The sequence below is a fragment of the Nyctibius grandis genome, chromosome 3, assembly GCF_013368605.1.
Source record: "Nyctibius grandis isolate bNycGra1 chromosome 3, bNycGra1.pri, whole genome shotgun sequence".
Taxonomy (NCBI): Eukaryota; Metazoa; Chordata; class Aves; order Nyctibiiformes; family Nyctibiidae; genus Nyctibius; species Nyctibius grandis.
Genome location: NC_090660.1, coordinates 79,448,935 through 79,521,023, shown reverse-complemented (window position 1 = coordinate 79,521,023; position 72,089 = coordinate 79,448,935). Strand labels below are relative to the sequence as shown.

General features: G+C 40.5%; 1 protein-coding gene across 7 annotated transcripts; it reads left to right on the top strand.

The window, feature by feature from the left end:
* The first annotated feature begins 18,131 nt into the window (after positions 1-18,131).
* On the top strand, positions 18,132-54,905 carry PEX2 (peroxisomal biogenesis factor 2). 7 transcript variants are annotated; one of them, XM_068397116.1, is made up of 3 exons: positions 18,132-18,377; positions 42,020-42,103; positions 48,452-54,905. In XM_068397116.1, exon 3 carries the CDS (start codon positions 48,471-48,473, stop codon positions 49,383-49,385), a length of 915 nt encoding a protein of 304 aa, XP_068253217.1. In that variant the 5' UTR covers positions 18,132-18,377; positions 42,020-42,103; positions 48,452-48,470; the 3' UTR covers positions 49,386-54,905. The 7 variants fall into 7 exon arrangements, with proteins under 7 accessions (XP_068253217.1, XP_068253220.1, XP_068253219.1 ...); XM_068397119.1 differs by lacking the exon at positions 42,020-42,103 and adding an exon at positions 18,910-18,998; XM_068397115.1 differs by lacking the exon at positions 18,132-18,377 and adding an exon at positions 18,689-18,750.
* The last annotated feature ends 17,184 nt before the right edge of the window (positions 54,906-72,089 follow it).

The window sequence follows — 72,089 nt, the reverse complement described above, 5'->3', positions numbered from 1 at the left end:
CTAGCCATATCTGGTTTTGACACTAAAGAATAAAAATACAGTGCTTTATAGTGCCTTACTTTCCACTCTTAATTTTGCTTCATAGAAGGAAACACAATCTCTGACAGTATCTCATTGATACATCCTGTATTCCAAGTATAAATCACATAAATAATGTACCCATATAAGATGAAGAATATATTTATGTTACAAAATTTTACCCTTGAGTATTCAAGCTATCTGTCCTTTAAATGCAGGGACTTAAAAGAAGTTTTTATTTTTGGATTTTTTTTTGACAGTTTTTAAATTTTTCCAGACTTCAGGGTTAAAACAGGCAAACTGTTTGTTCACATGGTGCATTATCTTCCTAAATCCATCATCAACACACCCCCCACCTTGACGTTACAACACATTAGTGGCAAAAAGCATAAACAGCTAATAGCAGAAGTGCATCTTGTCACTGTGTGGAGAAAGTATTAAGCAGCACCAAAGGCAAGCACCAAATATCACTAAGTAAACAGTAAATTAAGAACAAGCAAAAAAGAAATACCGTTTGACATCAAAATATGAGTCACCTCTCAGATCTAACCTTAAACATACCCAGATCAACACATGCACACAAGGGCATTAGCTTTAGAGGAGTTTCAGCTGTCCCCATCAGCTGGCAAAGCTATCTCCTACAGCTCTAGAAAACCGTCCCAGGGTAGAAACATCAGACACGTCCAAGAGTGATATGCTACTTGTTAGCTCAGCTAGAGTTTACACAACACACAGCTAGAGCTAAAGAAAACACTAACAAATGATGCAGCACTTGGATAGCATACTCTCTCTAGTAATTCATAATGATAAAATTTGTTTCAGATGAAGAACAATTTGCCTGTTCATGAAATTTCAGTTACTTTTTAGATTCCAGTTTTTTTAGCTCTTCATTTTTAAAGTTTCATTTGAGGAAATCACGTTACAATTAAATGGAGAGGTAAGCATGCAAATGCAAGTCAAAACTTTTTTTTGTCGAAGACTGTTCTAAAAACACCCATTATTCCATATTCACATTTCGCTTTATGCATATGTACACATGGTTGAGAAGCTGCAAGACCTGGCTGACTATCAACGCTTGCTGCCTCCAAAAGGAGGAAGCAGTTGTTTGAAAAGATGCTGTTTCTTGCAGCTGACAGCTGCTTCCTCTTTGAGAGCTCGGATGGCTGCCTCTAATCTCTGCTGCCACTGACTTCCAGTTCAGGAGAATGAAGGACCTCCCATGGAGGACAGGAGCATTTCTCTCTTTCTCAGCATAGAAGACAGACATAGGATGAAGATGAAGCACTGTTCAATGATGACGGTACCAATCTCTTTTCCCTGACTTCACACTCCCATCCTTCCTATCTGTTGTTGCACTGCAAACTGACAGACCAGGCTTCCCATCTTTCAGTAAGGTGGTCATTTTTGTATCCCTATCCACAGGAAACAAGGCAAAGGTTTACTATACCATGCAAACACCCTAATAAAAGCAGACTTGCTCAGGCTGTAAATGAAGGATGAAGCAAGTGCCTTCTTTCCATCTGTAGCCCAGGTATTTTGTTTTCTTATTAGAGAAAGACATACTAAAGGGGCTGAAGAGATGCTGGAGTGGTCACCTTACATTCATGATCAAACCTTTTCCCTCTAAAAAGATAAAACAAGTATGGTTAACTATACTGGTAGTCTATACATCTACCAACTGCACACAAGCTAAAATATGAGAAGCAGAGTTATAGGAACTACTGTTAGCATAATTTTTAGTTGGTTACCCTTTTTTGTTGACTTGATCAGCAGTAATTAAAGTGAATTTGTCTGTCAGAGACAACATAGGCACAAAGGCTACTATATGAGGTAAATGAACAAAATCTATTAAGAAACTAATGAACTCTAGTCAAAAGCAAGAATTCCCTAGCAAAATATTAATGCAGTTGCTCCAAAAGAAATCAAAAAGCATTATACATTTAATTGGCATTTCTTCCTTGCACAAACAGGAGAAATTCCTCAAAAATAAAATCCTTCCAAGAAAGCCAACTGCAACTCCAAGGGCACACTGAGGCCACACAATGCAGTGTTAATGTTAGAGATGATTGAACTAGCACAAAATCAGCTAGTCTATTTACATGGCATATTAAAATACTATACAAAAACACTAGCTTCACTCCTAATAACAGAATAACTTTATTAGTAGCATGCACATAGGCTAATTACTTTTGCATTGGAAGGTGCAGATATGCTTTTAAAATCCCCTCCCACTTCCTATTTTCAATGTGAACATCTTCCTCCCACTATCTAATTGAGCATCATACCAATAGAACAACTTCTGAGTAGATATCTAACAAATGAATGACAGGTCTTCTGTCACAGTATTATTCATGTTCAGGTTTACTGTGTTCTTCCTTTACCTTCCTTGCTAATCCAGTATTTCTTTTTCTTACATGACTAAGAGTTCAAATTGAAGATTTATAGAACCTAAGGCTCTGAAAAACATTATGATCATCTATGCCAAGCTCCTGAATAATGCAGACAACAAAATTATATGATTTCATATTAAATACATAAACTCCTACTAAAGCAACAGTTTATTATATTAAATGACCTCCAATTCCAATTTAAAAGATTTCAGGCTCTAAAGAGTCCATCATATTCCTATGCCATTTGTTCCACTGATTAAGTACCCTGACTATAAAATTAAATCTTATCTAAAACTGCCTAACTTCACCTACCATGCATCAATTTGCTTAGTCTTCTACCAGATGCCAGAGCCTACTATCAGAAATCTCTAGGTTTCTGTAAGTTTTAATTAACTTTTTTCTTAAACTTCTTTAGTTAAATCAGCTTTCTAGTTTCTCTCAGTCATGGTGGGCTGAGGAAGATAATATTAATCCAATTTAGCAAATATTTTGGAGAATCAGTAAACACAGCATTAGAAAGATAGAATAACAAGCAACCATAAAGCTGAAAAAAACCTGCTACAAAGAAATGTATGCTTATGGCAAGTCAGTAGTAATAATATGTTACCTAGTCTGCTTTCAAAATCATAGCATCCAAGTAAGCAACTTCATCATCGGCCTCTTTCAAAATCTTCAGCTGTTTGAAGCAAAACTCTATTTTGATCACTTAGATAATTTATACAGAAGTGAAATAGTCTTATTTGCACATGCATTGAAAATAAAAGACAAATTAAGCCCATCACATTAAAAAGGGATCACCTTGTTCAAAACTTTGGCATTTACCATGAGTTAAAATAGTCATTCGTTCCTCATCTTCCAACTTTATTTCACCAGGTTTTTTTTTTTTCTAATTGTCATAATAAGCATGCCCATGTAAATTAATCTGTATTGAAATAAAAACAACTAAACAGAATCAAAATGTTTAAAATGTAGCCCCAAGGAACTGCTCAGGAAAAGGGCAAGCTTTCTTACTTTTATTAGAAGTTTAGACTGAACTACAGGTTAAAGGTTCTGTAACATACTAACAACACCGTTTCCTTTAGGATATAGCTTTTGGAAGCTTACCAAGACAAATTTTAACTCCTTGTATAATTCTAACCCTGTTTGCTATACAAACTTCTTTGCCTCATTCAACTCCTTCCATAAACTCATGACTACCACGAAGACTGGAAGAAGTGAAATTATTTTTCTAACTCACGGTGAAAATTAATATTTATAATTTTCTACAGCTCCATCCTTTTCCCCATGTGAGCAGGATTTTGTCTCCTTTGTAAAACACCAACTTAGTTTAAAGTAAATAATGAATAATTGTTATATGAATATTTTAAACATTAAGGTTCTATACAACGCCAGATTCTATAAATTTTCGACAAGTGAGCTAAAACAGTATCATGTTGACCAAACCAGATTTCACATCAAACTGATAATTATACAGAGTTATGCTTGAAGATTAAATCATTGAAAAAATGCTGAAACCTTATGATGATCAACAGAAAGAAATACTTTCAACAAAGTATGGAACCAGGAAATTATTTTCCAGAAGAAGAATAAAAATGCTATTAGGATAAAAACACAAAAGCAAAGTGACCTAACCAATTGTTACCAACGTAAAAATGAGACACTGTTCAGAGAGAGCAAGGACATTTTCTGAAGTGTTACATTAGTCAGAATAAAGTAGGGCATTTGAGAGAAGTCTGAATGAACAGAAAGCTGGAATTTTAACAAGACAATTCACATGTTGACCAGATCTTCATATTCCTAGGGACTATGAACCAAATGTAAGTCTCAAAATTAATTTTTTCTTTTTTTTTTTTTACCCAGCAAGTACAGTTAATTGCTTAATTAGGCATTATGACAGCTGTACTTTAAGAAAGAAGAACCACTAATTAAAAATATGAGAGGACCTCAAACGCAATTTCTCTGCTGTTTTTTCCTATCTAATACCACTCTAAAAGGAACACTCCTATTAGATGCCTATCTAAAGACTAAAATTCACTGAAAAAATTCTTCCTTTGTAGTAAGCATCTCATTCATCCCACTAATGATAATGCAAATATGTTGCCTTCCACAAAAGAAACAGCAGGGGAAAACTTAGTGCCCTCCTTTTCTTATCCATAGTTTTGAATGGAAACAAGAGACACGTTATGTTATGTCTGTTCATTCACCTTGTTTTACTTAGCTGTAAATAAGCATATATTATAGGCTTTAAGTACCAGGAGCTGCAGTGGTGACCTATATGGGAGGAGGTCATGAACTGCCATGTGCCAGTCCCAAATGAGATAAAAATGGTGGAAAAAAACTTCTGCCTACCAGAGGAGCACATGGCATCCCTGTTCAGACATATTTAAGACAGAAGCAGGTGCGAAGGGCTGGAAACACACTTGGTGGGGATGGAGCACTCCAAGGCAAAAGGCAGTCAGGATGTGCCCGAGGGACTGCAACTGTGGGCAAACCACAGCAGAGCAGGGACACCTCTGAGGGACTGTAGCTTACAGGTGATCCACCCAGGAACCACTGACACAGATTAGCAGACAGAAACCATCACACAGACCACCTCAACCTCTTGGCTGCCAATCGCCATACCAGAGGTGTTTGCACAGACTTGGTACAACTCATGGCAAAGTAAGTGCAGCTGGACTGGGGTGCGGGGGGCACAGATGTTTATGTAAGTGTGTGTCTAATTGCTTGTGATTTTCTTTTTCTCAACAATCAAAAGAGTGATCAGAGATTCATGATGGTTTGCAATAAATTATCTCAAGTAAAATTCCCCAACTCTAGATTGTCTCACCGACTATATTACCTTAAATTTTAATTCAGGGGCCTAGTTCTACCAAATCTGAGAGTAACTGAGCTCCCAAAGATATTACAGCTGTTGTGGTACTCAGTAAATGGGGAGAGCTGGGAGATAGAAAGGTGGGAATAATCTCTATTAATTCCCTGACTGATGGTAGAACAGGGAAAGTTTAGATGTTATTCACTTTGACAACAGCCAGCAGGCCATTCAGCACATGCATTCTTTGGAATATGCACAAGCTTTCTTTGGAATAAGCCAGAGCACATGATGCCCTTTGCTCAGCTAACAGAAGCGAAAGGAAGCTGAAGGTGCTACAAGCATATGTTTTCAAAAGGACATGAGAAAAAATGTGAAAAACTGCAGTGGGATTCAAAGGATATCATAGGACTGAATGTATAAGGATGTAAGGGGTACTGCTTTAGAAAGGCCTAGGGAGATCCAATGGTACTACTAAAAGATGTCAAAGAAAGAGCGATGTAGCAAAAAGCTGGATTTTACAGTGGTAGAATGTAAGGGACATACAATAACAACAAAAAAAAAAAATCAAACAAAGCATACTTCATTACTTCTCACTGAGCAAAGTATTGCGCCACCCTAACAACAGAGCATTAACATGGAAACTAAGAGATATATCTTCTCAATGTGAAGACGTATGCTTTAATTCTATGGTTCTGTGGAACGGGGTACCACTCACCCTTCCTGCAGCTGCCACTGTAGGCAGTCAGGAATGCAAGGCACCTGGGACCAAGTATGCCATCAGGAGAAGTTTGCCTTCACATCCTTGTTCCCAAGAATGCTTACTTTCTCTCCAAGATCCACCCCTACACTCTTTCAGATTTTGCTGTAAAATGACAGAAAGTTGTCTTTCATGCCAATTATGGCAGCTTCCTTCAACACTCACTTGCTAATTATTTTTCCTAACAATTTTGATACTAGTTCTCATTCTGCCCTTACTATTGGCAAGATGGTCCCTGTAAGAGAGTGCTACATTTTAACTTTTACTGGGGGCGGGGGGGGAAGGATGTATTTTACCAATAGAATATTTTAACAAACTAATTAGTATGAACTTGAAAGCTATTAACTTACTGAAAAAGCTATTAACATATTTTCATTACTCTATCTTGCAAATTAAGTGTTATCTATGAGACTCTAGAATCAGGTCTTTATTCTGAGAGGAAATATCTCTGCTAAAGAGATTAATTTTTTTTTAATTAGAAAAATAAGGTAACTTGACAAATGCATACATGTCTCCCTAACACATGTTTATAAGTGGTGGTGGTTGTACAGCAAATGTTTACAGACATCAGTCTTTGTCCGATTCTAGAACCTAGTATTTCAGCTCCCCAAGTGACAAATCCTTACTTTTTGGCTGTCATGTTTTTATGCCTGTCCCAGACTGCACTTGTGATTTTTGTTAAACCAAGGAAAGAATTAGACATATAGATGTCAAGAAAAATATTGCATCCACTTCAAAAATGAAGTACATAGGAAATGCTTTGTCCTTATTAAAACTGAGGAAACATCTTGCTTAAAAGCATAGATGTCATCACAATTTAACACAAAGGTTTGAAATAAGGCATACAGGATGAACTATCTCAATATTGTGCTTTCTTGAACCCTGCAGAAATTCTCCCACCTTTGGCCAAGTTGTGAATCTCTGCAAATTATATTTCGCATATGCTCAGCAGAAAGTTCATTCCAAAAGCAAAAGACTTAAAAAAAAAAAAAAAACAAAAAAACAAAACCTCCCTACAAAAACTCCCTCCTCCAAGCTGGAGATGAAGGAGCTAATCCAGCCCTTTGTAGTTGCTTCTGTTCCAGGCTGTTACAATGCCAAAGACAAGAACAGACAGCAAGGGAACATTTCCTTCTGTGCCTTTTGTTCCTTCACTAATTGAGCACTGAGAGTTCACAGATGAGAGAAGCATAAAAGAGGGAAGAAAGACCAAAGACAATTAGGTAGATTATACAGACAACTGCTACTGGAACAATGACGCAAAAGGTCAGAGAAAAAAAAAAAAAAACAACTGCAGAAGGGGGAGAAACTAAGATGAGACAGTTTTAGACCTGTATTTGCTCATGAAGGACAATGAACAAAGTCAGGACAGAAAGTAAGGTAAGGATATGGGTTACAAGATGAGGAAAGATGCCAAGGAAAAAAAAGCTGTGTTAAACAAGAGGGACACAGAGAGATGTGGTCAGCTGAGAGGAGGTAGAGTACAATTCTGTACCTATATAATACATCCTGCTCAGAAACTAGAGCTCAGAGTTTACAATTTCAACAGTCTTCAGTGGTCAGCAAACCATGTGCTTTAACAACCTCTAGAAGTTGGCCCCTATACAGATGATTATCATTAGTACTCTCTCAAATTAAGTAGCAGATGTTTACATTATCACAATGAACTATGTGAAGATCAATATAATTCCAGGTAATGGAATTTTTTTTTTAGTTTGCTTCACTTAAAAACTTAGCAGTTTATATTGATAAAGCTACAATTTTTCTGAGTGATCGTTTTCTAACTGGATAATATTATTTCCCAAATTACTTTTATCCCTTCCTTCATGTCATAAATCACTGCTGGAGAAGCCCTGGTATTATATCTAAAACTGACAAAGAGTTGAGCTGGCATCACAAGTAACAGGGTAAATATTTTTTAAAGATCTTTTTAGTGCTTTGCAGGAAATATCACCATCACTGCCCCAAGCTAATAAATAACCCTGTTGTTGGATAAAACATTTACTGAATTTGCCCTTCCACAGAAAAGTAAAATCTTACCGAATAAACTTGAGATACCAAGATCCCTCTGATTGTACATAATGAGGTGAAAAAAAAACAAAAACTATTTAATTCCCTTACCATATACAGTCATTTAAGAAAAATATCCTGCACAGTAGGCCAATTTAAAAAAAAATTGTGAAAGCAATCTTTGTATTTATCATGTTTTCCTAGTCTAGATAATCAGAAAGATAAGAGGAAGACCTGTTCTGATGAATGTGGCCCCATTTTTTTCATTCAAATGTTTTTATATTATTTTTCACTGGGAAAATCATAAAAGAGCATGCCTTCTTCCTTAGTTGCATGCAACACTAAAATGAAGTTTAAAGAGAAGTTTAGATTATAATGTTGATCTTTGTATCATCATCAAGTATAACGTAGACACACTGTAGTGCCCCTGCTCTCATGAAAACCTACACAAAGTAGGAGACACCTGTGCTCTGAGAATCAAGTTAGTGTACATAGCGCTGCAAAGATCTAAAGGGACAAAGGATGACAAGAATTTAAATTGTAAATTTTAAAATGAGAAGGGTATTACTAAAAGATGGTGTCCCCAAACGAAAATGAGTGAGAGACCCGAATAAGAAAAAATGTACCTCCTTTATCTTTAGCTATTGTTCTGAGGAAGAATCTTAGGTCTTGTATCAGAGAAATGTTGACTGCAAAGCACAGAAAGCAAATTTGTTGCATTAACAGGTACCATTTAAAACAGTTACTTTTTAGAATAAAACTGCATTTTACAGCGATGCAAAGAGCTGCAAAGCTGAAAAGAGAGATTATAAAACAGGGTACTCTTCAGTTTAAGAAATATTTCTATTGCTCTCCAAGGAGATTTATTTCATCCACCATACAGCACGTGTCAAGAGTTACACCGATCCTTCGCTGGGAGCTAAGTACACAATAGTTTTTACATTACCATGCACCACAATAGCAATCTTTGACATTAGTTATAAGTGTCAGACAGAGCCTTCACTAATTGTCATCATCTTTAAGACATAAAAGAAATCCTCTCTTCTTGAATGTTATTACACAAAAAGTATACGTGTTATCTATATACAGCAAGTGCAAAAATGTTTTGTACTGTAATAATAATCGTCTAGACTATATGGGATAGAAAGTGTACTATTGTTAAACTGTCAGTCAAAACCCTTGTTATACAAGGACAGAACCATCACATCCATCTATAACAGCCTTTTCTGTCAGTCAAAAGTGTTGTTCTATACAAATCTAACATCAATTTGATTTTTAAATTGGCAGAGGCTGTAAAACATTATTCTGATGTGATACCAATGTGATCTAAGATGCTGTTGATATCAGAACACAACAAAAGTTTTCTCTCAAATCCAGTTCTCCTCCTGCTTTTAGGCATCTGCATAACATAGACGATTTTACACATATAAGTACATGAACAGTTAAATGATTTTTTTCTTTCATTACGTGGCAAAGAACACGTTTGATGATAATCTCTTCTAATTTGAAATAAACCATAACTTGAAAAGTCTGTATCAGTGTGATGAAATCATCATCAATATGTACACTACAAAACCCAAAAAATACTCCTGTTTATCCATCACATACCTTCATTCAGAATTATTCCCTTTATCCCAGCTATGAGCAACTGTGGTTTATGAAAACTGAGTTAAGAGCACTGAATTCCTACAGCATTTTTCTGTGACATTAGCCACAGCATGAACTGAATGGGACACACTATTCACTCATGCAGAGTTGGACTCTGTTTCTCGTGCCACTGCAAAACTGAACACAAACAAAAAGGATAGACAAAATTTAAATTTTATTATTAAAAAAAAAGAAAAAAAATCAAGACAAGCTCTGGCCCCTTTCAGTCTATTCCCTTGCACATCTTGATGTCTGCAATTTTTGTACTAATGTACTAATTTTTGTACCTGGGTTCAAAACAAGCTAGAGAAAGCATATCAAATCAATCTCTCCACAGACCACTAACACATTTAACCATCCATCTTCTTCCATCTTTAAAGTGTGTGAGTAGAGGTAATGAAAAGTACAGGTTACCAAAAGCAACAGTAGGTTTCCATGTCATAATTTTTATTTTTTTCTTTGTTAATTTCATATAGGAATCATTAATCTAGAGTGATTTATTAGCATTCTTACAATTATTTGGGCATATGCAATGTAGCAGACCTCTTTCACAGATATAATCAGTGACTTTTAATATACTTGGCATACACAACTTTATGGAATACTACCTAATGAATGACAAGATTCCAAAATCCTCAAGAGCTCTGGGGGCAAGTTCAAACAAATTGCTACTGAGATGATATCACCAATCTCTTTTCCACTTGGGGCAAGTTCAAATGAATTGCTACTGAGATGGCATCACCAGTCTGTTTTCCACTTGCACTGTTTCAGTAACACCTACAGTCAAAAGTCAAGTGTGCCAATGCCTAAATCATCTCAGTTTTCAGATCACTAAAGCTTACAACTGTTAGCAAAAGCACAGGACTATTAAACAAAGAGGCTAAAATGCAAGCTCATGCTGTAGTTTACCAACCCAGCTACCTTTTTACAGAACTGAGGTAAACAGCTGGCTCAGTGAATCAGAATTAGAACTAAATTCTGTACAGAACTACTCAACAGTAGTTTTCAAATTCAGGCCATAACTCAAAAAAATCCCAAGAACATTGCTTTTGTTCTCATCTTCAACACCTTATCTTCCCAGTAAACTACCTAGTATTTCTATTACTCAGTTAAAATTTAACTATTATATCTCAAGAAATCTCTTATAAGGTCTAACTAGTTAATTCATGTTAAAACTATGAATACTTAATATAAAAGCAATTTGTAAGGCAATCAAGAGTTTACACATAAAAATTAAGCATAAGTAATTAATGCAATTAATATTTATTGCAATATTTACTTAGGTAGTATGTCAAATGAGGCTAAAACATAGGCAGCTTGCATATTGGAACTGTGTACAGTCTTTCCATTCTAAGAAAACTGTAATTTACCCATCACAGTGCATTGTATACATTTAATTGTTCAGCCTTATAACATTCCATGTGGCCAATCATGTTATGCTAACTGCTTCTCTTTATGTGCTTTTTAATTTATGATAGGGATAAAAACTACTTAATCTCAATTACCATTTTAAATATTTGAACTGGTATCTGAAAGCTGGTCTCAATGAAAAAGTCTCGACAAGGTAACTACACAAATTACAGAATCACAGAATGGTTGAGGTTGGAACAGAACTCTGGAGGTCATCTTGTCCAAATCCCACTCAAAGCAGGTTGTTAAGAGCTGTGTCCAGTTGAGTTGTAACTATCTCCAGGGATGGAGACTCCACAACCTGTCTGGGCAAGCTGCTCCAGTATTCAATCACCCTTAAAATATGGGGGACAGAACAAATCACTCACTCTCAGTCAACCATTATACTGTCAAAAATAATATAAGGATAGTTATGCTGGAAAAAGAAAAAAAATATTCTAAATCCTTTTGAAGATGTTGCTTATTCTGCTTAGAAAACTCGTCTATAAATAATAGCAAAAATAGAATAATTTTTTTCCCAGTAGAAGCTTCCTTCATGAGAGGGCAGGTGCTTGACTCTAAAAATACAGAGGACACAATCCCTGTCTCTGGGAGTTTACAGTATGCCATCAAAGCAAAATTTAGGACAAAGAAGCTCAAATACATAGAAACACACCTAAAAACTTGGAAATTAAAGGTATGCAGTTTGCCAGGGCTACAAAATAGACTTGTTCCTTCTTTTTTACGGATAAGTATACATATAAAAATTTAAATGAGCTAAATTTTGTTTTAATTTTCAACTTTAAGAATATTCTACATGGCCTTAATATAACACTGATAAGAATAACTATTTCTTCTTTAGAAGGAAAGAATAATGGAGAAATAATCACAAATTACTAAAATACCCAAGGAAATTAATGTTTGAAATCCAAGTGAGGAAAAAAATTTGATCAAACTATACCATATATTTTATGCATTGGAGTCAAATGTAAGGAAGCATATTTACAAAACCATTCACAAAATTTTTCCAGGTATTTTAAATTACAGAACTAAAGACATTACTATCACAGTCTCAGTGGAAATTTGCTGCTTTCTATTAGAGACTAACAACCACATAAGAAGGGCAAAATAAACTAATTTTTTTAAAAATCAGAAAATATGCATGGTCTTTCTGTTAATTCACAAATAGCAAAACTGAATCACGAAATTGAGCTTATATAATACCTTAATCTGACAAAAGAAAAAGAAAAAAAACACCAAACAGCCAACTTTAAATGTGGAGGTTACCACATAAATCCTTCTTTTCCTCCAGAATGTAAACATTAAGATTCATTCTTTCCCTAAATTTATATCTTCAAAGACAACTACATCATGGTTGATTTTCAAACATATAGAAATAGTCATGGAAGACAGCACACAAATTTTCAGAGTGACAGTCAAATTCTAATAATTATTTTGATTGATAAAAATGTCTAATGTCTATACAATGTAAATTTGCCCGCTGTACAATCTCTTCCACCAAAAACCATACCAAAAGTTTTTCAGTACCAGTGCACTGCCTTATGCATTATAAACTACAGAACAGAATCAGTTCTCTCCACAGACCTGCATCTCCACCAGGGCTTCTGCTGTCTGCATCAGGTAGGTACTATGATTTTTATCTCCTCCTGTGCTGTCATGATTATGCCAGCAGAATACAGCTGGATGTACTAATGTTAAAATTTCAAAGCATAGAATAGATATTAATTTATGTCTACAACACTAAGAGGCAAGCAGGTATTTTGCATATCAGGAAATCAAAGAAAGGTGAAGTGCTTTGTCTAAAGGCACTTGGAGGAAGTGAGTAACAAAGCCATAATTAAAATTCAACATCAAGCTTCATGTTAATCCTCTAGACCTAACTGCCTTTTTCAAAGTGCATGATTTGGAACATCAAAAATAAGAATCAATTCAGTCCCTTTTCTCAAAACACGCTTCAATGATAAAACATCACATTCAGCTTCTTCCTCTGTATTAGCACAAACAATCACATTTCTTAGGAATCAAATTCAAGAAATCATTTTGGATTAAAAAAAAGGAAAAGGAAGCCAAGTCACAGTTAAGATCTAAATTCCACATTTGATTTGGCCTCTACCTCTGTGTGCTGAGGGACTCACAGGAAAACACACATACATGCCAGGTATGCTAGTATACCAACTTATACTAGACTGATTTAATCAGTTTGCTTTCAATGCAAAGGTGCAGCACCTCAGCAATTATGAGATCGTTAATACCAGAGAGCATAACAGCACCTTTGGAGATCTTGTCTAACCTCTAGGCACCCATATAACTCCCATTAAGGCTAATGGGAGTCACATGTGTGCATCCAAGGGAGAAGAGACCCATTAAAAGTGATACAACATATCCATTAATCTTCAGGTCACTCTTAAGGTCAAACATTATAAAAATGTTTATGAACATACTTACTAGGTATGCACAGTGGCTACTTTGGTTTTAGGACAGACCTGTGAGCAGTTAGGGCCACGGAAAATGCCTGCTTTTAAAAGCATCACCACATTTCAAGTAGTGGCACAGAAATTTGAGAGTGCTTTTCCGTAGTCAGAGAGGACATTTTTCTATCATCACCTGAAAGACTTAGAAGGACAGAAATGACTGGGAAGGTTAGATACAAATGAAAACCTTGGACAAAGGTATGCTCTAGCTTTTCATTGTTCTTCCATCCCCCACTCTTTCTTCATATTTCAGTCCCCTAGTTGTGGTTTTCCACTTCAGGAAGAACATTAACTGCAGTGACTAAATTCCTAATCTGTGCAGCATACAAAGAAACTACAAATACGATTTTGATTATAGTATCACCAGCAAACCACAACAATTCAAGCACTGCTTGCAGGGATGAAGGGGTGTTGAAAGTTTTTCAAAGAGAAAGGTAACCTTAGTTTGCTACCCATTTCATTCTGCATATCTGAAAACTCCCTTTTTCACCACTGCAGTATAATTTAAGCAAGCATGCTCTTTTCCAGCTAGAAAAAGCTAAAGCTATCTGTTTCCAGCCATTCAGTCTCTAAAACTGATCTGATCAGCAGTGAATTTGTTATCCTTGTCCACAGAGTCCTGGAGGAGACAGATTTCTCAGCAGCATGGGGGCCAGATGATCTCCATGTGAACAGAGCAGAAGGAACAGCAGGAGGAAATGCGAGGGTCAGATGAGTACAGAAATGAGGATAAACTTCAGATATGAACTACTATGTTTCTTTCAGGAACTGCAGTGAATGAGGAAAGGTGGCTTCATCGAGAGTTACGAACTATTCTGAAACTCATCTTCCAGAACTCATGTCAACACTCTCATTCTGCATGTAAGACTTGTTCAGCACTCCCCGATTACACTTCCTGTTACAGGGTCTGTAACTATTCCAAGTACTGACAACTCAGCATTGCAAGCTTTTGTTCAGAGACCTCATGTGACAGACACAGATGGTCAGCTGCATCTGGAGTGTCAGGTCAAAAAACAGGCAAGAGGCTAGAGAAAGCATGTCTCAGCTAGAAAGCATGGCTCCCAGGCACAGTTACAACAATATCAGCCTCACCAAGAAACAGGACATTGCCTCAGTCCTGAGTTGCAGGTCCTCTATTGCCTTCCTCTGGTATGCTCATGTCACACAGGGTCTCACTTCACAAAATTTTTAAATACTGATATAGCTCTTTACAGTGCCCTGCACAAGGAAGTGTTTGTTTCCAATTCAAATATGCAATGATAAATAAATGATAATAAATAGATCAATTCCATGATTCAATTAAATTAATTACTCCTCCGCAGAAATAAATGATTGTATGGTTTAGTTTCAAAAACAAAGCAAAAATTGCCCCAAATACCTTGGTGTATATGGTACACTATCTACACATTTGGAGGTGATTGTTTTTCCTTTATTAGCAGTCATAAGCTTTACACCATGTCTTTCTGTGAAATAAAAGAGCTGTCCTATCTCAAAAGATAAAGTTACCTCATTTTGCTTAAAATGCAGTTTTCATGTAAAAATATCTAATCCCCATTCTGTGAAATCAGCCATGTGAATTAGCCTCATTCACTTCAAACAGTTGTTCTAAACAAGGAATTACTCATTGTTAACGAACTTAGGTATCTGTTTTGAATATGCTTTACCATTGTGAAAAATGACATGTAAATATTCAACAAAACTGTTCTTTCAAGATCATAATATTCATAAAGGGCTGTATCCTGTTTTATGACACCACAAGTGTGAGAGATTAAAACGTAAAGTGATTGTCCCAAAGTTTGCTTCTGTGCACGACTTGACTTATAAGACGGCGGAACTGTGGAATCCACAAGCTTGTTGATGCAGCACACCACTCTTCCGCTTATCAGTCGCTGACCATTGTCTGGGCTGAGCGAGCAGCCCACCAAGAACATCCTGTTTACTCCAAGTGATAAGCGAGGCCTACTGTGCATAAACAATGCATGAGTTGTATGCGCATATGCAAAACTATAACCACACCAAGACACCGTTGTCAAGATGAGGAAACCCACTCTCTTACCTACACGGTATAAAGGAAGACCACCCCCAACACACGGTGCCGGACCACCACCAGAAGACTGAACACCAAAGACAAACAGAGGACCTGCGGGACGCTGCTGGATCCTGGGTGGTAATTATCCTATCCTTGCTTTACTGTCCGTAATCTCAGCTTATTTTTCCTTCTGTCTCTTGGTTTCTTTTCCATGTCTTTCCTCCTCTTTCACAAGATATCGTTATCCACTTATAAAATATCGTTATCCACTTATAAAATATCGTTATCCACTTATAAAATATCGTTATCCAAGTAAACGTAGCCAAGCGTGAATCAACACCGTGCCTCATTTGTGCTTTATCTTCATCTCAAGGATCAACTAAGAACCTTTCATACTGGAGGGGAATCCCTGTTCCCAAGTGCACTGGGAGGGAAGGGGGGGGGGGTGGGGGGGGTGGGAATTATTTTTAGGGGGCTGTAACCCATACAGGTGGTGCTGACCACGGAGTTTTTAGGGGGCTTTGACCCGTGCCGGCTGGGAGGAGGGCTGCGATCTGATCAGTCGTAGCTGGTGAACCCCCCCTCCAGTGGAACCTTATTGGTTCTTCACAAGTAGTCCAGAGTGCTACCTAATTTCTTGGCTGTGAGTTACAAAAAAAAAAGGTATAGAATCCCCCCATGGCCTCCTTAGCACAGATAACCTCAGCAAGGTATCTGAAGAACTGGGACCACAAACATCACCTGTGAATCTGTATTCATGAACAGGCCAAAACTAAATATAGTTACTGTTTGGAAATAAATAAATCCATATTCGAGTATCTTTTAATTTTTATGTTTACATTTTAAAGAGTCCCGTTTAATTTGCTTTCTAGAACCATAATAGCCAACTTTCCAATGCAGTTTTCCTCAACTAAGTGTGTAACATGTTCAAATAATACTTTCTGAGCCACACAAAATACTTTGAGACCTATGAGGGAGGACTTGGCTGTCACTAACACCAGTAACCAACCAATCAACCATGCATAGAATCATTTAGGTTGGAAAAGACCTTTAAGATCATCAAGTTCAACTGTTAACCTAGCGCTGCCAAGTCCACCAATAACCCATGCCCTAAGCACCACATCTACATCTTTTAAATACCTCCAGGGATGGTGACTTAACCATTTCCCTGGGCAGCCTGTTCCAGTGCTTGACAACCCCTTCAGTGAATAAATTTTTCCTGATATCCAACCTAAACCTCTCCTGACACAAGTTGAGGCCATTTCCTCTTGTCCTATCATCTGTTACTTGGGAGAAGAGACTAACACCCACCTCGCTACAACCTCCTTTCAGGTAACTGTAGACAGCAATAAGGTCTCCCCTCAGCCTCCTTTTCTCCAGACTAAAAAACCCCAGTTCCCTCAACTGCTCCTCATCAGACTTGTGCTCTAGACCCTTCACCAGCTTCGTTGCCCTTCTTTGGACTCGCTCCAGCACCTCAATATCTTTCTTGTTGTCAGGGGCCCAAACCTGAACACAGTATTCAAGGTGCAGCTCACCAGTGTCAGCAGGGGGACGATTGCTTCCCTAGTCCTGCTGGCCACTGTTATTGATACAAGCCAGGATGCTGTTGGCTGCCTTGGCCACCTGGGCAAACTGCTGGCTCACATTCAGACAGCCATCAATCAACACCCCCAGGTCCTTTTCCGCCACGCAGCTTTCCAGCCACTCTTCCCCAAGCTGTAGAGTTGCATGGGGTTGTTGTGACCCAAGTGCAGGACCTGGCACAAAGCCTTGTTGAACCTTATAAAGTTGGCCTCAGCCCACCAATCCAGCCTGTCCACATCCCTCTGTAGAGCTTTTCTATAGCAGATCAACACTCCCACCCAACTTGGTATCTGTGAACTTACTGAGGGTGCACTCGATCCTCTGGTCCAGATCATTGGTAAAGATATTAACGAGAACTGGCCCCAACACTGAGCCCTGGGGAACACTTGTGACCAGTCACAGCGCTGGTGTAAAGCTGCTAGAGAAATACCTGTTTGCAGTACTTACAGGCTGTTGCCACATTTCCTCCCTAGTCCGCTCAGTCTCTCCTCTCACAGCCCTGTGAATCCTGTCAGTAAATACTACATAAGCCCCTCGCCCCCCACGGGCCGCGGCTGCACCCCAGGTTGCTCCTGACTCCGAGCTGCTCGACCTCACCGCCCGCACACCACCCTCGGTGACCACCCCACGCCGAGCCGGGGAGCCCCTCCACCGCCACACGGGCGGCCAGGGCGAGCACAGTCCGCTGCCGGCACTTGCCGAGCTGAAGATAACGAAACCGCAGCCCCGCTTCCCCCAGGACGCCTGTCCGCTCACAGGGTCCGTGAAGCCCTCGCTGCTCGCCGCTCTCCCCCGCCCTCAGCCCTCTCCCCCCAACTCGGCCCCGCAGCCGCCCCTCTTCCTGCCTCCCCCATTGGCTCTTCATCCTTACCCCGAGGCTCTGATTTGCTCTGCGGCCTGTCAGTTAAACTGCCCCGCGGTTGGCCCTGGCACGGATACCATCCCGGGAGCCCTTCCAGCGCGTCATCGCGATCTCCCAGAGTACTTCCTGCAAGGCCTGTCTAGGCGCTTGCCTTTATCTACTGTCCGTGCTACAGCCGCTCTAGGCAGCGGGAGTTGCCTCTATGACCCAGTGGGGCCTGCTGGTGGGACGGGGCCCGTGGGCAGGGGGCGGCAGCCGGGTGGCGGCGGGGAGAGTCCCCGGGGAGGCCCAAGGAGGCTCCGGCCGCGCAGGCCTTCACTAGGAAGCTCGAGGTAGAGCCCGTCGCGCCCGTTGCCCTGCAGAGTCCCGGCGGCGGCGGCGCAGGTCAGTCGGGGCGCGGGGCGGGACGAGGCGGGGGTGTTGCCGGCCTTCCTGGCGAGCGGGGCTGCGGCGGGCGGTGTGGCCTGCAGTGCGGGGGCTGCTGCCGGAGCCGCGGCCCTCGACGGAGCCTGGCCAGGCAGCTCCCGCGGCCTAGCAGGCTCGGGGCGGCTGGCCGGGGCGCGGCGGCGGGCCCGCAGGGCCGCCTCTCTGGGTGAAGCCCGGACTCTCCTCCGGGCCCCCTGTATAAAAACGTGTGTTTCTCCTCACGCTGACTCCGGGCGGCTCAGTTTCGTGAGTCCCGCAGCCGTCAGCCCGCTGTTGCGTGCCTCCGTATGCAAAGAGACTGCAAGGTTTCCAGCCAGGCCCAGGGTGTAAGGTAAGAAAGGACGGAGCCTGGTAACGCACTATATAGAGAGAAAAGGGCATAATATTCTGGTAGAGGGATCTTTTAATCTGAATTATTATTCTGATGTTAGTTGAGAGAGTGAACCATTTATAGACCTCTGAAAGTCTTTCGTGTGATTGCCTGCTATAGGTGACAAGGTTTCCTGTAAGTACTGCCTGCTAAAGGTGACAGTGGCTTCTTTCCGTTTCTGTGAATCCAGTTTTGTGCAGCCTGTAAGTGTAAGTAACAAACCATTAGTTTGCCACAAAATTAATGTAAATTTAGTCTGAATGGCCAGTGTGTTTTGGCAGAGGGGTGAATTCCACTTACGATATAGTCCATACCAAAAACCACAGCATTGTATATTACTTTCAATCCCAAAGTATATTTCTTGTATCATCTTTCACCTGTCAATGGGACAGAAGTGTTCATCAAGGTCAAAGATAAAGTATGGCCAGTTTGTAGTAAAATCTGATTCTTGTATCATCTTTCACCTGTCAGTGGGACAGAAGTGTTTATCCAGGTCAAAGATAAAGTATGGCCAGTTTGTAGTAAAATCTGATTCCAAAATATTTAACCATTTGTTTGATTTTACTGGAAGTTAGTGGATTTTTGTCTAACTTCTTTGGAGCCATTATTAATACGCAGTTCAGCAACAAGTTGCTTATAAAGTGTTCACTTTGAGACTGTTACTAGTTTTATTCTTTATTATGATCTGTTTTATCAGTGCTTTCTTCTACAAACTTTTTTTCCTCTTTATGTTTCAGTTTCTACTGATGAGCAGTTTGTTTTTCACTTCCTGGATGTCCATCGTAACTAGTTTTTCTAATGAAGTGATTAGTAGAAAAACAGCTAAAATTGTCATTGCTGGGACATGAATTAGAGTAGCAAACAAACTATTAAGGGAAGTAACAATTCACACCTCTGAATTCTTTTGTTTAAGTTTGTGCATACTGCATGTAGTAATTCGTTTAGGCTCAGAGGTGACCTTATTGCAGTCTACAACTACCTGAAGGGAGGTTGTAGTGAAGTGGGAGTTGGCCTCTTCTCCCGGGCAACTAGCGATAGGACAAGAGGACACAGCCTCAAGCTTCGCCAGGGGAGGTTCAGGTTGGACATTAGGAAGAATTTCTTTTCAGAAAGGGTTATTAGACATTGGAAGGGGCTGCCCAGGGAGGTGGTGGAGTCACCATCTCTGGATGTGTTTAAGAAAAGACTGGACATGGCACTTAGTGCCATGGTCTAGTTGACATGGTGGTGTAAGGGCAACGGTTGGACTCGATGATCCCTGAGGTCTCTTCCAACCTGGTTGATTCTGTGATTCTGTGATTCTGTTTCTGTTACCTGATCTGGAGTTAGAGGCAGAACTTCACACCTATGAGATGTATAAATGAACTCTTTAAAAAGGCTTTTTTTTTTTTTTTTTTGGTGGAAATGTAATAGACCAGTAGGTCACATCATGTCAAGAGTACTGGAGGGACACTTACATTTTAATTCTTCTGGAATTTACTATGGAAATAGATGATCATGTGAGTATTGGAACACCTACTGTTGTTGCTAGTGCTCTAGCACTAGTTGCTAGTAAAAATACTTTTTTGGAATTAAGAAGTTATATTCTTCATGAACCCTTTCTTTGGAGAGAATAGCTCACCACTTGTATCTGTGGTGATGTATGTGACAGTTCTGTGCATGAGAGATTACACCATGAATAGGTTAGTTCAAACTAATCTCAGTTTTCTGTAAAGAAAATCTTTCCAATATTTTGCTATCCTATACACTGCAATAATGTTTTGAAAATAATTTGTCGTCTTTTGGGTAAATTAGATATTACTTTTATTGCTAAAAATTGTCAGAAGTTTGTGTCTGCCTTTGCAAATATATTATTCAGAAAGCAGCAGCATCATTTTTATTTTTAAAAATCTTAATATTTTAATAGCTTATGCATTTACACTTTAATTACGTGATGTTATAGTATTCTCAGTATTGTTAAGTAATTGATAGAGTCAGTGAATTGGAAAGTGGAATACATTTAAAGCTACTGTCTATGAAGGTTTTGCAAGGATCTTATATTTACATCCTCTTTCTTGCCTACCAATCTGAATTGTATTGTGGGAGAGTGAGAGAGGTGGGGTGTTTGGGTATTTTTATAAGTGACAATTTTTATACATATGTTTAAGAAAACCCAATGTTATATTTACAGTTTTTAAAGTAAGAATTGAGTACATATATTGAGTACAGAGCATACTGAAATTGCATTAGCTTGGGGATAAGGCAGCTGAAATAACCTTTGCTTAGAGTTTTGCCTCAGTTTGTAAGTCCTTTTAACTTCTCGGCCTGCCTTGGTTCAAACTTGCATTTTTTTATTTCTTGAGATCATCCTTTTTACCATGTGAAGAAAATCACTTCTTTTTAAAGCTTTAGTGAAAATTTAATGTTGATGTAGTTGAGTAAATAATTAAAATTAGACATCTCTCTGAATGAGTGGCAAAGTGTCTTGTACTCACGTTAGAAATGTTGAAAACTCTAAAGTAATAGTGGTGAACTTACATGTATCTGAATCCGCTCATGCTTAAGTCTCTTATAGCTACCCTTAGAACTCTTAGCACAGCAGTACAAGCACATAGAAATGTCATCCTCTGAATTGATTTTTAAAAACTTTAGTTTCTCAGGTAATAGGCTTTCAGGTGCATTATAAATTCATCCACTAATTAAAAGGCTGTCAGGTCGATGGAATGGTATCCCCCAGTTCATGTCGGTGGATTATTAAGGATTAAGGTAGATAACACGGAATGTCTGTTTTGTGCAAGAAGGTTGTTTAGGTTTGGGAGGGACTTTGTCTTTTTGTTTGTCTGAAAGCTCTGTATGTTTGTCTCCTTTTAGATTCTCTTATTATTCCCCCACCCAGAGACTGTAGATACAATTTCTTTTAATACAGAAGGTGGTGACTCAGAGAAATATTTTGATACTTACTGTGATTCAGGACATGTATAAAGCAAATGTTCTTGTGATGGGACTAAATAAAACTCAATTAAAACTTGCTAACAGGGATTGATAGTATATAAAGACTCTGTTAGACACTTTGTAGAATAGAATGGGAAAGGTAATTTCTATATTCTCATAATTTTTGACACTGTTACTGCTCCAGGGACCTCCATTTGTGCTTTGACATCACATGCTGTGGTGCAAGTCAAGAAGGACATTTAATCTTCTCCTGTTTAATTTTTTATAGTCTTTTAAAGTAACAGTTCTGAAAGTTGCTAAAGACTGCTACCCAGAAATATTTGGGAAGGAAGGAAACAAGTTTATGGCTATACACTATCAATACCAAAAACTTTATTGTAAAGTGAATGACTCTTCAAGATGTAAATAATCAAGGTATAGGGAGTGATGTCTGAATCCAGTATTAACATATATCTGGATATAGTAATAAAGTACATGGTCTTTCACAAAAAAAAAATTAATTATATATTCAAAACAGGAGAGAGTAGGAATGTCTTTCCTTTTCCTATTTTTTTAAACTTATGTAAAAAATAAATACAGAAAGTAATTTCAAAGCTATGAGGTTCAGAGAGAGTAAGGAGAAAGAAAGGAGGGAGGAGATGTACTGATGTCTGAAGGAAAACGAGTAGTAAGTTAAACAGTAGACAAACCGGTCAACAATTTGCAGTTGTAATGCAAGTACTTTATTACCTATGTGCTTTTTTTTCTATATTGGTTATAATGGTATACTCCTTAAAAAAGAAAAAAAAAAACACAGCACTGTTGAACTTGCAATTTCTATGTTTATTCAGTGAGAACAGGAATCAAGAAGATGAAGAAAAAAAATATATCCAGCTAACACTAACTGGTAGGCATAAATACAACTTCATTAAATTAGCTTGTAAGCATGGTGTGCTCTAACAATAAGAAAAAATAAGATAATAGAAGAAATAAACAGGAATAAGTTTTTGAATTGAAAGATAGCACTGTATTTAAAAAGAAATGTTTTTCATATATTACCAATAAACTCATTCTGGATTAACGTCAGTCTAACTGAAGAGTAAGATATATTACATTACATTATTTTTAATATATGACTTTTAAAACTTTTTAGATATTTAATGATTTTTGGGCAGAGAGGTTTTTTGTAGACTCTCTAGATAATACTTCTTTAATAAAGAAGTTCAGCATGTTTGTTCCAGTGTAGCTCATGTCTCCTTTAAGCTGTATGGTCTCTGGCAGAAACTAATATAATCTATTTCTTATTCAGTTGGTTCTGATATTAGTGTCTGCTTTCTCTGCGAGCCTGATTTAAGTATTAGAAAGCAAGATCACAGCCCTGGACTTCAGAAAGCAGACTCTGACCTCTTCAGGGATCTGCTTAGAAGAGTCCCACAGGATAAGGCCTTGACGGGATACAGGAGAGCTGGCTGATATTCAAGGATCACCTCCTCAGAGCTCAAGAGTGGTCCACCCCAACGAGTAGGAAGTCAGGCAAAAACACCAGCAGCCCCGCATGGATAAACAAAGAGCTCATCACATAACTCAGACATAAAAAGGAAGTATGCAGAAGCAGGGACAGGTAACCTGGGAGGAATATAGAGGCAGTGTCTGAGCATGCAGAGTTGTGATTAGGAAAGTCAAAGCCTTCCTGGAGTTGAATCTGGTGAGGGATGTGAAAGGCAGCTACAAGTGCTTCTGTAAATATGTCAGTGGCAGAAGGATGACTAGGGAAAATGTGGGCTCGCTGCTGAATGGGACAGGGGCTATGGTGACACAGGAAGTGGAAAAGGCTGAGATACTGAAGGCCTTATTCGCCTCTGTTTCTACTAGCAAAGACCTTCAGGAATTATAGAACCTGGGGGGAAGTCTGGATCAAGGAAGTATGCTTGATGGAAGAGGTTTAGATCAGAGAATACTTAAGTAAACTGGACATATATAAGGCTCTGGGAACTGATGGGATGCAGCCATGGGTGCTGAGGGAACTGACTGATATCACTGTGAGGATGCTCTTGATAACATTTGATTGATCATGTAGACTGAGAGAAGTGCCTGAAGACTGGAGGAAAGCCAATGTCACTCCTGTTTTCAAACGGGCAAGGAGTACCCAGGGAACTACAGGCTGATCAGCCTCACTTTGATCCCTGAGAAGGATGGAAGGTGATGCAGCAGCTAATCCTGGAAACCATTTTCAGGCACATTAAAGACAAGAGAGTGGTCAGGAGTAGTCACCATGGATTCATCAAAGGAAGTCATGCTTGACCAACCTGGTAATTTTCTGCGTTGAAATGACTGGCTTGGTAAACAAGGGGAGGGCAGTAGACATTGTTTCAGTAAGGCTTTCAACACTGTCTCCTGTGACATTCTCATAGAAAAGCTGATGAAGTATGGGCTGGGTGAGCAGACAGGGAGGTCAGTATAAAACTTGCTGAACAGTTGGGACCAAGGGGTGTTGATCAATGGTGCAAAGTCTAGTTGGAGGCCAGTAACTAGTGGTGTACCCTAGAGGTCAATACTAAGTCTGTTCCTGTTTAACATCTTTGTTAATGATCTGAATGATGGGACAGAGTGTACCCTCAGCAAGTTTGATGTTGACATAAAACTGGGAGGAGTGTCTTATAGGTCAGAGGGTCATGCTGCCATCCAGAGGGACCTTGACAGGCTGGAGAAATGGGCTGACAGGAACCTCATGAAGTTCAGAAGGGAAAGTGCAAAGTCCTGTACCTGGGGAGGATCAGCCCCATACCCTGGTGTCTGCTGGGTGGCAACTATCTGCAGAAAAGGCCTTGGAGGTCCTGGCAGACACCAAGTTCAACATGAGCCAGCAATGTGTCCTTGTGGCAAAGAAGGCTAATGGTATCCTGGGCTGAATTAGGAGCATTGCCAGCAGGTTAAGGGAGGTGATTGAGGATCCTCTCACTCTCCTCAGCAGTGGTGGGGCTGCATCTGGAGTACTGTGTCCAGTTCTGGGCTCCCCGGTATGGGGGAGGCATGGACATACTGGAAAGTCCAACAATGGGCCATAAAGATAATGAAGGGACTGGAGCATGACTCCTGTGAGGAAAGGCTGAGAGAGCTGTGGCAGTTCAGCCTGGAGAAGCAAAGGCTCAGGGGGATCTTATTAATTTATATAAATACCTGAAAGGAGGGTGCAAAGAGGATGGAGCCAGGCTCTTTTCAGTGGTGTCCAGTGACAGGACAGGAGGCAGTGGGCACACACTGAAATGCCTAAACATAAGGAAACACTTTTTCACTGTGAGGGTGACCGAGCACTGGCCCTGTTTGCCCAGAGAGGTTGTGGAGTCTGTCTCCCTCCCTGGAGATACTCAGAAGCTATCTAGATGTGGTCCTGGGCAGCTGGCTCCAGATGACCCTGCTTGAGCAGGTGGGGATTGGACTTCATAAACTTATAATAAACACACTGATCCCTTTCTACTTGCCCCCGTTACCACATTTATTAAAAATATAAAGAGAGGAGGTAACAGTCAACTCTGAAGTTTTCTCTTTTTCTTTTTTATTTTCCCCTTAGCTTGCAGTAAATACACAAGCAATATTTGGCAACTAACCAGTGGACTTTCACACACATACTTTAGGAAATTCAGAGAGGGAAACTGCTCTGTTCTACTTTAGAGTGACTGAAAAAAAAAAAAGACCCATTTGCCAGTAAGCTTCAAGAGAGGCATGTTTTTCTTTAAATCACAACCAAGTCCATGCTATAAATATTGTGAAGTGTCTATTGGTCCTTCACATCATAAGTACACTTAAATCTCTACAAATATATTAGCCTTATACATATTTTTAGTATATACTAAGCTGGACAACTCATAACATAAAAAAAATATGAAAAGGATATATTTGTATGTGTATGTAATTTGTGCAGTTAGATTATAATTTCATCAATTAAAATCAGTCTTGCACTAGAATACCATTGTGTAAATTTCTCTATAGCAAGGTCTCATTTCCAAATGTTAACTTTCCAGGATCAATACCTCAATTCACACTTTTTTTTTTTTTTTTTAGAGCATGTAGAGAGCAAGTTTAAATTTCCAACCTAAATGATGGTAAGTTGTGTACAACTAAAATTCGAATAGACTCAAAGTCATTGTATTGCTGCTGCAGTTAATGGTGACAGCCCCTATAACTTGTTACATCTCTTGGACTGCAGCAGAAGGTTACTTCAGTATGGTGTTTTCAAGCGGACTGCTTATGCTGTTGTGGGGGGTTTTGTTGGGTTGCTTTTTGGGAGGGGGTGGGTTGGGTTGGTTTTTTTTCCTTTTGAGACCCCATAGAATATATACATTTTTCACATAGACCAGTGAAGGGGGAAGAGAAAGGATGTGATGCTACAACTCTCACTTTAACTAACTAGTGTGTCTCAACACCAGCTGCTCCACAGCACTCCCTGTGCTCTTTGTTAGTTCATATCTAGACTTTACAAAAATCATCAGGAAAAGGAGAACAAAGGATGCTATCTCTTTGTAACATGCCTCTCTCAGAGATGGTGGTAGGGTTTTTTTTGTTTTGGAGGTGGAATGCAAGAAATTTGGAAGATTGTTTCAGACTGTTTTCAAAAGGAAACTAAATGCAGATTTTTCAGAGGAACAAAGGGTAAAAATTAAGAGAAATTAAAAACTTTGAGATGGAGGAAAAAGAAGACAAATAAATCATATGGGAAGAGAGGGGAATTATGGCAGTGGTGCAACTTTTGATTCAAGGTTGGCTCTGACTTGGTCTGGGCACTTCCTCCTTTCCCTGCAAGAGAGGACCTGCGGAGGTTTTTGGCCTTTAGAAGTAAGTTGAATCACTCCTAATATTCGTTGTGTTTGTATCATTAGCTGTCTGGGAACAACCTTTCTAAAAAATGCTGTCTCTGACACTGCTTATCTCCACCACATCTGTTTTTGCTAATATTGGCAGTGGGGTTGGAAAAGAAAGGAAATAATCTAAATTTAAATTCTAAGAAAACTTGAAAAATACATTCAAAAATAATAATATTCAAAAATATTGTTATTAATTCTATAAGCAGAGGAGCTGACAGGAGATAACACAGGAAGGGGCTGGCAAGGAGAAAGAAACATTTCCTGGAAAGGAAATTAATATAGGGCCATGACACTGTGGGGCATAACTAAATCATGAAGGGGATCTCACGTTGGAATTACAGAGGGATTGTAGAAGCTGTCACAGTGTACAGCTCAGGCAGCCTAGTATGGAAATTATTATCCCTCTTCTAAACTGTTACTTGTAATGTGTGTGTGCAGCCATGCCAGTGGATTCTAAAATGCTAATTAAGTTATAGGATTGAAGAGTGTGTGGTGAAAGCATATCAGTCTTCCCTCGTGAGCTTAAAGTTACCATAATTGCCAAGTAATAAAACTGTCGAGATTTGGGGACACTGAGCACATCTGATTTCCCCAGCATCCCTATTAGTCACTGTGTATGCCAAACATTTCAAAGTACAGTCATTCCAGGAAGGTAAAAGTGGGGAGGAATCACATAGTGTTACTTATGAGAGTAGCCTCTCACCTGCAAGTCTGCATGAGTCCTACAGCATACTTATACAAATAGTTCTTTTTTTCTTTTCATTTTTGAAAGACAGCAAAAAGTTTCATGATTCGTATTTACATGTTGTGGTGTTATCCTTGCACATTCAGCATGTCAGGTTTGAAGACCATTAGTTCTTCTAGTCAAAGGAAAGGCTTGGTTTTCTGTCTTGCTGTTTACTGGTGGCAGATGTAAGAGTATGATGCTGAGATTCAAAGGCAGCCAGTTTCATGACTACCTGTTTTTCCTGATACTCTTCTTACTGGTACTGCACACGTCTTACCTGATGCTGTGCTGACCTGTTTATGTACTAAATCTGCAGAAAAGTAAATGTAAATGGGTTCGTTTTCTGGCAGTTTAACATACAAGAACATTTCAGTAGAGGGTCAAATGAGTATTGGCACTAGTCTGTAAGAAAAGGTGGCAATATGCAGTTGAAGGAAGATGGGAGGGAGTGACTGTAGCTGTCAGAAATTACATCAGCTTATGTTTCTACAGAACACAAGCCTAAAAAATGAGACACATAGGTCAGGTAAAATACTGGTTTTATGCTTCCACCAGTTGAGAGATCTTTATTATAATTAGATCCAATTATACATAAATTATGCCGTATAATACAAGGCCAAAACTTAAAATTGACAGTGAGCAGGCTTGTCTTTTTATTGATGCAAGGCCTTCTTGGCTTTAACATACCATAAATATATACAGTCTGTAACAGCACTGATTTTACATACAGTCCTCCTTTTGGTACAGATGTGGATAGAGGTTAATTACGAGTTAGCTATGCATTTAGGGCAGATTTTACCTTTCTCATCTAATAAGTATTTCTAGTAAAAGCTTAAAGGAAGTGATGTTCCTGCAGTGCGGTACTTGAATCAGCATTGTTACACTTGCATATCGCTGAATATTCATGATTGTGCAGTTGGTATGCATATGTATGTAAAAAGGAAGAAAGTTGGAACAAAATCTGGGCAACGACTGTGTTTCACAAGTGATGAGGCTAAGGTGTTTAATGCAAAATTTCAGGGTTCTGTCATCTGTGGTAAATTGTATCTGAGTATATAGAACAGACATTGCTTCTGAATCCCTTCTACATATGTTCTCAATCGTCGTCCTGGCATCTCCATACCTATCTGGTGATCCGTTCATATGGATCAGACAGGTAGGAGTGGAACAGAAACACAGAGCTGTCAAATGGGAATTTAAGTTAGATGACTTTTTTTTTTTAGGTAGTTTCGAATGGAAGAAAGGTAAGGAGGGGCATAGAAAAGGTGCATAAAATTGGGATTGACACTGTGCTTGACAAATAAGGCCATGTGAGATACAGTGCCCTTACAACAGTGCAAAGCAGATATTACGTATGTCACAAGGCATAAGGCAAACTTTTCAGGTAGGTAACAGTCACCAACAAATGAAGGGTTATGGCTGTAACTACCCACAGTGTGTTCACAACACTGCATTCACGTTCTGTCTTTGAACCATTTTGAAAAGGAGCTGCATGCCTGTGCCACAGCATGATGTTTCACCTGCTTGACACAAAGGACGGCACATCTACTAAGCTTTGCATCCTTTTCACTTTTACACATGCAATGCAATATGACTTTCATTTGTTCATCGTTATACTAGAACCTCATATCACAGAATCACAGAATCACAGAATGTTAGGGATTGGAAGGGACCTCGAAAGATCATCTAGTCCAATCCCCCTGCTGGAGCAGGATTACCTAGACCATATCACACAGGAACGCGTCCAGGCGGGTTTTGAATGTCTCCAGAGAAGGAGACGCCACAACCTCTCTGGGCAGCCTGTTCCAGTGTTCAGTCACCCTTACAGTAAAGAAGTTTTTCCTCAAATTTAAGTGGAACCTCCTGTGCTCCAGCTTGCACCCATTGCCCCTTGTCCTGTCAAGGGATGTCACTGAGAAGAGCCTGGCTCCATCCTCTTGACACTTGCCCTTTCCATATTTATAAACATTAATGAGGTCACCCCTCAGTCTCCTCTTCTCTAAGCTAAAGAGACCCAGCTCCCTCAGCCTCTCCTCATAAGGGAGATGTTCCACTCCCTTAATCATCTTCGTGGCTCTGCGCTGGACTCTCTCTAGCAGTTCCCTGTCCTTCTTGAACTGAGGGGCCCAGAACTGGACACAATACTCCAGATGCGGCCTCACCAGGGCAGAGTAGAGGGGGAGGAGAACCTCTCTCGACCTGCTAACCACACCCCTTCTAATACACCCCAGGATGCCATTGGCCTTCTTGGCCACAAGGGCACACTGCTGGCTCATGGTCATCCTGTTGTCCACTAGGACCCCCAGGTCCCTTTCCCCTACGCTGCTCTCCAACAGGTCTGCCCCCAACTTGTACTGGTACATGGGGTTGTTCTTGCCCAGATGCAGGACTCTACACTTGCCCTTGTTATATTTCATTAAATTTCTCCCCGCCCAACTCTCCAGCCTGTCCAGGTCTCTCTGAATGGCTGCGCAGCCTTCCGTTGTGTCAGCCACTCCTCCCAGTTTTGTGTCATCAGCGAACTTGCTGACAGCGCACTCTAATCCCTCATCCAAGTCATTAATGAATATATTGAATAGAACTGGTCCCAGAACCGACCCTTGCGGGACTCCGCTAGACACAGACCTCCAACTGGACTCTGTCCCGCTGACCACTACTCTCTGGCTTCTTTCCTTCAGCCAGTTCACAATCCACCTCACTACCCGATCATCCAGACCACACTTCCCCAGTTTAGCTGCGAGGATGCTGTGGGAGACTGTGTCAAACGCTTTACTGAAATCGAGATAGACCACATCCACAGCTTTACCATCATCTATCCACCGGGTTATGTCCTCATAAAAGGCTATCAAGTTGGTTGAGCAAGACTTCCCGTTGGTGAAGCCATGCTGAGTGCCCCTAATGATCCCCCTATCCTTGATGTGCCTAGAGACAGCACCAAGAACAAGTTGCTCCATCACCTTTCCAGGGATGGAGGTGAGGCTGACCGGTCTATAGTTACCCGGGTCCTCCTTCTTGCCCTTTTTGAAGACTGGAGTGACATTCGCTTTCCTCCAGTCCTCAGGCACCTCTCCCGTTGCCCACGACTTAGCAAAGATGATGGAGAGTGGCCTAGCAATGACTTCCGCCAGCTCCCTCAGCACCCGCGGGTGCATCCCATCAGGGCCCATGGATTTATGGACGTCCAGGTTGCTTAATTGGTCCCTGACCCAGCCCTCATCAACCAAAACAGATTCCTCCTCTATCCTGACTTCTTCTGGGGATGCAGGGGTCCACGGCTCCTCAGGACAGCCTCCAACAGTATAGACAGAGGCAAAGAAGGCATTCAGTAACTCCGCCTTCTTTTTATCCTCTGTCTCCAGGACCCCCACCTCATTCATCAGTGGGCCTACATTGCCTCTAGTGTTGGCTTTACCTGCAATGTATTTGAAGAAGCCCTTTCTGTTGTCCTTGACCTCTCTTGCAAGGTTTAATTCCAAGGAGGCCTTAGCTTTCCTAGTTGCCTCCCTACATCCTCTGACAACAGACTTATATTCCTCCCAAGTGGCCAGCCCCTCCTTCCACGATCTGTACACCCTCTTCTTCCACTTGAGTTTGCCCAGCAGTTCCCTGTTCAACCATGCAGGTCTCCTGGTACCCTTCCTTGACTTCCTACCTGTTGGGATGCTCTGATCTTGAGCTCGGAAGAAGCAGTCCTTGAATGCTAACCAACTATCTTGAGCCCCCTTACCTTCTAGTACCCTGTCCCATGGGATTTCCCCTAGCAATTGCTTGAAAAGGCCAAAGTTGGCCCTACTGAAGTCCAGGGTTGTGATTCTGCTAGCTATTCTGTTCCTGCCACATGAGATCCTGAACTCTACCATCTCATGGTCGCTACAACCAAGGCTGCCCTCAACCTTCACCTCTTCAACCAGACCCTCCTTGTTAGTGAGGATAAGATCCAGCAGCGCTCCTCTCCTAGTTGGCTCATCCACCATTTGCATCAGAAAGTTATCATCAATGCACTGGAGGAATCTCCTGGACTGAGGATGGCTGGCTGAGTAGGCCTCCCAGCAAATATCAGGGTAGTTGAAATCCCCCACAACAACCAGGCCCTGTAATTGCGAGACTGCTCTCAGCTGCCTGTAGAAGGCCTCATCACCCTCCTCATCCTGATCCAGTGGCCTGTAATAGACACCCACAACAGTATCACCCCTGCCAGCCTGCCCCTTAATTCGCACCCACAAACTCTCAACTCGCTCCTGATCTGCCCCTGGACAGAACTCAATACATTCTAGCTGCTCACTCACATAAAGAGCAACTCCACCACCTCTCCTTAGCGGCCTGTCTTTCCTGAACAGGACATAGCCATCCATGACCACATTCCAGTCATGCGAGGCGTCCCACCAAGTCTCTGTAATTGCCACTAGATCATAGCCCCCCGACCGAACACGGATTTCTAACTCCTCCTGCTTATTCCCCATGCTGCGTGCATTGGTGTACAGGCATTTCAGGGAGCGAGCTGGGCACACCGATTTCATCCCAGATTCACCCCCTGATTTCACCCCAGGGGGATGGGGGGCCTCCTGGTCTACTTCAACACTAGAGCATTGCCCCAGTGGTGCAAGCCCAGCTACCACCCCATCCCCCTTCGAATCTAGTTTAAAGCTCTCCGAATGAGCCCTGCTAATTCCTGTCCCAGAACCCTTTTGCCCCTACGACATAAACCTTTCCCATGTATCACTGTCACGCCTGGTGTCTTATAAAACCAGCCATTATCAAAGAACCCAAAGCCCTGCCTGTAGCACCAGTCTCGTAGCCAGGCATTAATAGAGAGAATCCTACTGTTCCATCCCATGTCATCACCTGAAAATGGAAGGAGGGAGGAGAAAACAACTTGTGCCCCAGACTCTTTCACCAACCGTCCTAGGGCCTTGTAGTCTTTCTTCATCCCCCTCAGACTACGGGATGCAGCTTCTTCCCCACCTGTCTGGAAGATGAGCAGGGGGTAGTAGTCTGTGGCCTTCACCAGGTTGGGGAGTTTCCTGGTGATATCCCTGATTCGGGCTCCAGGCAGGCTGCAGACCTCCCTGTGATGGGGGTCAGCTCTGCATATTGGGCCCTCAGATCCCTTTAGAAAGGAGTCTCCAACCACTAAAACTCTTCTCTTCTTCCTTGTGGAGGAGGTAGCTATACGCCCGTCAGGTTTTTCTGACTGTGGTGGGACCTCTGATATAGGTTGCCTCTCCACCACATCCCCATTGGACCAGCTGTATTCCACTAGGGCTTCATATCTATTGCTCAGAGGCACCTGTGGAGGCAAGGTAGGCAAGGAGGGCACTCGCCTTTTGCCACGGCCATAGACTTGTCTCCACTCACTCTTCTCCTCTAGGTTATTGTTTTCCACCTGAGAGGGGCAGAGTACAGGGGTCCCTCGATCCTGGGAGCTCTCCGGCAGGTGCTCCCATTTTTGTTGCAGGGAGGGCAGAGCCTGGCTCCACCAGTCTATCTCCATTTCAGCCTCCCGAATGCTCCTAAGCCTTTCTACTTCGGCTTGAAGCCTTTCAACCTGGCTTTGCAGCTGTGCCGCTCGGCCAAGCAGATCTTCTACTTGCTCACAGCGCACACAGCCCCCTGACACCACAGAGACGCTGTAGCATTCCCTGCAGGCCGCAACCTGCACCATCGCCTCCTTCCGTGGGAGCTCTGTCTGGGTTCCCACATCCATTTTGGTCTTCTTCCACCGGGTAGATACCATTGTTCTTCCACTGAGCTGGTAAATACCTCCTGGTGGCACCCCTGGTTCACAGCTCCTTGGCACCTTCCTCGCCTTGTGCACTGGGAGGGAGTCAGTGCCCTCCCCAACGAGCTGCAAACAACTGCAGCCTCTCCTGCCCTGGGACACACTCAGTCACTGCTGACTCACCCAGGCACTGCTGAGTCTCTCCCCTCTGGGAGACTGGGACTAGTCCCTGCCCTCCAGGGGGCTCTTTATCAACGATAACAGGGGGTGGAGCGTTTAAATCGCCCGCGGTGCCTCCGGCTACGCCCCCTCCTCTCCTGATTCGTTGCCGGGAACCTCCGGGTCCGGGTCCGGGTCCGGGGTCAGAGGGAGGCAGCTCGGGGCTGATGCTCGCGGGGGGCTCAGGGGGGGCCCCGAGTACGAAAAACCGCCCGGTTAAGCCCGATGTCGCCCTCGCCCCCGCACTAACCTCAAGTCGCTGCCGCCGCTTTCGCTGCTGCCGCCGCTTTCGCTGCTGCCGCCGCTGTCCTCATCATATCCTCATCATATCCTCATCATAACCAAAATCTCTTCAAACGCAAGGGTCTCCCTGTCTGCTGTTGTGATCATCAACAGTTGAGACCTACATTTGTAGCACAAGGGATCTTTATCTTTCCCACGCGCTTATACCTCCTGATACTGGTTTAGTCAGATATTGCCCCTTCCTTGCAGGGGACTGTTTCTTCCTAGTTAACCAACACAATCGCAACTCTGTCAAACTGCTCCAACCAAACCATTGTCCATTTTGGTTTAGCAACAGTAAATGTAAGGCATGTCTCCAGATAATTCCCATTACATAGTTCCAAAGAAAGAGAGTCAATATTGCATATTGGGCATATATTTTGGCTCTTCATCTTAGTGTTCAAGGGACTTTTTGAGTCGCCCTTTTTGGAAAGCCTCAAGTTATGATGCAGCTTTGTTTTGTTGAGTTTTTGGGTTCTTTTATCAGTGGTTTAATTAAAAGAAACAACAGCTAGATTTCATTTAGTACAGCAGAGAATGTGAATTTACAAGTGGAATTGACTCATCCCTTTAGAGATGAGTTTGCAATTTGACATACTAAGGAGAGGGTTGATGAAAAAGAGGAAATAAGATGGGGGAAGAAGAGGAATGGCATATAGGATAAAGAAGAATAGTGATTGAATATATGACTTGTTACATGCTTATGTTCCTTTTTCTTCTAATAAGTGAAAATTAGGGCCATATCCAAGAAGCTGGTAGGATGATTCTATCTATGGGCTTTATGCTACAGGGAATACAAATGTACTTTGAGCTTTTGCAGCCTTAAATTTAACATCACAAATTTTAAAAGGTAGTATCTTAAATAGCAGTTATGCAGTAATTAGTCTATCAGATCTAGTTGTTTGCATCTAATAATGTGTCTTTAAGAGTGCTGACTGATCACAAATTTTTCTGAAGTCAGTGGGAGCTCTTAGCATTCTAAGTATCTTTTAACAGTGGCCAATAATAGTCTTGGTTTCTAGCATTCATTGAGAGAATGTGTTACATTGACATGGGATTTTCAGTTTCCATCAAATACTGACAGAATGTACAGTCATTTCTAATTCTTCAAACAGTGCAGCACTGCCCTACTGCTCTTCATTACTGTTGTATCAATTGTGGTTCTTTTTGGGTTGGTTTTGATTTTGTAACTTGAAGCCCTAATATTTTGACTCTGGCAGGTAGTTTATGGAAGATAAATCAATGAGCTATCGTTATGTTTTCTTGCTGTCTTCAGGCATGCAGCAGTGTCTAATCTCTTGTATCCCATTTTATGAAATCTGAGTTTACTGAGTTAAAGTTGGAAAAGCAACCTGTGATTTGAATGTATCTTTGTCCTGTACTTCGTCTTCTGATGTTAAATGTAACTGTAGCATTCAGGATCCTGGAATTTGTTACTGGCTACTAACTTAACCTCTTTAGTGAAAATCTTAATTTCATCTATGGGATTGTCTTGTTACACAGTCAGTCATTCAGTGTTTTCCTTTATTTTGAAAAATAATCCTGCCTCCCAGGAATATAAGAAATAAATAATATTTTCTGTGATTGCAGTGTGTTACTGGGTTTTCAATTAGTGTTAGTAGTTATTTTAAGTGGTTAAAGAATCAGTTTATGTTCTTTACAAAATGATAGTTATTTAGCTGAAGTATATAGAAATCCAGACGGTAATACAGAATCAATCTTTTGTAAGGTTATTTGGGGTAATGATATAATGATAAGTTAATTTTACAGTGATTAAGAGACAACACAGTTGGGGCTCCCGGTTAGACTTTGATCTGAGGATATATCTCTCTACACTTGATGAGCAAGAAAGAGATGAGAATTAATGGTAAAACATGAGGTTTTGAGCAGCTGGGGTCCAGGTTCTGTGTTTTATTTTGAGAGATGATGTAAAGGAAGATATTAAAATTAACTGTATACATATTGTTTCATTTCTCATCTTTAAAGTTTATTGATTTCAAATTTACATCTAAAATATCCTCTGCTATTGAGAATAACTGAAAAGAACAGTTAAATGGAATACATTTCCCTCTCAAAAACCCCCACAAAAACAAGTGTAAAAAAAAAAACCCCACCTCACATTTTAAAAAAAGTCTTAGCAGTCTTGTAGTGGGTGGAAAGATAGTTTTCATTGCTATCTGTTGATAACCTAACTTTGTGGACATAAAAGGAGGGATAGTATACCAAGGGTATGGCTTGTTCTCTCTCTCTCACACACACTCCCCCTATGGCAACACTGAATGCACAATACCGACTGCATTACAGCTCCTGAAGAAAAGAGGAACAGTGTGTTAGTGCTAGTTTCTCCAGAGATGGTGTGATTCCTAGCTTGCCCACCACAAACTACTTCCTCCTGTCTGGGCCATAGATCTGAATGCAGGGTCTTGGCAAAATCTAGTCTGTTGAAAAGGCTAAGAAAATCTGTTGTCTTTAATGTATGTCTTGTTGTTTCTTTGTGTTGAGATTGTTTATAATAATAAACTAAAATAACAATAATGAATGTTAAAGAGACTTATATATCAGCAATTCTTCAGTGGCCTGGAAATTGAAAGAGTTGTCCAGGCAAAAATAATGCAACAGGATTAGGGATGAATGTAAAGGAAAAACAGAGGAATGTAAGAATAAAATCAGTGACTCTAAAGAACAAAATAAGTTTCAATTTACAAAGCACAAGAAAAGAATCAATGAAAGGGTCCAAAAATCTAAGTAAAAGGAGGCACAAAGGGATAGGTCCATTACCTAGATCTGTTATTAAATAAGAAAGGAGAACAAGTAACAGATTTTCAAAGACTGATGCTTTACTTAATACTTTATAAAAGAGATTCATTGTGACCTGCTACTTCATAAAATTAATCTTAGACAGGAAATGAGTGGAACCAAAGCACAGAAAGAACAGCCTAAGGAATCTTAATATAGATGTGCTCAAGTGGCAAATCCTAATAAAATTCATTCTAGAATGATTGAGGAATTAGGCACCACTGATTTTATTTATTTATTTATTTATTTAATGTCCCAGAGGGTGAAAATAGCCAGCGAAATGGGTTTGTGTGTGTGTGTGGTTTTGTGTCTCTATTCTGTTGTGAAGAGAATTCCTGAAGCTCTCAGTTTCGATTCCAAATAAAAATTCAGGAGTAAACAGTTTAGCAATTAATTTGTATCTAAAAATATGCAGAAGAGAGATTGTAAAACAGCCCGTATGGTTTGGCATGACCTTTTTGTAAGAAACCTCAATCTGTTTCTCCTCTTAGAAAGGATGACAAGCTTATTAAGTAACAGGAAAACTTTAGGTACAGTACAGCTTGATTTTAATAAAGTCTTTTCCCTACATAAGCAAGCTAGGGAAACGTAATATCGATACTATCTCCATTAGATGCTGATATTATCAGCATCAAGTTGAAAAATTGCCTTTACAGAGTAATTATCTATAGTACCCTGCCAAGATGAAAAGGCATTAATGAGTTGGATGATCGAAGAGAACACACACTTACAAAAGTTACTGATGATACTATGCTGAAGAGAGGTTGAAAGTTTTGGGTTTTTTTTTTTTCTTCGTTTTGAACATAAGATCTGAATCCAAAATACTCTTGATGGATTTGGAGAGAATCTCTGAAATCAACAAGGTGAAAAGCATTGCAGGCAAGTACGAAGCACTGCATTTAAGAGGAAGAACTCAAATACATGAATACAAAACAGTAAATAATTATTCAGACAGAAAAATGACAGAAAAAGATCAGAAGATATAGTAGACCTCAAGGTAAATACTAACTATGCTGCTAGAAAAAAGTTAAGGTTTTTCTTCTTGAGGATCATCCCAGACATGTTGTAGGAAAGAGGATGTCTAGTTTGGCAAATCTGTATGTACTTGGTCACCTCTGACACCTCACTGTTTTTTCACAGAATGGTTGGGGTTGGAAGGGACCTCTGGAGATCATCTAGTCCAATCCCCTGCCAAGCAGGTTCCCCTAGAGCATGTTGCACAGGGTCGCGTCCAGGCGAGTTTTGAATATCTCCAGAGAAGGAGACTCCACAGCCTCCCTGGGTGGCCTGTTCCAGTGCTCTTATCACCCTCAAAGTAAAGTTGTTTTTCCTCATATTGAGTCGGAGCTTCGCATGTTTCAGTTTGTGCCCATTGCCCCTTGTCCTGTCACTGGGCACCACTGAGAACAGCCTGGCCCCATCCTCTTGACACCCGCCCCTAACGTATTTGTAAGCATTGATAAGATCCCCCCTCAGTCTCCTCTTCTCCAGACTAAACAGACCCAGCTCCCTCAGCCTCTCCTCGTAAGAGAGATGCTCCAGTCCTCTGATCATCTTTGTAGCCATCCACTGGACTCTCTCCAGTAGTTCCTTATCTTTCTTGAACTGGAGGGCCTAGAACTGCACACAATACTCCAGGTGTGGGCTCACCAGGGCAGTGTAGAAGGGGAGGATAACTTCCCTTGACCTGCTGGCCTCACTGTTCCTAATGCACCCCAGGATACCATTGGCCTTCTTGGCCACAAGGACACATTTTTGGCTCATGGTGAACTTGTTGTCCACCAGAACTCCCAGGTCCTTCTCCACAGAGCTGCTTTCCAGCAGGTCAGCCCCCAGCCTGTACTGGTGCATGGGGTTATTCCTCCCTAGGTGCGGGACCCTAGACTTGCGATTGTTGAACTTCATGAGGTTCCTCTCCGCCCATCTCTCCAGCCTGTCCAGGTCTTGCTGAATGGCAGCACAGCCTTCTGGAGTATCAGCTACTCCTCCCAGTTTTGTGTCATCAGCAAACTTGCTGAGGGTACACTCAGTCCCTTCGTCCAGGTCATTGATGAATAAGTTAAACAGGACTAGACCCAGTACTGACCCCTGGGGAACACCACTAGCTACAGGCCTCCAACTGGACTCAGCACCACTGACCAGAACCCTCTGAGCTCTGCCATTCAGCCAGTTCTCAATCCACCTCACTGTCCATTCATCTAACCCACACTTCCTGAGCTTTCCTATGAGGATGTTGTGGGAGACAGTGTCAAAAGCCTTGCTGGAGTCAAAGTATACAACATCCACTGCTCTCCCTTCATTCACCTAGCTGGTCATGTCCTCATAGAAGGCCATCAGATTGGTCAAGCATGATTTCCCCTTGGTTAGTCCATGTTGACTACTCCTGATAACCTCCTTTTCCTCCACATTTCCTCTTGAGAAGATGTAGACAAACTTGAAATTCTTCTCCGTTGCTATTGTTTTCTCCTGTGGAATGAAAAGTGTCTTTGTTAGTAAGAAAGATGCTTTAGATTGAATATGAGAAAAAGATTCTTTGTCATTATTAGGGTGATAAAACACTGGAAGTGACTATCTAGAGAAAGTGTGGAATCAACTTCCTTGGTAGTTAAACACCTGTCAAGATATTCTCAAGCCTGTCTTCATGTTGAGTTAGGATTAGGTAGTTTGTTGTGGTCTATTTCATCTCTGCATAAGTACAGTGCTCAGACTACATGTTTTCGCTGCACAGAAGAGATTACTGACTTCACAATTTGATTATTTCAGATAAAGTGAATGAGGGTGCTACTTCTTGCATCCTGAATGAAATTTTAAGTTAGAGCAGTGAGGAACAAAGTTTGGTTTTGACTTAATAAAATATATTTTTATTTGGCTTCCCAAAAAGTGTTTTCACAAATCATACTTAAAAGTATTTTGAAGCTTCCGCATGTAATAGATGTCTGTCTTCTAATGGTTATGCTAGAAAAGCAGGGAATGTGATTGCAGTAGCACAGAGACAGCAGAAACCTCTTGGTCACTCATCCACAGTGGAATAGCCATGTAGAAAAAATGGCACCGTAGAGGTTACTTGGATTTGTATATTTCTGCAGGCAAAGCTTACAGACCTGTAAATTTAAATGTAGAATTTTTGTGGGCAGAATGCATTGACAAATATGCCTGATGGTAATACATCTCATACTGATAGTCCCAGAACAGGTCAATAATAATGTTTATATTGATAGCAGCAATGCAGGAGATGTTACTTGGTATTATAGCTAAAATCCATGTTATCCCCTTAATCATAATTACATTAATATTGACAGGCTGTTGACAATACTTACATTACTATTGATAGATTTCTGTCAATAACATGTTTCCAAATAAAATATATTCATTCATAATTTGTACAATGCTCGATAACAGCACTAACATATACCAGAAGAAATTCCTCTTTCCCTGGTGATATACAATAATTATTTTTTTTTTTGTTGCACAGTGTACTGTACAAGTGGGATTGTTCATTTGTTTAGTTTAAAAAAAGCAAACAAACAAACTACAGGTTATTTAAGAAAGGAATGTTCTGTGGGGTTTTTTTCTGGAAGACAATTTTTAATTTTTTTTATGTAATATCTGTGACGGTGTAAAATCAAGGAAGAACCTTTCAAGTAGTAGTCTTTAATATTTTGTCTTAAAGTGCATTTATGTAACAAGTTAATCACACATAGACTTTATTATCTTCATCTTGATTTTTTACTGTTCAGTTCTGATCATATAAGCTAAGCCTGATGACATCCTTAACTGAGCATTGATATTTGTCTCTTTCATTACTGGGTCTACAATTCTGAGTTCTTAGTTTTAAAACATTTAAAATAGACCAAATAAGAGAGTTAAAACAGTAAGGACATGACAAATAGAATTTAATGCAGAAACACGGAGGAAAACCAACATTCTCTTTATAGTCTGTGTAGCTCAGCAGAATACGGAATGCAAAAATAACATTAAAAAGTACAAGTTAAGTGTCTTGTCAATTACAGGCTGTATTTATTATCTAGTCTTAAACCAGAATGTTTCTCATTTATTCCTACTCTAGGCCCACTATTTGTGAGAACAGTCCAAACTGAAAAATCTTAACAAATTTCTGAAAGGATTTTGTACAGAGGAAGTAATTTTAAAAGGGAAAACTTTATTTATTATCATTTATTTATTCTTTTATTTATTATCACTTGAAAAAATGGATACCATAGATAAAGAATGTAATGACAATTCCCAACTGTAGCAAAATAGAGAGAGATTAGAATTTAGGCCTCTTCTCTCAAAGAAACAGTTACTGTTATCCAGACCATTAGGACATATGCAGACATTTTTCATAGATGTCTATGAAATACAGATTTCAAACGTTCCCTTTTAATGTTTGTCTATGAGAAGTAAGACACTTATTGTGTCTTACATAAGACACTTAAATAAGACACTTATTTACCTGTAAGTGCAGTAAAACCTTAAATCAGTTCAGAAGTAAGCATAGTGTATAGCAGAACACTTCAGCCTGTACGTAACAGTACACACACTGAAATGTGCTTGTACACATTAAATATGCCACAGTTAAACAGTATATATGGTGTTGATTATAATTTTTTGAAAAAGGACACTTGTTGGATTTTGCAAAATTTCAAAGGTTAACAAATGGTGGTTGGATTTGTTGGTTCAAAAGTGGTTCCCATTTTCTGTATACAAAGTTCCAACCCACACTGACAGGTTCACTGAAGTTGTTTCCTTCAAATAAAGTTCTATAAAGAATCATGAAAAATATATATATTGTCACAAATCAATTAGATTCTACAATGAGGTGCACAAATTTTTGGGAAGGACAAGCTTCAAGTTCCAGGGGAGATTTTTATGACATCTAGCCCATCGTCCTCTGAAAATTGGATATAAATTCAGTGCTAGAACAGGTAGCTTAGGGCATTGTTTGGTCAAGTTTTAAGAATCTTCAGGGACAGAGGTTTCACAGTCCCTCTAGACAAAGTGTTTCAGTTTCCTTATGTCCAATTGGAATTTTTCATGTAGCAACTTACAGCCGGTTGCCTTTTTTTCTTTCACTGCATCTGACAGAAAGGTTTGACATAATCTTCTCTGTAACTTTAGGTAGTGGAAGATTACTATTAGATCACTTCTTAGCTGCCTTATCTTCAAATCGAACAATACGAGTTCCTTCAAGCTCTCCTCATATATCAGGTGTTGGGGCTCCCTGACGATATTAGTGGCTAGACTCTTTTCAGTTTGTTGATATTTCTTTTTTATTATTCATAGAAAAGAGGCAAAACTGGATGTAGTATCCCAGGTGTAGACTCACCAATGCCAAGTAGAGGGGAATAAGCACATACTTCTATCTGCTAGCTATGCACATGCCAATGCACTGCAGTAGGCATTATTGTTGCAAGGATGCCCTGGTGACTTGTGCTCAGCTTGCTGCCTACCAGACCCCAAGTCCTTCTTTGCAAAGCAGCTATGCAGTCAGTCAGCTCCCAGCCTATAGTGATCCATGTGTTTTCTTGTGTATTTCATGATCCATCATAATCCTGTGTATTGGAGACATTTTCCTTGAACTTCATAAGGTTCCTGATGACCTATTCCTCACTTGCTGAGGTTTCTTTAGATAATCTGGCTATACTGGAGGGGGGTGGGGGGGAATCTGCACAGATTTAGCCTACTTTATGAGAAATCTACAACACCAATTTCTCATAGCACCTGGGATAACGGAAGACATCTGGAGAAGATGGGTGAACTGATGTTGGAAAATAGTCTTAGATGGATCAAGGAAGCTGTTTGGTAAGATGTCCCTTTTGAATAACTTTAGGATTTTGAAAGGGGATTTTGTGTATTGGGAATTGTATAGAATACTAGTAGGAGAGTAACTGAAATGAGTAGAACAGAGTGAAATGAGTAGAAGGGACTGAGGTGTTATCAGAAGTGAATCCTATAGCTGTTTGCCCAGAGGAGGTGGCTTTATACTACCTTCAGCCATATTTTTCTTTCTGAGGAAGGAGTTAAAGAAACTGAGTGGAGCTATTGTATGCTCCGCACATGTACCCAGTCTCAGTTAATTGTAAGCTACTGTTGTACAGCATACCCTAAGAAAAAAAAAATCATATTTTCTGTTAGGCCTGATATTTTCCTTACAGACATGACCAATTATAGTAGGAATGCTACAAATAATGTTTTATACTGGGTTTTAAAACTTGCAGTGCACTCTGTTTCAGCAAACGGTTATTGGTTTGGAGGATTCTTTTTAGTATTCTTAGCATCATTAGCAACCATTCCTATATAGGATCCTACACGGCATCTTTTATTCAAAGCAGTCTTGTGTTATAGCAGGTTTTCCTCTTACCAATAAGGATTTGAAGTACCTTCTTCTGCACTTTCTCCAGAAGGCTGTTGACCCTGCTTGTCTGTTATGCAGAGTCTGGTTTAGAAAGTGAAATATGTTGAGTACTACCTGAAATATACTGCTACTCCTAAATCACTTTCATTTTTTTTATGTGGACAAAAGGAACTAAAAATCAGTTAGTCCACAATTTTGTGTTACTGAGGCTTTATCCATATTTTGCTTATGCAATTTATTGCATTTATTTCCCTAGTCACAGAATTCCATAGAATCATAAAATGTTAGGGGTTGGAAGGGACCTCTGGAGATCATCGAGTCCAACCCCCCTGCCAGAGCAGGACCAACCTATGGCAGGTTACACAGGAACGCATCCAGACGGGTCTTGAAAGTCTCCAGAGAAGGAGACTCCACAACCTCTCTGGGGAGCTTGTTCCAGTGCTCTGTAACCCTTACGGTAAAGAAGTTCTTCCTCATGCTGAGGTTGAACTTCCTGTGCTCTAGCTTGCATCCATTGCCCCTTGTCCTATCGCAGGGCACAAGTGAAAAGAGGTTGCACCTTTCCTCTTGACACCCAGCCCTCATATATTTATACACATTAATCAGATCCCCTCTCAGTCTTCTCTTCTCCAGACTAAAAAGCCCCAGGTCTCTCAACCTTTCCTCATAAGGCAGGTGTTCTAGTCCCTTAATCATCCTCGTAGCCCTCCGTTGGACTCTCTCCAGTAGATCTCTGTCCCTCTTGAACTGGGGAGCCCAGAAATGAACACAATACTCCAGGTGAGGTCTCACCAGGGTAGAGTAGAGGGGGAGGAGGACCTCCCTCGATCTGCTGGACACAGTCTTCTTAATGCACCCCAGGATACCATTGGCCTTCCTGGCCACAAGGGCACATTGCTGTCCCATGGATAACTTGTTGTCCACCAGGACTCCAAGGTCCTTCTCCAGGGACCTGCTCTCTAGCAGATCACCTCCTAACCTGTACTGGTGCATTTTATTACTCCTTCCCAGGTTCAGGACTCTGCACTTATTCTTGTTGAACCGCATTAGGTTCCTCTTTGCCCAGCTCTCTAGTCTGTCCAAATCACGCTGAATGGCCGCACAGTTGTCAGGTGTATCAGCCAAACCTCCCAGCTTTGTATCATCAGCAAACTTGCTGAGAAGACACTGTCCCTTCATCAAGGTCATTGATGAAGATGTTGAACGGGACTGGACCCAGCACTGATCCTTGGGGGACTCCACTAGTTACAGGTCTCCAGCTGGACTTTGCAACATTGATTACCACTCTTTGGGCTCTATTGTGTAGCCAGTTCTTAATCCATCTCCCTGCCTGTTCTTCTGCCTCACACTTCCTGAGTTTGCTCACGAGGATGTCATGGGAAACTGTGTCAAACGCCTTGCTAAGGTCAAGGTAGACTACATCCACTGGTCTCCCTGCATCTACCCATTCAGTCACGACATCACAGAATGCTATCAGGTTAGTCAAGCATGATTTCCCCTTGGTAAATCCATGCTGACTACTCCTGATAACCTTCTCTTCCATGTGCTTAGAGATGACCTCCAGAATGAGCCGCTCCATCATTTTTCCAGGGATGGAGGTGAGGCTGACTGGTCTGTAGTTTGCTGGATCTTCCTCCTTGCCTTTTTTGAAGACTGGAGTGACACTGGCTTTCCTCCAGTCCTCAGGCACCTCTCCTGTTTGCCACGATTTTGTGAAAATGATGGAGAGCAGTAGAGCAACAACATCAGCCAGTTCTCTCAACACTCTTGGGTGCATTTCATTGGGGCCCATGGACTTGTGTGTATTCAATTTCCGTAACTGATCACTAACCCAGTCTTCACTGACTAGTGGAGAGTCTTCCCTCCTCCAGGCTTCCTCTCCTACATCCAGGGTCTGGAGATCACAAGGGCTGGCCTTAGGATTAAAGACTGAAGCAACGAAGGTATTCAGCACCTCTGCCTTCTCTGCATCCTCAGTTGTCAGGGCTACCACCTCATTCAGCAGAGGGCCCACACTTTCCCTGTTCTTCCTTTTGCTACTGATATATTTGAAGAAGCCCTTTTTGTTCTCTTTTACTTCCTTTGCCAGTTTTGGTTCTAAGAGGGCTTTGGCCTTTCTTGTTGCCTTCCGACACGTCCTGACAACTTCCCTATAGTTCTCCCAATTGACAAGACCCTTCTTCCACGAACTGTAAATTTCTTTCTTCCACGAGATTTCCTTCAGAAACTCCTTGCTCATCCATGCAGGTCTCATAGCACGTCTACCCGATTTTTTTCTCAAGGGAACGCACTTATCTTCGGCTTGGAGGAAGTGGTATTTAAAAACTGACCAACTTTCTTGGGCTCCTTTGCCCTCCAGAGTCTTAGCCCATGGGATTCCTGCAAGTAGATCTTTGAAGAGTACAAAGTTGGCCCTGCGGAAGTCCAGGGTTGAAATCCTACTTATTGCCCTACTTCTACCTTGTAAAATGCTAAACTCCACCATGTCATGATCACTGTCACCAAGGATGTTCCCAACCTTAATGTCCCCAACTAGCTCTTCCTTATTTGTTAATACAAGGTCCAGCAGTGCACCTCTTCTTGTTGGTTCCTCCACTACCTGAATTAAGAAGTCATCATCGATGCACTGGAAGAGCCTTTTTGACTGAACATGTCTAGCTGTGTGCGCTTCCCAACAAATATCAGGGTGATTAAAGTCACCCATGAGTACCAAGGAGTGTGTTCTAGAGGCAACCTCCAGTTGTCTGTAGAAGGCCTCATCAACATCTTCTTGATTTGGTGGTCTATAGTAGACCCCCACAACAGTTTCACTCCCCTTTGCATGTTCCTTAATTCTTACCCACAAGTTTTCAACCTGTTCTACCTCCCCCCCTGGATAGAACTCAATACATTTCAGTTGCTCTCGCACATAAAGAGCAACACCACCGCCTCGCCTTGTTGGTCTGTCTTTCCTAAATAGTACATAGCCATCCATGACAACATTCCAGTCATGGGAGCTGTCCCACCATATTTCAGTGATCACAACTGTATCATAGTCATGCAATCTAAGGCAGATCTCCAACTCCTCCTGTTTATTTCCCATACTCCGTGCATTGGTATATAAGCACTTCAGAGAGGGAGTTAAGCCACCAGTTTTCACTCTTGCTATCTGACCATTCCTGGCCACTTCCTTGGTTACTAACTTATTAGTGAGTCCTGTGTTATTATTGCCCCATGTACCACCATTATCCACCTCGAATAGGACAGTAGTCTGAAGGCTGTCCTTAGGCTCATCTCCAGTGAGCCTGGTTTTATCCCCTTCCCCCTTCAAGCCTAGTTTAAAGCCCTTTCAACGAGGCCTGCCAACTCCTGTAGGAGGATCCTTTTTCCCCTTTGAGACAGATGTACTCCATCTGTCACCAGCAGACCAGGTGCCATATAAACTTCCCCATGATCAAAGAACCCAAAATTCTGATGGTGGCACCAGTCTGTGAGCCATGTGTTAATCAGGTGTGTTTTCCACCCTCTTTCAGTGTTTTTCCCTACCTCTTGAGGTATTGATGAAAACACCACCTGCGCACCCGAACCTTCAACTAGTTGCCCCAGTGCCTTGAAGTCCTTTTTGATTGCCTTTAGACTTCTCTCTACAACCTCATCATTACCAACCTGGATAACTAACAAAGGGTAACAATCAGAGGGCTGCACCAAAGCAGTGAGCTTCCTTTTAACATCTCTAACCCCAGCCCCAGGGAGGCAGCAGACTTCCCTGTGGGATGGGTCTGGTCGACAAATGGGCCCCTCTGTTCCCCTCAGAATAGAGTCGCCTACTACAATTACCCTCCTTTTCTTCTTAGTTGAAGAAGTCATAAGATGTGGGGATGAGTGACAAGCCGTGGGCGACTCACTGGATGGATCCTTATCTCCATCTTCATTCACCTGGCCATCAAATCCCAAAGACCCATACCTATTGTACAATGGCAACTGGGAAGGTGAGGGGGGCCGAGAAGGTTTTCTCTTGCCTCTCTGAGGAGGGACCTCTCTCCATTCCCCCTTGTCTCTTACATCCCTGCCTTTGGCCTGGTGACAGGAGGGAAGGGGGTTCTCCACTTCTTGTAGAGTCTCTTCCTGCTGCCTTTGTCTCAGAGTGTGGCTCCACCAATCTCTCTCGCTTTCACACTCTCTGATCCTTCTCAATCTTTCTACCTCTTCTCTCAGTTCAACCACCTGCCTGAGCAGGTCATCTACTTGATCACACCGCACACAAGCGGCGTCTCTGACTCCCTCTAGTTCGAGTGCCAGGCTCAGGCACTCACTGCAGCCAGAGACCTGCACAGCTGCGTGTTTGTGCAGGAGCTCAGTCTGAGTTCCCACCTTCTTCCTCATTGTGTCTCTTGGCCGTGTTGTGACCATGTTCTTCTCTCTGGCCGCAAGGGAACCAACCACTGTTTGCTGCTTCCCACACACCCTGCTCACACGTCCCTACAGGCTGCTGTTCCTCTTCTCCCCTCGCCTGCGCTGTGCTGGCAGATCTCTTAGAGCGATCCAGCTCACCTTGTGCCCTGGCAGAGACTCAGCACCCTACCCAACGAGCTGCAAACAGCAGCTCAGCTGTAACTGCCCAACGAGCTGCAAACGGCTGTGGCCCCCCCTCCCTGGGGCACACACAATCACTGTTTGCTCGCCCTATGCCCTGTCCCTCCCAGAGGCTTCGTATCACCTGACCAACGGTGGGTGGTGCTGGCTCCACCCAGGCTGTCTATCTCAGCAGCCCGCCCACCAACAGACAGCCCCCAGCAAAGGCAAAGGGCTTGTCCAGTCTTCAAAAAAGGCCCAAAAGGATCTTTTCTTTGGCCCTTTTTGCTGCAGATCCCTTCCCCAGTGCAGTCTTACCTGCCCTGAAGCTGGTCTCCGTGGCAAAGATTCCAGATACAAGAACATTTAAACCAAGCATTTTAAAAAAATATTTCTATTTTTCTCTGTAATGCTTGAACAAGAAGAGTATACGTTTGTTGAAGTTGCTAGTATACATTAATCATCTTGCCAGAAAATTTGTTATATGACAAGTAACACAATCCCGCACCTGTCAAAAGACTGTAGAAAATATATGCAGACTTCAGTGATGTACTGTATGATAATTTATGTCTGAATACTGAATATTTCTTTAATCTCATATAAGGATTCTTTTCTGAACTAAACAAGTCACTGCCTTTATTTAGCAAGTGTTATCATTTCCACTCTGAATTTTCATCCATATCTTTCTGTATGTAATCTTTAAATTTGTTAGTATTTTTAAGATTTTACTTTCAGCTGCAGCTACTGAAGTATTCATATGGCAATATTTTCTATCCACCCCACTGTTCTTTTCTAGGTTTTGGTTAGTATGTTCATTTTCCCTATTTCTTCATAAAACACCATATAGTTTTACAATTCTTGTTTCTGATCTTCTATTTTAAGGTCCAATTGAATATTACAGTTTTCCCAGCATTTTTTTGTAATTTATACAGTGAAATATTAAATCTGTGGAGTTTTCTAAATATCTGGAAGGTGTTAAACACTTCTCTGTAACCAAATACAAATGTTACTGTTTGTGAGAAATAGTCCAATATAACTTATTTTGAGATGAAATTTTATACTGTTAATGCAAAGCTTCCTTGAAGGACTTGTAGCATATTAATAGCATATTAATATAGCATTCTGAAGAAGCTTTTTTGTTATTTCTTGTTTACTGCTAGTATATTACAACTTTTATTATCTTTAATAAGAATAAAAATAGAAAATGCTCCATTATACTAAAACCTATTTGTGTTTGTTCCTAGAAAGTTTTTTTGTGAAGAAATGGCCTCCAGCATTGGAAATGAAAAGAGTGTGAATCCTGTGCTCAGAATAAGTCAACTTGATGCTCTTGAACTAAACAAAGCCCTGGAACAACTAGTGTGGTCCCAGTTTACCAGCTGTTTTCATGGATTTAAACCAGGAGTGTTGGCTCACATTGAACCAGAAGTAAAAGCATTTTTATGGCTTATATTATGGAGATTCACTATCTATTCCAAGAATGCAACTGTGGGACAGGCTATTCTGAATATTCATTATAAGAATAACTTATCTCAGACAGAGAAATACCAACCTCTGAGCAAACACCAGAAGTTATGGTATCTTATTTTCACTGTTGGCGGAAGATGGTTGGAAGAAAGATGTTATGATTTATTTAGCAATCGTCAACTGCAATCTTTCCACAAAATTAAGCGTTGTATTAACTCTGGAGCTGGACTTCTTAAACTTTGTGGACTTCTAAATTTTCTGATTTTTCTTCAGAAAGGAACGTTTGCAACACTTACAGAACGCATTCTAGGAATTAGGTCAGTTTTTTGCAAGCCGCAAAGTGTTCGTCAGGTAGGATTTGAATACATGAACAGGGAGCTCTTATGGCATGGCTTTGCTGAATTTCTGATCTATCTGCTACCACTTATTAATGTACAGAAACTAAAACTTAAAATTTCTTCTTGGTGTTTGCCTATTGCAGGTCTTTCCAATAGTGAAAACACATTAGCTACTCACTGCAAGGAATGTTCACTATGTGGGGAATGGCCTACCATGCCTCATACCATAGGCTGTCCTCATGTTTTTTGTTACTATTGTATGAAAAGTAACTATTTATTTGATATGTATTTTACATGTCCTAAATGTGGCTCAGAGGTACACAGTCTTCAGCCACTGAAATATAAAATTGAAATGACAGAATTGCATGCCTGATAGGGGGGCGATTTTTTTGTACTACACATGAAATATTATGTTACAGGGATTAATGGAAAAATTCAGAAATTGTTGTAAAAAGACAGCTTAAAGATGGTTTTGGAGACTCTGTAAGTTGTTGTAACATATTTCTTTACTGGTATTAGTTTTTTACTGAGTAACAGTGCCGATTTCCCTCTCTGAAGGAAAGAAAAGAAAGGAGTTGGCAACCTCTTCTACTCTCTCAGACTACTTGATCCCAGTTTGGTACCCCTATGTTGTCAAGTCTTTACTTATATCCCGAATTTGTCAGCCTGCCACTTCCTAACTGCATGCTATGTACTTCCTTCAAAGGCAGAAAAGATGCCCAGTAAGCTTTTACCCATTTTGTGGATTTTCTCAACCTTGTTGTAAGAGCTCCTGCCATTACCAGCTTAGATTAATTTAGTGGGAAGGTCATCCTTGTCATGCCTAAAGAATAATTTTAAAGTTGAATATTTTAAATTTGAATTCCCAGTGTGGTGTTCCACTGCAAAAAGGAAAGATGTAAGATGAATTGTCATCTCAGCAGATTATTAATAGTTTTCATCATATTCAGCCACCGTAACAGGACATACTCTTTCTCTAACTCAGAATTACTCTTTTATCAATAGACCATAAGCTTTAAGTGATCCATCTGGTAGACAGACAGATATTCCATTGTTAACGTGCCTACAGGAGATATAACCACTTCCTGTGCATATACGGTGCACCTTCTAGACCTTCATGAGATGACTGAACTCATTTTCTCGCTCAGCTGTATGTGTGTGATCTTCAGTGACATATGTATGACCACCTCCCATTTCTTCCCTATAAAGCTGAGGGACGCAGTTCATCGTCCATTGGAATGTGGCAGCTGCCCAAGGTAACCTGCATTCTTCTGAGTCAGAGACACTGGAGAAAACTGCTGACTCACAAGATGCTGTCTTACTTGCCGCTCTTTTTGGTGTGGTCAAGGTGGGTGCCAAACCTCACTAATAGCTCACTACCACACAGAAGAAAGATCACAGAGAGTTATGTGCATGTAGACATATTAAAAAAAATAGGTAACTCTTCCTGGTTTTTACTATTACTATTTGCTTTCTCTGGCTTTGCAATGTTTTTATTATTCCCTGTTTTAATACTTTATCCATTTATTCTCTGACCTACTTTTATAAGATTTATTATTTTTTTCAAAATTGCAGTCCTTTTTTTAACGGGAGGTCTTACCCAGAAGTGTCTTAACACAAAAATACGTTGCATCCTTTTTTGGCTCTTAAATCAAATTCTCAAAAACTTATAGTTAAATAGAGTAGATCACTTTATGATGGCTGTATTCTTGATCGGCTACCATCAATAGTCAGTCCCAAAAATAGTATGGTAACAACTGATACTATATCTTTGATCTACTTTTATGAAATGGTTTATTACATTCTTCAGTGTCTGATTAAAACAGCCCACCAGCCTGTTTGTTTGAAGATCTTAAATTCTAGGTTTTGATCTTTAGTGACACACGACGCTTTCATCTGATGCAATTAAATATAGTTAGCGGGTTCGTAAGTATCTTCAGGCAGCCCAAAACTTCATTAATTCTGCTACTGTTCTGTGAGTCAACAGAGACTTCAGAGAAACTGCTTCCAGATACTGTGCCGCAATATATTATTTGCTATCAAATGTGTCTGTCAGCAGCCTGCCAAATTTCTGTTACTTCGCAGTTGCAGTTTGAACCAGCAGGTACAAATCTGCCTTTATTAGAAGTATCAAAACTGGCAAGTCTGCTGGAGAATAACGTGGGGTCACTTGCTGGCCCTGAAGTGATTCTGTATGAATTGTCCCTTCATGTCACTTAATAGCTCTTCCCAAAGAAATGTATTAGCAACCCTGACTTTGAAGTGGTCTAATGTTTCCAGAAAGCTTCATCAGCATTCCTGCTACCTCTCTCTTTAACTATCCTTAATTAATTAAGTTTTGTACACATCCAATGTTTATATTTTATAATCATAGCAGACCGTTGTTTCCTGTGGACTCTTCATTCCTTCTGAAGTGACAGTGAAGTATTGTGTCAAAAGAGCATGGATTTTCTATATTGGACTCTGTTAGGTGTCATGTTCTTATGTAGGAGTTAACTTCTTTCCTATTTAGAAATGTTTCTTTTTCCTGAATATTTAGAATCATAGAATGGTTTCAGTTGGAAGGGACCTTAAAGATCATCTAGTTCCAACCCACCTGCCATGGGCAGGGACAGCTTTCCACTAGACCAGATTGCTCAAAGCCCAATCCAACCTGGCCTTAAACACTGCCAGGGAGGGGGCAGCCACAGCTTCTCTGGGCAACCTGTTCCAGTGTCTCACCACCCTCACAGCAAAGAATTTCTTCCTAATATCTAATCTAAATCTACTCTCTTTCAGTTTAAAACTGTTCCCCTCGTCCTGTCACTACTTGCCCTTGTAAAAAGTCCCTCTCCCGCTTTCCTGTAGGCCCCCTTCAGGTACTGGAAGGCTGCTATGAGGTCTCCCCGGAGCCTTCTCTTCTCCAGGCTGAAGAGCCCCAACTCTCTCAGCCTGTCTTCATAGGAGAGGTGCTCCAGCCCTCTGATCACCTTCGTGGCCCTCCTCTGGACTCGTTCCAACAGCTCCATGTCCTTCTTATGTTGGAGGCCCCAGAGCTGGATGCAGTACTCCCAGTTGGGTCTCACGAGAGTGGAGTAAAGGGGCAGAATCACCTCCCTCGACCTGCTGGCCACGCTGCTTTTGATGCAGTCCAGGATACGGTTGGCCTTCTGGGCTGCAAGCTCACATTGCTGGCTCATGTTGAGCTTCTCGTCAACCATCACCCCCAAGTCCTTCTCCTCAGGGCTGCTCTCAATCCATTCTCTGTCCATCCTGTATTTGTGCTTGGGATTGCCCCGACCCACGTGCAGGACCTTGCACTTGGCCTTGTTGAACTTCATGCGGTTCACACGGGCCCACCTCTCAAGCCTGTCAAGGTCCCTCTGGATGGCATCCCTTCCCTCCAGCGTGTCGACCGCACCACACAGCTTGGTGTCGTTGGCAAACTTGCTGAGGGCACACTCAATCCCACTGTCCATGTCGCCGACAAAGATGTTAAACAGGACCGGTCCCAATACCGACCCCTGAGGAACGCCACTCATCACTGGTGTCCACTTGGATATTGAGCTGTTGACCGTAACTCTTGGAGTGCAACCATCTGGCCCAATTCCTTATCCACGGAGTGGTCCATCCATCAAGTCCATGTCTCTCCAATTTAGAGACAATGATGTTTTGTGGGACAGTGTCAAATGCTTTGCACAAGCCCAGGTAGATGACATCAGTTGCTCTTCCCCTATCCACCAGCGCTGTAACCCCGTGGCAGGAGGCTACCAGATTTGTCAGGCATGATTTGCCCTTAGTGAAGCCATGTTGGCTGTCACCAATCACCTCCTTGATCTCCGTGTGCCGCAGTATGGTTTCCAGGAGGATCTGCTCCATGATCTTCTTGCCAGGCACAGAGGCGAGACTGACTGGCCTGTAGTTCCCCGGGTCTTCCTTTTTTTCCCTTCTTGAAGATGGGGGTTATGTTTCCCCTTTTCCATTCAGTGGGAACTTCCCCAGACTGCCACAGCTTCTCAAAAATAATGCATAGAGGCTTAGCAACTTCATCTGCCAGTTCCCTCAGGACCTGTGGATGCACCTCATCAGGTCCCATGGACTTGTGCACCTTCAGGTTCCTTAGATTTAAAGAATGTTATCTTCCTTTTTCATTCCACCTCTTTGTCGTGCTGTTTGTTTTACCTAAGCTCTATGAATTTCCTGAGATTTGTTTTGTCTCTTGCAGCTTCATGCAGGTGAAATCCTAGTAAAATGTGTACTCTGTTTTTCATCCTTATTACAGTATCAGTACAAAACCTGTTTCCAGAAGTTTTGTACCGCTATAGTGTTTTTCTCCTGTCTGTGCTATATTGCATTTGGCTTCCCTGTTTTTCTGCTGGAGCTGAACTTTTAGTACTTAACTTTATGATGGCTTATTATACCAAAGCATTGGCCTACTACTGTAGTATCTCATCATCAGTGTGTTAGGTTTGTAGCCTGTAGCACTGACCAAGTTTGTAAAGTCTATGTCTTATGGCATAAATAAACGGTTTATGTTACCCGAAGATCCTAGATCCTAAGGTGTGTCTTTAATTCTTTTATTTTCCATGCAAGTAAGCAGGTACCATGCATCTCACAGAAACAGAAGGTTTGGGAAGAGAGTGGTTCCTTTGTCAGATACAGAATTTTTTTTTTTTTAATCTACCTTGTGGTGAAACCTTCACTCAGTTGTAGTCACAACTCACATTGATGAGACCAATGTTTCAACTTGCATATTGAAAAACTACTTGATACCAGGTTAGCTTTTTAGGACCCCAAAGTCACTACCCAGCAGCTTCCTTATAGCACTGTAAAATAAAAAATATACATTTTTTTATATTGTAATTCTGTTTTGTTGTGTCTTGTGATATATAAACTGCAGAAGTCTTACTTGAAGATACTACAGAAAAAAATAGATAATTTGTAGACTAATTGAAGGATAATTCATTTTACGTACTAATTGCATTGATAATTTGTCCTCATAAGCATTATATTTTCAGGTTAAAACTACTGTAACAAAGGACTAAGATACATCTGGTGATGCTTCCTGCAGTAGAGGGAATAAAATTTATTTTGGAATGTTAATCTCTTCAGTCATTTTCTCTAAACAAAAGGGTTTTAGTGTTCAGCTACCATGAGTATGTACTTCTGAGCAGTCATATGCGCATCAGTGAAATGGATAAATGCCTAGAGTTTAACAAAGCTGAAGGACCAGAACTCTTATTCAGTCTTGGACAGGCCTTACAGCCCTGTATTAACACTTCTGTTTGTGCTCTGTTGTGTGTCTTTGTGTGCTACATGAACATTTTCATTGTATCAGAAATCAAAAAATGAAGCCATAACTGAAACAGACTCATTATATTAATAAACACATATGAAAAGTTTTCTAATCTTAATTTGAATGAGAATTACCAGTTGTCACAAGGTGTGATTTTGGAGGCATTCAGATGAAAGGAGTCAGAGAATGCCCGATTCCTTGCTTCCACAAACCACCACCACTCCATCTACTGTATGTGCTTTAAGAGAGGGCTCGTCTAAGTAATGTTATGGAAGACTTAAAAGCAAGAGTTTCAATATTCTGTAAAAGAAATGACAGGGCTAGTATCTGATTTCTGCATTACCTGGAAATACCTCTTTATTTTTTTTGTAAGAGTGAGGTGTGACAGGGGAGGATGATCTGGACAAAGTGGTGAAGAGAAGATGTTAAGAAAGATGAAAGGAATATATTTCCTAAATACAATCCAATGAATGTCCTCATTTGAGAATATTACTACAATTGTTATCTGGGTTGTATCATCCCTACAAAAAACAAATTGACAAATAAAAGATACTTCTTAACAGGAGTTTCTGAAGTTTGCCTTTTTATAAGAGATGACTTTTTTTTGTTTTTTTGGAAGGCTAGTTATGCTTATTGAGTGGTTTGGCTGTCAGGTGATTTCATACTTTAGTATTCATGAGACTAAAATGCAAAGTGGTAAACTAGTTTATAGTTACAGTTCACTTTAAAAGTTTCTTCAATTTTAGGTTCCAAAGCAAATTATCTTTTTAATAATTCTCCTTTTGAGCAGACTAGTCATAGCAATAAATTGTCAACTGTAACAGTTCGCTGTGTGCTTGCTAGGAAGCTGTCTTGACTTACACTAAGAGGAGAATATTGTGGCATGACTGGACACACAGAATAGGGTTATGTGGTTACTGCCATGGTAGATATTAAAGCTGATGGTTATTTACTTCTAATAACAAAAATACGGTAGCCTGGACTACTGCAAGTCCCAGTGCATACAAGCAAAACACCAGGAAGCAGTTTCAAAATACTGCTTCATACCTTTTGAATGTCAACCCGTTGTGCATTCCCAGGAAAAACTCTTAGTAGAATTGATCAAGTAGATTACAACTGCCTGCCTTCATCCTCCCAAGAGGGTTTCCATGTTGTCACCATCAAAACATCCACCTAAATTGTTACTGCACTCTTAATAGTTTCCACCATTCCAGGGGGGCCTCCTTCCAAGGCAAGATCTAATGCAAGCCTGGCAAGGTGACCAAATAGATGGCATTCCAGCAAAAGACATTTGTAGGAGGATCCCTCTCAGGCTGGGACACTGGTACCAGATGACTACACAAACATACACAGATAGTTGTAGGGCATCTGCTAGGGCCAAGCAGTGATCATTTCCATTTTCTGGAGCATATCTGGGGTTTTGTATGGCTGCTCAAACCGTCTGTTCACTGCACACAGAATGCAGACCCATTTCAGATAGGAGATGTGGGCGAACTTGTGCAACAGCATGTACAGGTGCTTCCAGATCTTGCAGGCAGTTTTTAGTAAGTACACACAGAATTCCTAGTTGCGTACCTCTCTGATCGAGATCTACTGAGAGAACAAACTGGTGCAAAGTACAGTAAAGTTGGCCAGTGTGCTGCCATTCATCTCGAATCAGTCTGATTTCAGGGAGATATTTCAAGGGTGCTTCAGGGAAAGAAAGGTTGTTGGTCTGGTAACTGCTCTGCATTATGCTATATTGGAAGAGCTGTTACAGAAAACTAACCATAGTGTGTTGGAGTAGACCAGGAGAGGGGGAGATGCACATTGCGTCCGTGTGCAATGTGCTCTAGGGGAACACGCTTTGGCAGGGGGTTGGACTAGATGATTTCCAGAGGTCCCTTACAACCCTAACCATTCTGTGATTCTGTGAGAGACTGACTCTTCTCTTCTTCCATTTTCCATGTTCATTACAACCCTCTGTCTAGCCTCTGACTGCAGAACTGCCAAGTTTGATTAAACTGACCAAGGTGTCTTGTCATATCCTCTAGCTTTTAGACACTTGCCAATAGCTGGTGTGCCATCTTGTTTAGAGATCTTACCTAACTATTCTTTCAGGACACAGTCTGCAAGGAAGTAGCGCGACCTAGCATCTCCAAATTGTTTGTACATTCTGGAAGGATACCTTTGGTTCAATGACTGTGTCAAGGATCTTCCTCAGAGATATGTTGTCTTAATGGAATAAAAAAGTCACGGCTTACAGGTTCAAAACTGCAATCAAGAATAAAACAATTATTTCAGTTAAATTCTCAAAACTAGCTCCACTAATTAATTTGCAGATATACAACTGTCTTAAGACATATTTGGTTATGAAAAGTTATTTTTCACATTCAAATGGTCAGTTTTTATACCCAAGTTATCATCAGTTTAACTCTTGCTTAAAAGAGATTGTTAGTGAAGGGACGTGCAAGGAAGAGCAGGTACTTGGTTGTCCACGATTACAGAGGGACAATGCTTGCTTTTTGAGGAATTGCTCAAGAGCATGATTTTCTTCTATACTATGTTTCAGTGTACTTTTTGAAGCAGAATACATATTTTTGATAAAATTATTCATTTTACTTTAAGACATGTTAACAAGGGCAACAGTGTTAATATTGTCCCTGTTATTTTTTTTCTCTTGTAAGACCTTAGAGGGGGAATGGAAATTTTAATTCTGTTATAGGAGTAAAAGCCCTTTTTTTGGCATTTTGTACGCAGGTGATATTCTGCTAGTGACTGTCTTTTCAGTAATGCATTGGTCTAAATTCTGAATTCTATTATTTTATACCTACAGCAACTGAAAGTATATTTTTTATAAACAGCAAACTTCACCTCATAAAAATTCACTACATAAGGGCATAAGCAAGTACTTTTCCTTCCAGTCATTGGCAGTAAGTGATTCATCAGTTTTCCACAGAAAACCAATTTTGTTGCAGATGTTCTGTAATTTCCAGACTCCCTGAATTGTAGAATCATATCATCCAATCCCAGTGCGAGGAATGTAGGATTTTTTTTAAAAAGGGGGGGAAAAAGGCTGTGCTTAGTCTTTTTAATAGGATTGAATATCATTTGCTGTCTCATCAGTTTGTGAAATAACCATAAAGTAATCAGCTTGCCATTCTTTCCTTTCCTGTACAGGCTATCAACTTACCCACAATGCTGATTCCATAGCAAGTGCATAAGTGAATAACTTGCAGGAGAGAAAAATCTTCCTTTGAGGTTAAACAAAATGTAACTGGTTTACATAGTTGTCTCACTTTCTTTCCTTCATTCTTTCTTTCCTCCTTCCTTTCTTCTCTTCTTTCCTCCCTCCCTTCTTCATTCCTTCCTTCCCTTCTTCCCTTCTTTCTTAATACTTCAAAATACAGAAATTTCCCATAGTTATCAGCTGTTAATTTTCATTGTCTAACAGGCGTGCCTTTTTTTTTTGCCTTTTTTTTTTTAATTTTTGAATCAGGGCTTACTTTTATAAGAACCAGTAATTAACTTTCAATTCTATTTTATCCCAATGAGCCAGAAATAAAGGATGGGCCTTAAAGCTACTTTTTCAAGTGTATGCAGTTTTGTTTAATTCTATTCTGTATAGCGTGTAGAATCCACCCTACTATATTTCCGTTGCATTAAGTTATGTAGATACCAAATTCAATTCTGATAGCTGAAGGAGGGAAAGGAGACAAAGGAAAGAATATATTCAGTTGAAAATGAAAAGGGATGGAGAAAGTTTGAACAGAGAAAACAGAACAGTAGCCAGCAAGCAGCAGGAACCAGAAAGAAGAATTATTTTCCAGTAGGAAGAATGAATTTCATTGATAACTCCAAGACGGGGTTGAATTTAGGCCTTAGAGAGAAGCCGATATTAGCAAAATGCACGGATTAAGTCAGCGAGTGAATGTTTGCTTGTACTGCTTTAAGTCTTGCTGTAAGTCTTCTATTTCTAATTTTGTTTTCTCCATCACTACTATTCTTAACATAGCATGATGAGAGAACATTTCTCTAAACGTGTGTGAATCACTGAAGTAATAACAGAGCAAGATCCAATCTTGTATCTGTATCCACAAAAATAGTATATAATTTGATGCTGAAAAAAATGGTGAAAGTCCTAAAGGATAAACCTTTGTTCAAAGACTGAGAAAACAGCAAAATCTACATCCAACTGGGTTTTGTTGACCTGATCAGATTCAGGATTTCACCAGATCTAACAGGCACACTATGTCTATACTAAAAACCAAACCTGTCAGGACCTAGGTTTTTTGTTACTATGGCCAGTTTGCATGGCACAGTCCCCATCTATGTTAGTGAACTCGCTATCCATCAGAACAAGATGACTTTGAATGCTTGGGCTCAGCTGAGTATATTTATATGTATATCTGGAAACAACCACAGAGACTTAATTTCAAAATAATTTCAAATATATTTCACATGGTAAGCACTTCCCATGTATTCCAACTATGCTCACAGATTGTGCAGTGCAACTGATGTCAATAATAGATAAAAACAGACAGAGGATTCATGCTGCCTTCTTATACTAACCTCCACAGAAAATGGACATCAGTAGAAGTTAGGGAGCCATAAAAGGAACATTAGCTCAAATTTTGACATCACTGATTCGGCAGAACGATCTGAGTGCCCCCAGACTGCTTTCTGCTTCTTTATTGCTTCTCCAGTTCACTTCTTTCCAGGGCAGAATCCCTGAGTAGTTTCCCTCCTGTGACTGCTAGAATAAGCAAAAGAGCTCAGACTGCTGGTGTCCATGTTTTGAAGATAAAATCCATATGATTTGCGAAGAACGGTGCTACAGAAATCATCTCCCCATGCCCAGTCAAGTGCAAGGACACTGGGGCAAAGCCTAGACTGGGTTTAAGCATGACTATCATCTCCTAAGCTCTTTCTTTCCAACCTAATTTCTGGCTCCAAAACACACAGGACGTTGACTGTGTGTCAACAAAAAAAAGCTGAATCTGGCATACCCCCTAGAGGACAGGCCACTCGAGCTACCTGTATTTGTCCTTTGCAGGTTATAAAAACAAAAACTTGAGCCCATACTAAAGCCCTGAGCATACCCAGTCTCATACCACTTCAGAGAGCTACAGAATTTATCCGTATGTCTGTATTTAACTGTATTGTAAACAATATGGATGACTAACAAATCTAAATTCAAGAACAGGCTCAGATACTTAAATTGACAGCTTTGGTATACATGGAAAGGATGACTACTGATGTTGTCATTAGTCCTGCTTTCCTTGTGTATCCATGAAGATGGAGCTATGGAGTAAGTGGCAACCAATGCAAAGAGATCTGTTCAGTCCTAAATTCAAGTGTGGTGAAGAATGATAAATTGCACCCTAATAGTAAGGAAGAATGGATTTCTTCATGTATAAGTGTATACATGCATAAATACATATATAAAAATATATATGGTGATTTATTAACTATTATTTTTAGGATCTACTGTTGTAGCATTATAAACTTTCTTCTGAAAGCAGTGCAGCTGTCCCCCAGGGTGACAGAGATTGTAAGATCAGACACCTAAGGAGAAAAGTTTACACAGTTTTGTAAGAATGAGCTGTGACAAGACATAAAAATATGGTCCAGGAGAAAAAAGCTATAGACATATGGACAGGAATAAAAAGAAGAAGTAATTTCAGAGAAAAGCTTAAGGATGACTTGAAAAAGGAGAAGGCACTTGGCAGCTGGGGACAAGAAAATTTACCTCATGCAGCCTGGTGGAGTTGAGGAGAGCGGCACATAAAAAGAAGAAAAGTTGATTCTTACTGAGGTATTGAAAAATCCTATTGAAATCAGTTTTTCCTTTAAGATGCCTTGCTGGAGCTTTGTGTCTGAAAAACAATCAGCCTGCTAACTGCAGGCTCCAAGTGAATATGTGGGAAAAGATTTTTCTTCCTGTGATGTAGGTTACACTGACATGTAGAATGGAAGCTTAATACTGTACTTTATCATTAGTCCAATGAAATTATAGATATCAACTCCTTTAATAAATTAAAGTTGTACCACATGGAGAGGATTAAACCACATACAGAATTAAGACTATCTTCATTCTTTTCTGATCTTAGACCCATTGAAATGAAAAGGTTTGAGAAAGTTGCTAGGAGACCATAATCACAAGTGTCAGAATAGGAAATGCTGATTAATGAACACACTTAACAGATAATGAGTAAAGGTATTGTAAGCATCTATGTTCTATGAAATTTCAGGTGAAACATTTAATTTATATGTTGAAAAGCCAATGAGAATTGAAAGTCTTCAAGGTAAAGCCAGCCAACAGCTGCAGTTAAAACTGAAGGACACAACGGTTTCATAAGTTCTTGATTAGAAGCCCCTAGACACTGAGAAGCAAGAGAAAATGTTTCCAACATGCAAGTCCAATAAGACTAAAAGAACAAAAAAGGAAATGATTTCACTATTAGAGTCTCATGTAAGCATGTTGTTGAAACTAAGGTAAGATGAGCAAGTTGCTTTGGAAGCAATGAATTTCAAAGCAATTGAAAGGTAGATACTGGAGAAGATGCTGTATATAGCACATTAAAATTAGAGTAAACTAAGCAATAAATTAAATTGATGGTAAAGAAATTTCAGCCTAAATGAAAAATTAACATTAAACCCTGAACAGAAGGGTCCTAAGATTTATTAAACCAAATCTTCTAACAATGTCTACTGCAATAGCCACGTTGATTTAATTTGTGTTATGACAATTTAAACAGGTATTATGCCCTGAAAACACTAGCATGATATTTTGCATGCAAGATTTATGATCCTTATGTTCTGGGAACCAGAAGTCCAAGAATGTTACGTAGCTAGGAATCTGAAACTACAAGACATTGACTCTCCTTTCTCACATTTAGATGTACGTGGTGATGTATAATACATAGCTCACTGTGACGACCATCTCGGCTTCATGTGCATAGCATGGATTGTGTTCTTATTGATTCATGTCAGTGTATTGACAAGGAAATAAGTCAACAAGACTGTCCATCCAAACCAAGTAAAATAATTTTAATGCTATGAATAAATTGCTTCCTGTATGCTAATAGACACCTGCAGAAGACAGGAAATGAGATCCTGGTCCAGTGTCTGGCTGCTGGTCACTCCTCCTACTAGTAACAACAAAAGCTTATTGTAGATACAAATCTTGCTAAGTCTTCTAGGGAAAAAAACATCTGTACTAACAGAACAGGAATCACAAAACGCTCTTGAAATTATAGTTTGAAATAAACTAATAGTTCAATCTTTAATGTGGAATTATCATAAAAGCATAATATATTTCTGTGGTGGTTTTTGCTTGATAAATAATAAATCCAGATATTTCTTTTTACCAAGCCATCACTGTCCTGGTTTGGCCCAAACCAGGCCAATTAGTCTTGGAGAAACCAAGGTCACTGCTAAATTCCTCACTGCTTATGAGTGAAGAGCCGAAGGGGGCTCACACCTGCAGGGAGGAGCAGACAGGGCAGGTGACCCAAGACTGACAAACGAGGTATTCCATCCCATACATGTCATTCTCACTTTCCTATTTATCACTAACCCACTGCCTCCTGGAGGTGGGGCCCAGGAGGGAGGGGCCCTCCTGCCTCCCACTGATTGGTACCAGCTTTGCCAGTTTCCAGTTAAAAGCCTGCAGGTGTGATGGGTGGAGCTACTGCATTTTCCCCTCTGCCCGTGCTGGGGAGAGCTACTACATTTTCCCCTCTGCCTGTGCTGGGGGGAGGTACTGCCTTTTCCCCTCTGCCTGTACTGGGGGGAGCAACTCTGTCTGAGGAGGATTTCCAAGCTCTCAGTCTTGGCTTTATATATATTTGTATATATTTGATTATTTCTATTATTATTGTTATTATACTCTTTTTCATTATTATAGTTTATTAAAACTGTTTTAACTTTCCAACCCATAAGTCTCTCTCCCTTTTCCCTTTCCCTTTCCCTTAGCGGGGGGGGAGAGGGTTAACAGAGAGCATCTGCCACCTGGTTAATAGCTGGCCCAGCTTTAAACCGTGACAGATTTATTGGTGCCCAACGTGGGGCTCGAGAGAAGCTCCAACAGGTTGCTCTGATAAGTTGAATCCTGGCTCTGGTGGGAGGAGACCCGGAGAGCTCAGCTGAGAGAATATCAGATTTCTTCCTTTGAGATTTATGAGGGGTTGGAAATTAAAACAGATAGTGAAGATGGTGATGTCATTTTTGAATGCTGTGTTATCTCATCTTTTTATGGAGTTTCTTTCACAATTGAGTATTGCAATGATGCCTTACCTGCCGTGGGCACTGTGTTATTGCTTGCTTCTTATGAATGTTTACATGCAGTTTAGCAGTGGGCGCTGGTCGAAATGTATTGTTTTGGTATGGGGTTTGATACTGATTTATGCTGTGATAAACTGGGCAGTTAATATTCCGATCTCTTATCTCTATGACACAATGATGGGCAGCTTTAATCGCGAATCAGTAGCAGCAACTTCATCTGCACGCTCCAGGCGCCCTTTAGCTGATTCTGTTAATGATTACACTTCCAGTTTTACTTTGGGAAATAGTACCTTCTCCTTTTCTGCCAAGCTGATTCCACTAGATTTTGCAAAATTAGGATGGTGCTGTCTAGGTGGCATGTTTTTATTTTTGGTTGTCCTGAATGTGTTTCTGATGTGGGATAAGATTAAATATCGGTGCAGGGACAGTTGTAGGTGTTATGCAGCCATCTCAGATCCTACAGTGTGTACTACCGCTACAGCCACTAAACCCACTGAAGCCTCGGCAGCCTGTACCACAGCTGCTACACCCCCCAAGATGGCCACTGCAGCTACTCAGACTCTCAGCACTCCCCCGACAGCCACTGCATCTACTCAGACTCCACCATCTATTGAATCTGTACCAATTGCTCCTGTAACCAGGAAGAAATACCAAAAGAAATCAGCTTGTGAAGTGAAGGATGATGACTCAGAGCCTTCTAAGACAGAGCCATCATATGACCCAGGTGAGGGCCCTTCTCAGGCAGAGATAGGGCCTGACACAGATGGGGGTTTCCTCGATCGTCCTTTTAAAGCAGACCCATCACAGAAGAAAGGTCCTTCTAAAGCAGAACTATCACAGGAGGAGGACTCGGATGTAGAGATAACCTACCACTCTTTATCCCTGAAGGACCTGAGAAATATAAGGAAAGACTTCAGCTGTTATGACGGTGAACCTATTATTACCTGGTTGCTCCGATGCTGGGATAATGGGGCAGACAGCATGCAATTGGATGGCAGAGAAGCCAGACAGTTGGGATCCCTGTCCAGAGATGGTGGTATTGATAAGGCTCTTGCAAGAAAGTCAAACACTATCAGTCTCTGGAGGCGACTCTTGTCAGCTGTAAAGAGCCGGTATCCCTATAAAGATGATGTTATGAGCCACCTAAGCAAATGGACCACTATAGAAAAAGGTATTAACTACCTTAGAGAACTGGCTGTGCAAGAGATTATTTATAGACACCCACGGGAAGTTGTAGATCCTGTAGATCCTGATGAAGTGGAATGCAACCGATCCATGTTCCGGAAGGTTGTGAAGAATGCTCCACCGACATATACCCATACATTGTCAATATTAGTATGGGGAGAAGATGATATGGCACATTCTACTGTGGGCGAAATGGCTAACTGTATGCGACAGTATGAAGATAGTATTTCTTCCCCACTGCAGGCACGCATCTCGGCTGTGGAAAAACTGACTAAGGAGAACAAGGACTCATTGAAACAACTGTCAGACAAACTGTCCATGATTGAGAATAAACTTGACTCTACCTACACAGGCGCGCGTTGCAGCTGTTAGGAGAAAACGCTCTCCTACAGGACCAGCTCAAAGGAAACGGAACACATCACGAGGTATCCTGTGGTTTGCCCTGCGTGGTTATGGGGAGGACATGAGCAGATGGCATGGACAACCTACCAGTACCCTACAGGCAAGAGTACGTGAGTTGCAAGCTAAAAGAAATACCAGAGAGAATTTTTCTAGAAGGATGGCTGCTCCAGTTACCAGTGAGCAGGACCCCAGTCAGGGGAGATGGGCCTCAAATCCCTTTTTCCAAAGTGTGAATAGGAGAAATGAAGGTCCAGTCCCTGTGAGCAGCACAAATCCATTTCTTAATTAGGGGGGCCCTGCCTCCAGCCAGGTGGAGGAGAGGGACAACCGAGTTTATTGGACTGTGTGGATTCGATGGCCTGGCACATCAAAACCACAAAGGTATCGAGCCCTGGTAGACACTGGTGCACAGTGCACACTAATGCCATCGGATCATAAAGGGGCAGAATCTATCAGTATTTCAGGAGTAACAGGAGGATCTCAAGTGTTATCTGTATTGGAGGCCGAAGTGAGCCTAACTAAAAATGAATGGAAAAAGCACCCCATTGTGACTGGCCCAGATGCTCCATGCATCCTTGGCATAGACTACCTCAAGAGAGGGTATTTCAAGGACCCAAAAGGGTATAGATGGGCCTTTGGTATAGCAGCTGTAGAGACTGAGGACATTAAACAGCTGTCTACCTTGCCTGGCCTCTCAGAAGGTCCTTCTGTTGTGGGGTTGCTGAAAGTTGAAGAACAACAGGTGCCAATTGCTACTGCCACGGTGCACCGACGACAATATCGCACCAATCGAGACTGCCTGATCCCCATTCATAAACTGATTAGACAATTAGAAAATCAAGGAGTGATTGGCAAGACTCGCTCACCCTTTAATAGTCCTATATGGCCAGTGCGAAAGTCTGATGGAGAATGGAGATTAACTGTGGACTATCGTGGCCTAAATGAAGTTACGCCACCGCTGAGTGCTGCTGTGCCAGACATGCTAGAACTTCAATACGAACTGGAGTCAAAGGCAGCCAAGTGGTATGCCACCATAGACATTGCTAATGCATTTTTCTCTATTCCTTTGGCACCAAAGTGCAGGCCGCAGTTTGCTTTTACCTGGAGAGGTATCCAGTATACCTGGAATCGACCGCCCCAGGGGTGGAAACACAGTCCTACTATTTGCCATGGACTGATCCAGACTGCACTAGAAAAGGGTGGAGCTCCAGAACATTTGCAATACATTGATGACATCATTGTGTGGGGAGATACAGCAGCAGAAGTTTTTGACAAAGGAGAGAAAATAATCCAAATTCTTCTGCAAGCTGGTTTTGCCATAAAAAGGGGCAAGGTCAAGGGGCCTGCTCGGGAGATCCAGTTTTTAGGGATTAAATGGCAAGATGGGCGTCGCCAGATCCCAATAGAGGTGATCAACAAAATAACATCTATGTCCGTACCAACTAACAAAAAGGAAACACAAGCCTTCTTAGGCGTTGTGGGTTTCTGGAGAATGCATATTCCAGATTACAGCCAGATTGTACGCCCTCTTTATCAAGTAACCAGAAAGAAGAATGATTTTCAGTGGGGCCCTGAACAACGACAGGCTTTTGAACAGGTTAAACAAGAGATTGTGCATGCAGTAGCCCTTGGACCAGTCCGTACGGGACAAGATGTTAAAAATGTGCTCTACACCTCAGCTGGGGACAATGGTCCTACCTGGAGCCTCTGGCAGAAAGTACCAGGGGAGACTCGAGGTCGACCCCTAGGATTTTGGAGTCGAGGATACAAGGGCTCCGAGGCCAATTACACTCCAACTGAAAAAGAGATACTGGCAGCGTATGAAGGAGTTAGAGCTACTGCATTTTCTCCTCTGCCCATGCTGGGGGGAGCAACCCTGCCTGAGGAGGATTTCCAAGCTCTCAGTCTTGGCTTTGTATATATTTGATTATTATTATTGTTATTATACTCTTTTTCATTATTATAGTTTATTAAAACTGTTTTAACTTTCCAACCCATAAGTCTCTCTCCCTTTTCCCTTTCCCTTTCCCTTGGGGGGAGGGGGGGGAGGGTTAACAGAGAGCATCTGCCACCTGGTTAATAGCTAGCCCAGCTTTAAACCGTGACAATCACTTAGCTAATTCCAACTTAAATATTTCTAATAAAGTATGATATGTATAGGTTTATTTCTACATACAGCACATATTATTTCTCATAAGAAAGTGTAGTTGCATGCAATGAGCAAACAGTCATGCCTAAAGCAATTACAATGCAAGAAAAATACATTGTTGATTGATGATGTTAGCTGAAATGACAGCTACTTACATAGAGAAAGCAGAATGTGAAATAGTGCTTCATTTAAAAGCAAAATAGATTAATATTATTTTAATAGATCAAATTTGAAAAATCTTATAAGAAGCACGGTGTACAACTGAGTTTTCCACTATCTAGTGAAATAATGACATTAGGAAAAAAATTAACTTGTAACATAACAGCAAGTGTGCCTTGTGTGTAAGAAAAAGACTGAGATAGCATTAATTTGGAAATGGTTTGTACTTCCAAAGTTTATACTTGCTTCCATTAACAGTTCCAACAACCTTTTTACTTTTGATCAGAAGAAATCTTTCCTGCCAAAATGGAAAGGACTGGCACTACAGATTCCTCTATTGAATGGTGCGTTTATCACCTACCAAAAAGAAAAGTGAATAAGAAAAAATTAGTTTAAATTTCTTGATAGAAATTACAAACTGATGAAATATATTTGTTTGAACTTTGATAGCATCATTATTTAATCATCTTTATAAGGTATGTTATTATTCTGGGATTGCTTATTTCATTTATATTCTGATTTAATTTAACACCAGGCCTTGAATCCTTGTATTAATTAATGAATCCAAACTCACCAGAAATACAACATGCGTAATCAGCCAATAATTAGCAAAACTAATTAATTTCTATTGTGTAAAGGAAAACCAAGGTAATGCTTTGTATAAAATAGTGCACTCTTTTTCTTCCTGCACCTTAGGTGAGTTATTTGCTGAAGTATGGGTGCAAGCTGGAACACAGGAGGTTCCACATAAATATGAGGAAAAACTTCTTTACGGTGAGGTTGACCGAACACTGGAACAGGCTGCCCAGAGAGGTTGTGGAGTCTCCTTCTCTGGAGACATTCAAAACCCACCTGGACGCGTTCCTGTGTGATATGGTCTAGGCAATCCTGCTCCGGCAGGGGGATTGGACTAGATGATCTTTCGAGGTCCCTTCCAATCCGTAACATTCTGTGATTCTGTGATTCTGTGATTCTGTATGTAGCGGAGTTTGCTCTTCTTAGAAATCTTTGGAAAGCAGTTACCAGCTGCACTTCATAGCTATTATATGGGGGAGAAAAGCAGATATGCAGAAATTAGTAGTTTCCTAGGAATATTTAAGGGAGAATTTTTTTAAACTTCATACATGCAAAAAAAGACTAAATAGTAAATAAGATAAATGTGATTAGTTCTTAAACAGAAATGATCAGGCCCTAAGAACACATTCAAGAAAGTATTTCAGCACCTAAGTCCAAGAGAGTGATCCACAACCTGCACAAAATATTTAGGCACCTTGATTTCTACCAGTAGCTTCATTGCTACAGCAAATTTCTTAGACATATATTACTCTGATACTATGCATGCCTCTTTTGGGAGAGCAGAGCATGCCAGTGCCCACCTTGTGCCTAAGACAACTTGGGATATTTGAAGCAGCTGTCCTTCTACATATGTCTCCTGAAAGGCTTGTTTCAGCAGTCACGAACCAGGATCTCCAAACATGCATTGACAACTGTGAGTCATACATAAAACATAGAAAGAGGTAGTGAGAGGTGCGCCTGCCTATATCCATTTTTTTTTAATATAACAATAGGTAGAAGTGAGAGATTTCATTTCTGTGATTTCCACCTCCTGGAATTTCAACTCATACATGCCTGTGAGGAGCTAACAGCAGCTCTAGATTAGGCTGAAGGGGAGGCAGCAGTCAAACATGTAAGCATTTATAGCATCTAGATGTGTCTTTTTAATGATCTATTTCTTTGTCTGTGTTAGTTTCATCACTATGCTTTCCACTGGGATCAAGTTATCCCTTATTTTCAGCTGAAAAGTTAATAAAGTACTATGCTGGTAGAAATATTTTGTCAATTAATTCTTCTTACCTCTGTTGACTGCCAATTCTGTATCTCTTCTTGGAGTTCAGCACTTGGGAGATACTAAAGATCAGCTTCCATAGATGTCGATGGCAACTGAGTCTTTCAACAATAAGTGCTGATGGCATTCAATGCATCATTGAACGTAATAGGTTCTGAGTTTGTCTTTTTTTCTTCTTCATCTTTGTCTGCTGAACCTAAATTATATTCAGTTGCATCATTTCCAAATGATTTTTTTCTGTGAGAGATTCACCACAAACTGATATTTTATTTTACTGTGTGCTAATAAAAATTAGAAAACCTTGTGCCCTTACATTCAATTATGAGAAGTTACATAAGACAAAATACTTCATACTATCTATCTTTTTTAGTAACAGCAAAAATACTTCATTTTTAACTTATAATACAGCACTTCACTCACTTTCTGTGCCTGACAGTTGTCTACTGTTCTTGAAAAGCAAAATCTTCTATTTTGCATGGTACCTGTTTTATCAACTTAAAGACATCATTTTTCTTATTTGCCTCATAGTTTGGAACTGCAGTACAGACAATCGCATAGCAAAAAACAGATTTTACATGAAGAGTTCAGAATATTTTTCATATTGAAGTCTTCTGTATATATGCACCTAACATACAGTACATATACTGTTAGATGAGTTATGATGTATACATACACACACAGGAACTTTGGCTTTAAGATTTGATAGCTGAGGACAAAGATTTGCTGTTGTGCAGTTCCTCCTCCACACAGTGAATTTGTTCTCAGTCTTAATTTCCACTTGCAACAAAATACCTACAAATGCATTCAGATTCTCTCTGAACAGCATTGCATTTCCTTCATTTCAGCTGAACAGTGAGACAGTATAATCAAAGTAAATGTGGCTTTGTCTATTTCCCTCCCATTGTCAAAGCTGTTGATAGTGTACAACTGTTATCTTAAACAGCATTTAATTATACCCTCCAAACACTACATGAATTTCATGCATAAAACTAAGATGTATAAGTTGATGCCTGTGAGACACAGAAGGACTGGCAGAAGGAGTAGCTGCATGGGCTTACATGATATACGGTGCCATCAATACAGTTTTACATAGACCATCACAAGAAGAATGGAGTTATGCAGTGAACAGACCCATTCCAAGTCCGGTCTGGACATTTAATTTTGGTACTGGCATTTGTAAATGTATACATATCTATCGGGCAGAAGAGAGAAATACAAGGAAGGAATCTAACAAGAATTGCTAATTCAGGCCACAATTCATTCTTAGTGGCAAACTTTCTTCACAGTTTCCCTAGGACTGATTTCACCTGGTGGGCTAGAAGTGGAAGGGCAATTTCAAAGCAGATGCAACATCCCCTCTATTAATCAATCTTTTTTGACAAAACTTACAGATTTGCACATATAGCTAGAAATTTTGTTTGTTTGTGCCATCTCTGCCACCAGAACAGCAAAATCCATACTCACCCAATAGCTCATCTAAACTGTTTCCAATGACAACTGAAATAATTATCCATTTATTTTTTTGCTCTGATGTCCCAAATCCTCTCACAGAGGCTGATAATTGAAGGAAGTTGAGCAGGACTGGAGAACTGAGAGACTGCCATATTCGTTCTCCATTTTTATGCAGTTGACAATATTCTTGATAAGAAGAATTTTAAAATTCCTCTTCTATGAAACATTTTGTCCGTGTTGCTCTTTTCCCTGTGCAATGGTCAAATGCAAGTATTAGATAAGCTTTTAGATGTTGCACAGAAGTTCTGTAAGGACGACTTTTGAAGCAGTGAAGACAATAGGAAAGGTTCAAACAGCAGCAGAAGAAAAATTGAGCTTTACATTCAGATGTTTTTTTTGTTCTTACTGTTGTCTGCTACTATGTTACGAACATTTAATTTATGGTCAAGTTCATGTGTAACACGTATTGGGACATTTTCTATCTTGAAGACTATTTTTTGCTTGTTTCTTTCATAAACAACCAATTAAATAGTACTGAGTGAAAAGAGACTTCAGAATTTAAGAAAAGGGGAATAAAGTTTCATTCTCTTGGGGTTTTGCTTCATTCTGCTCTAAAAATGTAAGCGAGAGACATGCCCAGGATCTTTCCAGCTCTCTCATTCTGCAAAAGATAAAATTGTGTATAGAGCATTTTCCAGGCTTTCCTAAAAATTGGATCTATCATAGTAAACATGGTCTAGATGTCAAGGTAAAGTGTATTTTAAAAATTTCCCTGTTGCCCCCATCACCGACACCAGTGTCCTCACCCTCCCAGTTTCGTTTTCTTCTGTTGGAAACCAAACAGTGGTAAGATGGAGTGAAGTGCTCAGGTTCTATTCCAACACCACATCAAAACAAGTTTTGAGCTTTCAAAGGGATTTGGGAAGTACCCCTGAATCTCACAACATAGTCATAAGCTATAGTTACAAGCCTGCCTTAGTGCCTCAGCTGTATGAGTGGATTGTCTGATGCTATCAGGTATCAGACACCTTTTTCAGCACTGGAGGAGGAAAGGTCTCCATTCCTCCCTTCTCTGCCTGAAACTCAGCATCTAAGCCCCTGTGCTGGTTTGGACAGACCCAAACAACAGGACTGGTTTATTTACAAATCCCAGATAAATACTCCAAGACTGTAAGTGTCATTGTTTCATGTTCTACGAACATTTAGGAAAGAAAACCAATGAAACATTCATTAAATTTCTAAATGAAACTGCAAAGCAATAGTGAAGAGGGAGGAACTGTGAGGCTTAGTTTGTGCCTATCATCAGTATTACAAATAAATGATTTACACTAAAAAAAAAAAATATGGAAGGACTTGAGTGACTGTAATCCACCTTTTTAAAGAAAATTTATATCCCATAATTTGTTATATGTAACATGTCTAACCAACAATGCAACTGAAAGAGTAGTCCTGCTTTTATGTTTGTTTTTTTTTTCGAGTCTAGCTAAATCCTTCTCAAAAATGTATTATAGACTTTTAGGTTGGACAAATAAGACACTTTCTAAAACTGAAATATTTTCAAAGGGTGTCAAACATCAGGATTCTCAAAAGTCCTTCATAGCAGGGGACCCAAAGCAAGACATGTGGATCCTATGGTCACTTTTGAAAATCTTGGCAATCTAATTTTAAAATTTTAATCTAATTTCTTGTGCTTATTTATAGAACAGTGCAAGCTAAGCCCTTTGTTGAACTGCAGCCATCCTGTGAGTTTATGTTACCAGTTATAAAAACGTATGCTGCCCCAATTTCACAAGTCCTTAATTACTCATCTCCTTCCACAGAAACCATTAGCAAGTGATACATGGTATGTATTTCTTAAAATATAACAAGAAATGCAAAGCCAAGTGTCAGGCTGTTCAGAAGCTATGCATATTTTGGTGACTCAGAACAATGCACAGCAGTATAAGGAGATTAATAAAATTAAAAGTTCATATTCATTCACAGTTCCAATTGGTCTTATTTAAATGCTGGGCTGTCCTAAGGTTAAAAATAAGCCCTTCTACTTTTAAGCTTTTAAGTTGTAGCTTTAATCCTTTGTCTCATTTAAATTTGATAGACTATATTCAAAGCAGATGGGTCATAAATATTCATTATTTATTTATTTATTTATTTTTGTTAAATGCCACCCATTGCAAACCAAAGAGGTCAGCAAAATGCAGTTTCATAACTTTCCACTGATTATTGAAATATATTTTCCACATAACCACAAAAAATGTTGTTTAAGTTTTGTTTTAATATTTGAACTCAATATTTCCTCTCAGAAAAGTATTCTGGTAGTCTGTCAGACTATGAGTCATACTGC

Coding starts and splice junctions, on each gene's coding strand:
- PEX2 (XM_068397118.1), top strand. CDS start 48,471: ATGGCCTCCAGCATTGGAAATGAAAAGAGTGTGAATCCTGTGCTCAGA.